We start from the raw sequence: 72089 nt of genomic DNA, 5'->3' as shown, positions 1-72089 counted from the left end.
CATTCGTGCAGTATTGTACTTGTGTGCTGGAAATACAGTATATCTGAGATGACAATTGTAATAAAAAAAATAGCACATGATGCAGTGGTGCAACAGGGAACCTATGATACTTTTGTTTCACGATCATCTGATCATTTCAGCAGCCTCCATGGTTGTCTTTTTATTTTATAATTTTTTTTTAAATCCCTACATCACTTTCAAGAGACATGAGGGCATTTGCGTTTCAGGGTGTCATTAAGTCATCAACTGAAGAAGATCTTCTCAAATTAATGATAATGCTTCCCATCGCACCCTTTACTTCTAAATTATTTTTGAAAAAGTATGGAAAATCATGTTTGTGTGCTTTTATCAAAAAAAAAGTTTGACTCCCCCTCATCATCTTCTCCAAAAGCACAAGTGTAAAGATTACAAAGTGTTCACGACCCACAATTTTAAACAGTGACTCCAGTCAACCACATGTACGTCATACTTGGATTGATGGGGCCTCGCAATTCTAACTGCAAACTTACAGAGAAAGTCCAGTCCTTAGCCATAGCCCTGCCCCCCTACACACACACACACCCTGCCGGTTACATTAAGGATGAAGGTTCTCGGCTAATTGGACAAGAGTCTATCATTAATCCATAGACGGGACGCTCAGGGGCCACCCTGTTTTATCAGCTGCAGAGAGTCCCACAGACTGTGTTGACTGGGTCTCCTTGTACACTTGCATGCTTCTGGTGTAGAGTGGAGGCTCAATTGGTGCACACCTCCCATTCTGTCTTGTGCTTGTGTTGATATGTGTCCGGTTCAGGCCTACCGCTGCCTTCAGGGGGATTCAGCACACACAGCATGGAAAGTGGCAGTCTTTCATTTAGAGAAACTACGTAAATGTTACCTAGTGTGTGATACTTGAGGGATAATAATAAAAAGTCAAAAGGTTTTTTTTTTTTTTTTTAAAAAAAGGTCCATCCCTGGTCTTATTTTTACAACCCTATTTGCCCTACTTCTCTTGTTTTTTCTTTGCATTGTGAAGTGGGCATGCTTGTCAAAAAGACAAAATGCTCTCTATTAATAGGCTTATAACCTCATACATAGTTGTGTATAAAATAAACTGTTATAACTTCTTTTTTAATAAAACATTCAATGTGTTTAAATGGTCTTTGTCTGAGCCTGATGACTCATCTGTTGACTTCAGGACTTTACTGCAGCAAACATTAACATCTGCATATGTTGTATGTTTATATGTGATGTCCTAAGCCCATTGCGGTTTATGCAGCCAGGTTGCATTCATTCTCCCTTCTTTGTTTTATACTAGTTGGAATCTGTGGATCCTGATAATCTGATAAGTATGTCTAAATATGCCTTTATGATTCTGTGGGGAACTTTATGATCTCACTTAGCTGAATTCCAACTGTGTACATATTTAAGGTGAACCAAATGAGCACACTCCTAAAAGTCATATATAATGTAATTTTGCTTTATCTATTGTATAGATTGCTTTACAACTCTGCCATAATATACATTTAATATTTATATATGGGTGAAATGACACAGCCCATCAACCACACAAAGCCATTATTCACATTTTTTATTTTATTTTATTTTATTCTTTTTAATTTATTCTTAATCCATTTTTTTTGCCATTTCTTAAATTCATATTAAAAGTTGTATCCAGAAGAAGACATTAGGCATCCAAACGGATTTAGAAAACCTCTCACTGTCAGTTTCAGCACCTTGAATTGTGATAGAAAAGCATTAGATTTTGTCTTGTTCAGAAAACTGGCCTGTAACAGCAGCAGCACTACCACAAGGTGTCAGTGTGGCACTACACTCCTCTGTCACAACTCCCTACTTCCAAGCTATGCTTCCAAGTCAACTTGTACAATATGGGCCACTGTCCCTGTAAGAGCTGTGAAACCTGAGAATGAGGTTAGTGCCCCAGTACTGAAATGGGTGGGGGTAATGAACGAATACAGCGGATTCCTTAAAAAAACACATTAGAAAAGTGTTTCCGGTGATTCTATTGTTGTAATCTGTTAACTGAATAACCAGTGTCTCCACCATTCTGGTTGGGTTTATGTAGCACTGCATAAGTCTTGCATACTGCAGTGAACTGTTCCAAATCTGCTATAAGCATCTGAGCTTCTTCCCTGGGGGTTTTATTTTGAAGGGGACATTGCCATTGGACTGGGTGAGATTAATGCTGGGGTGGAGGATTTGGGGAGAAAATGGCAGTTGGGATAGAGATTTGAATCCAAATACCTTAACCACTCCACTTGTTCTCTTTGGTCCCTCCCCTATGGTCCCTCCCTGACACGCTCTACACCAACAAAGTCGTGCCAAAGTGAATGGACAGTCCCAACAGCCAAGGAGAACAGAGAATCAGAGCCTTAAAAAAAAGGTCCATCCCTGGTCTTATTTTTACCACCCTCTTTGCCCTACTTCTATTGTTTTTTCTTTGCATTGTGATGTGGGCATGCTTGTCAAAAAGACAAAATGCTCTCTATTAATAGGCTTATAACCTCATAAATAGTTGTGTATAAAATAAACTGTTATAACTTGCTGAAATCATATACCCCAGCTTTAACCTTCCTATGAGGGCAGCCTCCACATGCAAAGATGGCTGCTGTTTCAAAACTGAGCCACACGATGGCGCTCCCTCATCTAGCCCTCCTCACCCATCCATCCGTCCATTCTGAGCTGAACCCCCCTCCCACCCTTCAATCTGAGTAATCACAGCAGGGGAAAATAAAATGCTGTGACATAAGGCTGTATAATCCCTTCTCCTCTCAAAAATGTATTCTGTCACGCAGCAATCTGCTCCCTCTCTCTCTCGCTCTCTGTCCATCTCTACTGCTGTAGCAGTGCTGCTGAGACATGAATTTACTCTCCAGTTTGATATTCCGTCGATGTTTGGAAGAAGCAGCACTGTGCTTTAGCTTTTGTTACTTTTTGTTTTGTTTTGTTTATATTGTGATAAGATGAACCCGGAGAGACAAATGCCAAGAACATTCTCACATTTAAAGCTTTAGTGTGTAACTTTTTCATATTATAAATGAATGTCATTCATATTAAAGCCATCGCCAAACGAGTTGACACAAAGATGATTAAGCAGCTTAATCAGCTCCCCAAAACTCTGTCTATCACTTGGAATGGCAGCATTTACAAACTAGTGTCGCCCCCCCAGCACTGGCGCAGGAGTTCAAGAAGCGCCCAGTTTTCAGTTGTTGATTCTACCGCTAAGAAAAAACCCGGACAGCAGAAGGTACAAAATCCATGCGCAATCTCTGAAGGACGCCCTCATGTAGATGCGTCAACGGTGTTGTTGTACTAACTCAGAATATTTCATGAGGGCTATATGCACTACAGATTTAATGCAGTTACAGCTAGGGATGCATGATATCGGACTTTTTGACGATATCTGATATTGCAAAACTCATTCGGCCAATAACCGATATCAATACCGGTATATAGAATTAATATAATCTCTTGTTTTCCCACAACTAATTGCAGATATCAAGTCTCTTCTATTGAGGAATTAACATATTAGTATGCAAACTCTTATCGTGTCGACCCACCAGCAAATGCAGACATATATACAAGCTTTAATTAAATTTTTTGTTTCAAATAGTTTTTATTTTGTTTCAAATGAGAAATATATTTTACTGTAGATTATCTAAAATATTTTGACCTCCTCTCTCGCTCTGCTACAGGTTGTATTATGTGATGATGCAGTAGTATAATTATCGGTTTGTAATATCAGTATGTTTTCCGATGTCCGATATTTAATTTTAAAGCCAATATCTGCTGGTACCGATAAAAACTACTTTTGTGAGACTTTCGTAACATTGTGTCATTTTTCGGGGCTGTAGTAAGAAGTTGGATTTAATTTCCTTGCGGTACATTTACAAGGTGCACTTCCTGTTTACACACCGCTTCCTCTATGCTAGGGCCGCACAAGCTCCAGCGTGTCCACATCAGACCCCTAAAGGGCCTTCAGCCTGGGCCTTGAATGTCAGTCAGGTGCTCCACACCAGTCTGTGCTCCAACAGAAAGCCTGCAAAAACAAGAAAATTACTGCAGATTGGAGATGGCTGTTATAGGAACATACAGAGCACTATTTCTTCGTACTGAATCATTGTGCTGTGCTGGGTACGATATTGAAGGAGTGTAGTCCAGCAATTCCTCTCGTGGGAGACAATCCTGTTTATTTTCTCCTTCAGAGCCACAGAAGACATGGTGCAGTATGAGGGGTGCAATGTGGCACCAGCCCTGCACCATTATGCAGCAACAACTTTGGTGGGCATTCTGTTAAGGGAAAAACATCCAAGGTTTCATCAAAAGTAGCTAATGACGCACTGTCTGTGTATTTCATTTCAAATGTCATGGTTGAGGACAGGTTTTCACAGCAGACTCTTTGAGCTGTCAAAACCCATCCCTCTGTTTTCCCCCCTGCATCAAAAAAAGTAGGTGGATGGATGGATGGAGGGAGGGAGGGAGAGAGGGAGGAGAGGAAGGGAAAGGAAAAAAGGACGAGGCTTTGTGTCTCCTCACAGTTCTGACCTCCACAAGTCCAGCAACCCGAGTATCTCAATGAAATATTTAGAGCTCCTGTTTTATCCGCAGTGCGTTGGTCAAGATGAACTGTGGGGCCTCCATGACGTAATGCCGGCCATCTGATTGGTCCACGCTGAGAGCAAGGGCGGTCAGGTGACCTGTGCCGCTGTGGCCTTTTAAGGCATTACGATTGCCCTGAGGCTCCACATTATATGCTTGTGGATTGTCTGCTGTAAGTTATGATCAATCACCATCATGTTGGATGCTGCAGTATTTTCCGTAGCCAAGCTTTTAGCAGTAAATCTACAGTGTGCGTACTATCTGTAATGAAGGCCTTATGCGGAGATCAGTTTCTACTCATATGTTATAAAAAAAACAAAACATTTTAACTGTTGACATTTCCCAAAGTGCCTTTCATTATGACCTGAGGCCTCCATAGAGCCACAGTGCATGGTGCAGTCATGTAAATTAAAAGCTAAGTCATAGTCTCATAAGATCAAAGTTAATTTTGTTCATGTCGTGTGTATTTTTTCCCCACTGCTAATTCCTTTATTTTATATTGCCCCCCACTCCCCCCCCCCCCACCCCGTCTGCTATTCAGAGTGGCAGCCCATCAACCAGTCTGGATGAACCATTACCACCACCAGCATGCTAGCTGTGTGTTGGGTTTCTCAAGCTTGGGGCTGGGAAGCAGGCGACGGGCCCTCTCAGGTTACAAGCTCTGTTTCAGTGGTACAGTGGGGGGTGGATGGTGATTGTGTGGTGGTGCAGCAGCAAGCAAGCAATACAATGATCCCTGGGTCTTTACTAATAGATGACCTGCTGACTAACATGCCCCCACCCTCCCACCCATCCAGCTATCCAGCTATCCAGCCATCCATCAACCCCTTTGCTGCAACAGACAGCTAAAGACAGTGCTGGTGGTTGCAGCATCAGTAAATATAGATTAACATGACAAACATACAGACAGTTGTCAGGTGTTTAAAATTGTTGGCCTTTTCTCATGACCTTATTTTTGCTGTTAAAATTATTTTAATTAATTAATTTATTTTTACAATGTTTTATTTCCCAGAGTAATGATGCGGCATGTGCCCCAGTGCAGTGAATAATCCCCTGTTCAGTAATCCTTTGTGGAAGTTATTGCGCCAGTTGGAGCTACAATATCATTTCACATTAGAGGAGTTATGACTAAACATTTTGTTTTGTCATCCCCCCCAGATATTAGGCTGCTACTCATCCCCCATATCCTGTTTGGTTGAATATCATTATCATTATTTTAATGTTCTCTCCATTGTACTTATTTTTGTCCAGTGTTCCAAATATTTAAGAATAAATTACAACCGGTTGAATAATTTGAATGTAGGCCTATGTATCCGATTAGAGTGTAACTGGAGACCTTTGATAATAAATCATATCATTCACTGCAACATTATGGCCTAAGAATTAAAAAAGTTCTGAGGGATAACTGTCTGTTTTTTTTCAACATTTTGTGCGGAATTATGACGCAATAAAGTGTCTTCCTCTTCATATTTTCCGTGGCACTTCCTTGGATCCTCAATATAACGTGATCTCTATTGTTGCCATCTCGCTTTTCTTTTGAAAGCAGCAGCAGACACAATCTTGCCACTTTATAATTTCATTTTCATCTGGTGTCCTATATCACATGGCACTGGGTCCGTGTACGGCCCTGATGCGGCTCAAGCGCACACAGCCATCTGATCCCTCCGCTGGCACCTGTTTCAACGGGCCCGGCACAACGGCAGCACGCAACCAAATGAGTATTTTAAATATTCATCGAGAGAGGCTACTCATCTCCTATACACGCGCTGGCCCCGGCCCCTCTTTGGCACAGATGATCCGCGTCTCCGGTTTCGCCTTCTACCAGGTGGACACCACGTCACGGCTTTTTTAGAGAGCCTTGCGCCGAGTCACCGGCGGATTGATTTCACTGTCGCTATCTAAACCCTGAAAAGGAGTGTGAATGTGTGTAACCAAACCCAGGCCCATCACCTCTAAATATTACACGAGTTTGTATCCACCTATAGTTACCAGCCTAATTATCAACAGCAGGTTAATGGCCAACAGAGAGGAGCATGCGGGTACAGCTCGCCCTCATATATATATAAGGCTTCCAAAAGTGAAGTTGGGACATAGGCTACCTCGGCCTCTCGCTTCATCAAAGGGCCCTGCTGGTGGTGCAGCAGTTCTGCGTAAAGCGAGAGGAGCAGCTGAGGCCCCTGACGGCGCGAGGACACCAGGACTCCATCGGGCCAACATCAGGTTGTATGGTTTTGACTATAAGGGTTTTGGTGACGGATTATGAAAGCGTAGAGGCAGAAAATGGTCATGACATAGGTGATTAACCGTAGAGGAAACCTATTGTGTGGCAGACCACCAAACATTCCTTTTCCCCTTTGACAGGAAATGTTATGAAATATGCCTGTATAGTAACCACAAGTGCAGGCTGTAAATGCAGTAGGCTATTTGATAATCATTTGCCATCTGGACGTGGTCATTTGATCCTGCAGCATCTCGACCCCAAGAACTGCAGCCTCAACTGCATCAGCCGACTAAAACTATAATCCCGGTGGCATGATGGGGGGCTGGGAAAGGAAGATGCGCCGAATAGTCTGTTTGATGTAGGCCTAGGCCTGTATGCTTGGGTTCTGAATCTGAAAATGCAGCGCACGCCACTTTGCATTGGGAATTAGTGCCATTTGTAATTGCTGTTTACTCCAGAAATGAGGCAGGATTCAGTTTAAAGGTGAATTCTCAGAATACAGTGTCCCATGTAGGATACATTTGTGCAATATAAATTGGACTTGTCATTTAGCTCTTTTTTCCCCTACATCTCGCGCTCTCTGTCTCTCCATGGAAACAGTATGTGGTATTTGGGTGCTGGCCTGGTAGGGAAACGGTAAACTATTGACCTGTAAATAAACCACAGGCCTGGCTGGAGGCCTCAGCTCTGCTGCCTGAGAAGGCCTTTTCGGATTAAACAAAACAAAACAAAACAAAACAAAACAAAACAGGCATTACGTCTGTGTGAGACAATGCAATCGAATTGTAGCAGAATGTACTAGTCTACTTCAGCATTTAGTAAATAGTAGGCTAAATCTCAGGACTATATTTAAATTAGCAATATATATATATCACTCAAATCCACTGAACGTTTAATATGTGTATCAAGATTTTTAGTTGCATGTATTACAGCATGAAATACCAAAACTCTGTAAATGTGAATTTTCAAAATCATAAGGCCTATATTTTGTTTGCAGGCTTAATGAAAGAATCAATGCCTATTTTAGTCACAATATTGTTTCTTATTTTATTGGCGATCATACATTGATGTCTTAAACCAAAATATAAAAAATAAATAAAAAGCATATAGGCATCTGGATGTCCTTGGCTATCCGTAGTAAATTGTTCGGTTGAGACAGGGGGTTGGTCCAAAATGATTCGTCAGGAGATGGTTTAATCCGGAGAGACAAAACCAATCCTCAGCGGCTCAGACTGCGGCAGTCCTGCGAGTTAAAATGGGACACCCCCCTTTTAAAGTCTCCGCGCCTCCAGATAGATCCACTTTATAGAGACTATAGGCCTTTATAGAGCCGGTCCGGCACTGAGGCCATGCGCGCAAGGAGATGCAGGCGCTTTTGGATTAATGCGCTTGAATAGGCCTATTTGTCTTTCTTACCGTGGAAAGCGTCTGAAATTGCTGCCCTAAAACCAGGTGGAGGAACGCTGGATGGAAGCAGCTTGGGTCCCGCTTTAAGGAAAACGCACACCGTTAAGAACACAGGTAGGCTGCTCACCGGTACCATCTGTACCCTTAGAGGCCGTGCCATTTTAAAGGGGAGGGTTACATGTTTTTTTCACGAGAACATTAGGTTAAAAATGTAGGAGTATTCAATATGTCTGTTGATAGTGCACCAGTCACTACAGCTGTAGGCCTTTTTGAGAGGAATAGTAAACCAGTTGCACAGCCTGTATAGGCCTGCTTTTATTCCAAACTAGTCTGAGACCTGCCCTGGATCCTCTATGCGCCTGCGCCGTTAAAAAGGTGCACGGTGCACCTTTCTTTCTACCAGTGTGCCACTGGGACGCGCAGGTAAAAGGGAGGAGGCTGAGTTTGGAGGGAGAGGGAACCGGCGGGAGAGAGAGAGGAGAGAGAGAGGGGAGAGGAGTGCAGGGCTGAAATTGACATTCGATACTCAGGAAGTTCAGAACGCCGCTTGGATTTCTTTTGTTTCATTGTAATTCTGCAGTGCTGCTGCGGGCAACACGGACCGGAGGCTGCTGTTGCCTCAACACATCTTCAATAGTGGAACTCTTTTAAAATTATAATAATAGGTTAAGGACTTTAAAAAAGTCCTTTGGGTCTGACTTCAGTGCACTTTGTAGCTTCAGGTACGGCGCACAACGATGGACTCCGAGGAAGGTATGGACTACATTTTATATTTTACTGTTTTGGCTCCAGTTAGACTATAGTTTACTAGGCTTACTGTAGTTTATAGAGACGCATCAGCGAGAGGGAAGCTGCGCGAGGACATTTCATACAAAGTGTTTAAAAAAATAAAAAATAAAGAGGGAGCCTATGATAGTCTGTTAATTTAAAACCAGAATTGTTTTTATCTGTTACTCTAATCCATGCAGCGAGGGACTTTTTTAACCATCTTTTTTGACCAAATCCGAACAGGTTCGATTTGGTCGGAATTGGAAAAAAGAAAAAATAGTAAAAAAAAAAAATACGTTAAATGTCAGTCAATAACAGTAGCCTACTTTAAATAACCATCTTGTAGCTGTTTGTAATATTCTAATATGTGTTATTTCGGTGATGCTGGAGGTTGTTGGTATATAGGTCTTTATTACACTGCACCTGCTGCTTTTTCCCCCCCAACTGCAATAAATACCAAGTAGCACGGTTTTAGCAGCCTAATCCTATAGATTAATCCTGCGCGTTTGGTGTCTTGTAAATATTTACTCCAACAGAAGATAATCAGGATGGTAGCCTATGCACAATAATACAATATACAAATTAAATGGGAAACAAAAAATGTAACCAAATACTGCATTTGTAATTGCCATACAACTGAAGTATCCTAAAATAATAATAAAAAAGTCACATCAATATAAATTCACTAAATTTAAATATAGGAATTGAATGAAAGTACTAGGATTCCCATCTTGTCCTGAATGCGTCTTTTACATTTTTAAATATTTTTTTTTGAATGGGCCATGCAAGCAGATAGTTCAGGTTTGACTGATAGATAGCCTAATTGAAAATCGTGCTGTGGGATTTAAGAGGAGGTTGTAAATCCTCCTGAAATAACCGTGAAGTTGAAACTTGTTTGACTCCCTATTCAGACAAATGGGATTAACTGAAGGGGCTTTGGAGCTGCTTTGAATTAACGGTGACAGAGACAAAAGGCAGTCTGGGCCGTGCAATGTTAACATTTCAGTCTTTTTTGGTAAATTCTCATGCTGCATTATGATGAGGAGGGGGAATATTGATTAGTAGGCCTATAATATCACTGCATTATTTGGATATGAACTGATATTTAAATTAGTGTAATTGTGCAGAATCCCTTAAAGATGTATTGATATCACAATTTTTTTATTATTAAGGAATAAAGTAGAAATTAATTTTAACTCTTGACAGTGAGAATATAATCTATATTATAACACAAACTGTCATTATTATTAATTTTTTTACTTATTAATTATATCCGCTTGAAAATGATCTTCATGAAAAATGGGCGGTTCCAGTTTATTTAGGCTAATGCAGATGGGTTTTTGTATTTTGACAGCTGGCCTTGATGACACATCAAAGCAGGATGACTTTGTATGTCATTTATTAACCAGATTACTTGTCCAAACAAAAAGGCTTATTTACAGAAGGTTAAGAAATCGATATCAGGTCAATGTGAACAAACATTCTTTTCAGATAATATTATAAAAAAATCTCGTAGAATAAATAAAAAGGCAAATTCTATTAATGTCTTCTTATGTTATGCCGCAAATGCATACATACAGAAATTATGAAGTAGTTTTTCCTTTATGGCTGCTGCCGGGGCTCATAAGAAGTCTTATGTTAAAAAAAGCATGCCATAAAAAATCTCATGAAGCTCCATTCCCATCAAATTAAGATATGAAAAGGCAAGACGTGGGCAAATCTTTAAAGGACACAGGTTCTTTCTTCACTTGGCTTTTTAGTGCTATTGATTTCTCCAGGAAATGGCAACGGGAGTCTTGCTCGGGGAGCCATTTGGGCGTCTGAAGAATCACTTAGTACATGGTTTGATCGCAGGAATCAATGGGAGCTCCGCGCACTGCAGGGCCCAGGGTGAGGGAGATAATGGCTGAAACCAAAGGGTGGGGCGTTTGAGGACCGTCAGCCTCTCCGATTCGGTATTTTATCCGCAGTGCATGGATTTGTTTTTGACAACGCGTCCCAAGGTCAGGAGAAGGACTGAAGGTTATCACTCGACTGCACCATTGTGTATCCTAGTTTTTGTGGACTTCATATCCACACTGAGAAAGTGGCATTGTAGAGAATGTAATTTTTCTGTGGCTTTTGTATGAAATGGCCGGAAATACCTTTTTTTAAACATAAGTTGATTTGCTATAATTTCCACATCTGGCTGTAATGGCAGCAATTTTCTGGGATTGGTGTTTTACATTGATGAGTGGACAAAAATGCAACTTGCTTGCTGTAAATCCAAGCCCAGCTTCAATGGAGCATAATATGTTTTTAAAAAAACCTGTTGGCTGGCTGCTCATTTTACTTCCTATATGGAGATATTTACTTAACAATCTTGCTATAGATAATTGACTTGTCACCACAACAGAGGAGAAAAGAGGGCCTCATCTTGGGTTATCAAATTCAGCCTTTCAAATACGAACATTGATCGGAAAAGAAAAAAATCGGCAATGTGCACTATGTCTTGACCATGAAGAACAGTGGCTGGACAATGTAACAATGCTAATCTACATAGAGAATTAAAGGGTCAAGTTTAAGGTGCCACCCATTTTAGGGGGGCTGGGCAGGACGTTAAGAGATTACCTACAAACCATAAAGGCCCACTTTATACCAGCCTTGTTTCTCAGACATTAACAGGTTTAAAATGTCTCCTCATGGTGTTATCACAAAATAGTAGAATTTATTGTAGAATCATTTTAGTCAGTAGCCTACATTTTTTTGTTCACTGAAATCCAGGGCATGATTGATTTATTCCTCTTTTATGGTCTGGTCTGGTCCCGCTATGCAATGCAAAGAGGAAAATCAATCGGCAACATTTTAAAAGATAAATGATCAAGTGTGGAATTTTGATGTAGGATGTATGGGCACGATTGTGGAATTCAAGGTTTATGTTGCACCATAATCTTGTAAAAGTCCCTGTTGCTGTGCTGTGAGCTTCAAATGAAACAACAACAAAAAATTCAATTGGACGACTGCTTCATCCTACATTATCTAAAAAAACAAACCAATATTGCTGCAAAGGCTATACGAATTGATGATATACAGCCATATTGCATTCTTACTAACTTGTAAAAGCACTGCTTCGTAGTTTCATCAGCTGTCGACCTTAACTCTCCTTTCTGGGAAATCTAAAGACGGCAGTGCAGGCGATTAGCAGTGAACAATTAGAGGAGGATGTTTTGCTCACCCCTAGCCTAGGATTGGCTGGACCTATATTTAGTTGCCCACACAGAGACACGGTAGCCTTTGACCTATTACTTAATGCGTGGATCAATCCACTGCAGTGCAGTGCGCCTTGAGTTAAGCTGCGTCACTGCAACCGCGCAATCATATTGTAGACTGTAGGAGCTTCTCTGCCTTTTTCACACCGTTTCTTCACTTTGCGCTCACACTTCTGTTCATCCCTCTCTCTCTCTCTCTCCAGGCTTTCGTTACTGGAGGTCTAATTTGCATAGTTTTGCTTCACCTGGCTGAACTATCCTCACAGGCTGACCGGCTGGCCTACCTGGGTGTATGGGGGTGATAATGACTCCTGTTCTGTGTATGGCACTGGTAGAATTCACTGTGAGAGCTCACTATCAGTGAATTACCATAGGGCCATAAACAGAGCAGAGAAAGAACCACTTGATGATGCCCGTCCCTCCGCCATGGCTTACTGCCTCTGGCTCTCCTATCTCCTGTGCTTGTGGGTGGGGTGAATGTGATGTAATGACTGTGGTGTGGTTGCGTAAACTCCGACATCTCTCTCTGTCCTGATGTGCTTCTGCAGAAAACAGCTGCTTGCATTTGAAGGACCCAGCCAGCCAGCCAGCCAGCCAGCCTGCCTCTCCTCTTCTTTGCCCATTTTGGCACTAGCACATTTTTGCTTCTGTATATATACTTTGAGCAATTATGTGTAGTGCCAATATGGGACAAGATAGACTTCCGTCACTTTCGCATCATCTTGGACACTCCTATGTATTAGTATAATGCTTTGGTGTCTCTGTGCTTTCGTGTAATTTGGTCTCCAATACATGGCTGTACCAAGAACTCTAAGTGGATGTGGATCTACATTTTTAAGACATGCTAGCTCCTATGTGCAACAACACCTCATATGCCAGTCAAACCATGACCTTGAAGAATGATACTAGCACAACAGAGCCAAATGAATGATCAGTTAATGTTCCTCCCTCTCCATTTAAATAAGGAAACACCTTTTGCTAAAAATGTGAAATTAAGAATCATGCCATATCTTTTTTGCGGGTTTCTTCTGTCAATCTGAATGACCTTACCATAAACCAAGTACTGTATGTAAGTGGCTCATGTGAGTGTGAAAAAGGCCCAGCAGCTCTCTGGTGGTGTTTGGCAATGGTAGAACTCACACTGGTGAGGTAGATGGATCCGGTGGTTCTAGACTTGCCAACTACTGCTTGAGAGCGTCCACCACTGACTCACTAAGTCACTGCCAGCCGTCCGGCGCCAAGTGGAAACAAGTCAAACGTCTTTGAAGGGCATTTTAGGGAGCGAGTCAGTGGCCGATGGTGGTGAAGGGTGGGGTGAGACTCACTTCCTCCCCCTGCGCACCCCGGCTTCAAAACTCTGGTAACTCTTCAAAAGGAAAGTGTGGAAAACGGTCAGGGCAAACCATGTTTTTTAAAATGTTATTTCAAAACTGATGATGTGGATCCAGGTAAAAAAAAATAAGTTTTTCTCTCTTTGATTGACAAAAGAGGAGACACAGAATGCACCATATATACAGTATATATGGCCATATATGGACGCAATAGGATGTGGTTTGAGAAATGTCTTGAAACCTAAAAATTACAACGAGAACAAATTATGTCCCTAATATTTACTCAATTATATGTAATTAATATATTCGGCGTATAATTGTTACATATTGCAAATAAATGTACAAATAGGTTCTAGAAGATTGGTAATGACCCCAAAGACGAGAAGGAAAATGAGACCTGGATCAGAAATCAATTTAAGTGTTTCTTGAAACTGGAGTTTCTGATGAAATCAATGCAAAAACGTCTTATCAGCGTCTTATAACGCCCCTTTTCTCTGATGATACTGCCTGTTAACCACCTTTTACCCAAAGCCAAGACAGGATACCATGTACGTTTTTTTTTAAATACTGAAATTAAACAATAAGTGTTGAACATTGCTCGTCATTGATTATCAATTCATTTTTAAAATCTTTTGCTGAGAAAAATGGGAACATTTGCCATTTCCAGGGGCTGAATTATGAGGATATTTGATATTTTCTAATATCTACAGTAAATATGATTCCATTTCGACTTTTGACTTTTCTATGTTTTACCTGATGTAGACTAGTCGATTAATGTAGTATTAAGAATAAGTATTGACTGAGTAAGGAATAATAATGATAATCATTAGTTGCATCCCTACATGTATTGAATGGAAGCTGATGATAATGGATTCCTCTGTTCAAAGGCCAGTCTTGTCTTGAGGTTTGACCAGCAGAGCTAGATCAAGTGAGCGCAGGGACTGAGTGGTCGTACAGAGGTTCAGCTATTCTGCCTCCATCAGGGGGTTCCTCTCTTAGCTCTGTGGCATAATTGGCAAAACCGCGCAGTATCATCTTACCCGTCTCTTTCAATGCGGCCTTTTTCCCTCCTCCCTTCCCAAGCCAAAAGGGTGGAGAGAGATGGGGGAGTCGTTCTCAGATGTTGGTTTGGTCCATCGACAGAATGGCTACACACTGAGCTCCATATATCTGGGTCAGGGTCTGCTAATGTAGGTGACAGGGGGATCTGGGGATTAAAACCTCTTTATCTGCCTCTGCATAAATCCTTCTTTATAGCCTACACTTCAGCTTTAGCTAATATGATTTGTATTGTTACCAGTTTGCCTGCGGGTTGCTGTGGCTATATTTGATGTACATGGACGTCGCCATCGCACTGGTGCAGAGGCTCTTTTGCTTATGTACGTATGGGTCGTCCATTAAAAACAGAGAGCGAGAGCGGGTAAGTGCTGAGATTGTGGTGACACACGGACTAGTTGACATGAAAGAGCTCAGCTCAAGCTGCTGTTCACTGGACAACTGATTCAGGTTAACTGGGGTTGTGTCTAATGTTACAGAACATATCAAGCACATATGACATGCGTAGTGTGAACATGTAACTGAACAGTCTAGGGTTTTGTAATGCCGAAATCAATGTAACAAGTGAATGTTTTCTCAGTTTGTTCTCCTGCTGACTTTAATCACTCAAATGGCATATTGTTTTTTTTAAATATATCATATAAATCCCTTTTCTGTGATATGTGCAAATAAATACTTTCAACAGACTGATCCATGTGTCAGACTCCGTCTACTAACGATCTTCTCTGCAGCAAAGTGCATTGTGGGATAACCCCTTGTCAATGCGAGGCCTTCTCCAGATGGGCCGGGCAGCTCAGGTTACACCGCATTTTTCAGTAGTGGCCCCTCTATCCCACAGCCCCCCTGGCCCCTTTCTCCTTGTCTCTCTCTCTCTCTCTCCCTCTCTCTCTCTCTCTCTCTCTCTCTCACACACACACACACACACACACACACACACACACACACACACACACACACACACACACACACACACACACACAGTTTCCTGGGTGGGTATGAGACAGTGCTTCGCCTGTGCTCTAATGCAGCCTGCAGCAGAGCATTAGTGAAATGAGATTATGATCGTTCTTCTTACGTAGTGTCTGGGCAGAGGTGTGAGCTGAGAAGGTGAGGATGCCATTATTAGACCATTAGACTACATTATGGGAAGGAAGATGCTTCATCATCAGCAACCAGTCTTCTGACGCTATGGCCCAGATGTGTAGTTAGTAGGGTCGATTTCAAAAGAAAAACATTATTTATGTTCAAGTTTCTCCATGTTTTCAAAGATGAGAAAACAGTTTCTACCTCATAAGGCCGGTGGGTCAAACGAGGGTCAACGGCAGAATCTCTTCTGAATGGTTAGGCAGTGTGACAGATCTACAAGTAGGCCTATTCAATTCTGTAGGTTTTATATTTTTATTTTTAGGACAAGGGGTAGTAGATTATCTCTTGTTGAAACCGTGAGCAGTTTGTAGGCCTACGCATGTGTGCGTGGGCCACGTGGGAGTGCAGCAGCAGAGCCAGGGATGCACTGTATTAAGACACGATTAGTGGAGATTAAAGCTCTGGCCTAGAGTCTGCCTGCACGACTCCAGGCAACAAGAATGACCAAAGCCCTATCCTACCCTGTGTTGACCCCTGTGGAGCACGGGCCACTGAAGCCCTTGCTACATCCTATGTGCACTGACCGACTGAGGACAATCAATAACACACACACACACACACACACACACACACACACACACACACACACACACACACACACACACACACACACACACACACACACACACACGCCTGCCTGCCTGACCTCTGCCCAGTGATTCCTCCAGTAAACATATTGCCCCCAAAGACAGAGCATAGGCACTCTCTCACACTGCAGCCTGACTATCCTAGATTGGATGGTTCTAATGACATCCAATCAGGATCAAAGTCAGTAAGATTGGTTGCGACAATTGGAGGAGTGTGTGGAAGAGTGTATGGTGCACGATGATGTAACTTGTGTAACAGTGTCACGCAATGACGGCGCTACACAGGGGCTAAAGCCCCGTTAGAAATCTGGTTAGCCCCGGTTCAGCCCCCAAGGAATCAGGATACTAGTTACGCTACTGTATTGCAGTAAACAGCTGTTAATATTTTCTTTAAACGCTCTAAACAATTAAATCTTCAACAATCTTCACATCAGGCAAGCCTATTCTGTAGCCTAGTGATGTGCAGCGTATTTTTATTAATGTTTTTGCCTTGCACCCGGCCGAGAGTCAAGCTGCTCCGCCGGGCGAAGTCCGCCCGGCAGCAAATATGTCACTAAAATAGGCTGCTGCATCCAAATCATCCCCGATCGCCAATTTGATACTAGCCTACAGCAACACAATTTAGCAAAACTGTCAGGATCGCGTGGCGCTGTCAAAGGTGCAGATCTGGCCACTGGAGCAGAGAAGAAGCCAGCGTGTCTGTTTCTCCGCAGCGCACAGCACAGGGAATATCTAATAGGCTACTATTTGTATTATAAAATGTCACTTAAAGCTGGGGTATGTGATTTCTGATTGGTCAAAGTTAACATGAGCTGTACACTTTGACCAATCAGAGCGAGGCTCTGATTCTCTGTTCTTATTAGCTGTTGGGACTGTCCATTCACTTTGGCACAGCTTTGTTGGTGTAGAGCATGTCAGGGAGGGACCATAGGGGAGGGACCAAAGAGAACAAGTGGAGTGGTTGAGGTATTTGGATTCGAATCTCTATCCCAACTGCCATTGTCTCCCCAAATCCTCCACCCCAGCTTTAAGAGCGACGACAAACACACAGGTCAGTAATCATTTAGATGGCAAGATGATGAGGCAGATTCTTTGGAAAATCTAAAAAAAGGCAAAAGTTTATGATGATGTGAACAACTTACTGTATGATAGGCCTTTCACACCGCCGCAAAATCGGCGCTAGTTCTGGGCTTGTTCGGAGTTAGAGCCAGTGTTTTGGTTTCACACCGCCAGAGAGCCTGCTCCGGGCCGTAAAAACCGGGGGAACTCATACCCCAGGATTGAGCAGGGTTTGATAAGAACTGCTTGCGCGAACGGTTGGGGGAGGGATTATCCTGACCAACCAGAGCAACTCAAACCTCATGCCCGCCATATTTAAAAACACCGCTACTACGAGACGTAAACATAACATAATTACCGAACGTATCGATCAAATTGACCGGCGAGAATACGCTGTATGGGTCCTGTTTGCTTAAGAAAGCAAAGCGAGAGCCAACAAGTGTAAAAATAAGACGTATTCGCCGCTGTTGTTGTGCTTAAAGCTAGCGGTAGCTTTAGCGTTAGCCACAAGAGCAGCGGCGTCGGGTGACGTACACACACGTTTACAGTGACGTCATGACGTTGCTCTCTTGCCGGCTCCATGGCTGTCTCCGGTCGATGTGAAACCAACCGGTTCATAACTGGGATAAGGCTGTAACCAGTTTTGAACTGACCCAACACCAGCCTGGAACTGACTCTTGGTTCATTTTGGTGTGAAAGGCCTATGAGTGTGCTTTTTAAGTCGCCAGAACGTAGGAAACAAGTCATTGAGGCTCAAATTTGAGAAAATATCCTGGCGCCGTGCATGACGCACACAATCTCTGACTTTAAAGAGGACCTATGATGTTTTTTGACTTTTATGACCTATAAACGTTGTTATGATGATTCATAGTCATGCTTAACCATACTAAATTATCAAATAATGACTTCCATGCATTTCGACGTATTCCCTGCTGACCGTCTGGGGTGTCTGTGCAGAGCACTAAACACTATTCTAGCCAGTCGAGAAGTCACGTCTTCAAAGCGGTCTACCCTTTCATAATTGGTGACGTCGCATAAAAATTTGTGACGTGACCACGCGGATGTTTCCATGTATGGTAATGCTGTCACTTCCCTGTTCTCGTCTGCCTCGCGCCCTTATAGGTCCATGCTCGCGCTTCCCGCCACTGAAAGTGTTCCGGAAGGAAGGTAACCAATCACAACGGAGTGGGGTTTGCAAGAGGGGGGGGGGAGGGTAGCGGAGATGGCCGATGCACAGGCGGAGGGAGCGGAGATTGCCGAAGCACACACACTCAAGTGTTGACAGGACGTGCTGGATCGCCAAAATAAGAGAAAGAGCTTCCCGAAAATCTACATAGTTTTTTGTGATGTGATTCGTGTCAGGTTGCTCTATAGCAGTGTAAAACAAGAAATTAAGACCAGAAAAGTAGTATAATAGGTCCTCTTTAACACACGACCAGTGGGTCTGCAGGCCGTTCACAGTGTTTGTGTGTGAATGCCTGGTGTTGTTTTAACTTTATATTCTTTTTTTCCCCCAATGTTGGATCTAAGGAAAAATGTGTTGTACTCCAGTTGGATTCAAAGTACTATCCTGCAGGACCAGGTAGGGATAAATATAATTCATAAGTCACCTTTTTTCTTATAAGCATTTTGAAAATGCAGATTGATGTCCCGACTGTTTAAAAATATTTTTAGTTCATATTCTAGAATAAAACTATACATATATACTAAAATGAATGAATTAAAATACACAAAAAACAGATTCCTGTGTTTTAAAACATTTATTATAACTTTAAGGTGTCTTAAGGCTGTGTCTTTGTGAGTCGAGTCATCCTTTCTGAACCCATTCATAACCTAATTGTGTTCACCTTTAATGATGCAGTTGAAAGGTTTTGATGCACCATGTTTAACTGAGTGGATGGATGGTGCAAAGAGAGAGATAGATAGATAGAGAGAGGGTTGTGTGGAGGAGGGAGAGCTTTATGAGGTGGTGTAGTCCTTTTTCAAAGAAAACAACCTAATAAGGCCTTCTTAATCTGCAGGGACAGTTTGATGCGCAATGTGTCACACACCTACAATGAAAGGAAGTCTGCCCTTGACTACAAAGACCCACAATACACGCTCTCAAGTCTTTCTCAACTCACACGAGGGGTCCAAGTTAAAAAAAAATACCAGAGGAAGGAGAATAAAACACGAAACAATAAGAACAAATCTTCATCTTTTCATCTGTGTGACTGTGAATGCAACCTGCTTCAGCTTTAATCTGGAGGGAGAGCGAGATATACACTGACGCCATGGTAGATTAAGGCCTGAACGCTTCCCTTCTCTCTCTCTGCTCTACTCTGCAACAGAAGGGCCCGGCCAGCAAATCCCTGGCTTTAAAGCAGTAGAGGTTCAGGCAGCTTATGATGTAATCACACAGCCCTGTCTGTCACGGCATTGGAAGTGGGGGGTAGCCTATGCTGTAGAGGAGATTTGTGGCCACTATATTAGTATGGGATAAAATTCAAGAGAAATGTGTCATTCTTCCAAAAAAGGGAAGATATGGTTGTAAAGTCGTCAACTGTGAATATCAAAAGGTCAAACATAAAGCTTCCTGTAGAGTGTAGGTCTCCTTAGCTACAATGGAAGAGGTGGGACAAGGTCATCGCTTTGCAATGCACAGTTAAGTTTCAATTCAAGACGGATTGGCTACGTCCAAGTCATCTTACAAATGACAAATACTGAACCTTGCTCTTTACAAAATAAAAGCACAATTTGTGTTAATGATAAATTTAAATATTGTAGCCTATCATCAGTTATACTCTCACAATTTTAGTATATTGCTGTGTTTCGCTGAAGATAGAAGCACATTTGAGATTGAGCTAAAAGGTTGGTTGTAGGTTTTGTCAAGGGGTTCATTAGCTTTGTTCATGACTGTACAGTAAACATGCAATACTATATCAAACAAAAGCAATTGCTCAGTTATATTTACTTGTGCCTCACGTGTTGCTCTCCTCACTTGTGTTTTTTTCTGGCCTGAGGCCTAAGCATTTCATTGCCAATGACTGCTGCCGTTGTTGCATACGATGAGTAAACTTCTTGATTCTAATATTTTAATAACAAAGCTACAGAGCTGCCTGTATAACAAACTAATTTCATTCAGTTTTAATAAGAAAAACTAATGTAGCTGCAACATTTTAAAGCTTCAATAATCAGGAAGGAAAGAGAACGAATGTTGAACAGCAGCCATTTTATTGGACTTTATTTTTTAAATAGTGGTGAGTTGAACCAAATGTTACAGCTGCATCGAACTGTATCGATTTGCGTCAAGCAATGTTTTGTGTTAGGTTTTTTATTTCATTTGTTTTTTAAGGAAATGCTTTTTAAATATTCCCATCGCAAATACTGCAGCTCCTGTTCAAGTATACAATTAACTTCCTGTGATAACCAAAGTGATGCAGACCACCATAAAAAGTTTGTGTTAAAAAATAACATATACCAAGGGGGGGTGGGGGGGTGCACCTATCCATGCACTGGCAATAAATTGATTTTGTAGACAAAATGGCTGCTTCAGGAAGTCGGCACACAGCAGTCCAGCAGTAATAAAACACCTTGATGTATATATCCTGAGTCTTCACAAATCTTGACATGTGCGTGGATCACGGTAAAACAGCACAGGACATACACACAACAATGACAACATGGTATTTCAACATAATATCTTATCATCTTAATAAGAGAAATGTCTTCAGCTTAAACGCTATTCTGTACACTAACAGAGGTTTTAGGTGAGTTGAGGTGGAAGGAGTAAAAATTTAGAGTCGTGATCAGGGATGCGGCGGAAAATGGGAGGGGGGGTGATTTTTGACTATGGCACTGAATTGTAAATTCATTCTAAAGAAACAATACAGTCAAGTACAAGGAACGACAAGGAAATTCCAGAACAGTTATAGTAGTTCCACACTCTGGGGTTGAAGAAGTGGTGTGGCTTTCCTCCCGACGCTTTTTTTGGTTCATCTTTGTTTGAAGTTAAAGGTTAGATTGTAGAGGAAATATATACTTAATACTCAACATCACAGAGCTAAAAAAAAAAAAAAAAAAAAAAAAAAATTGAAAAACATGAAGCTGAATGGAAGAAGAAAATTACATCAACAAAAGCAATATCTTTACATAGTAAACACAATGCATTGATAACTCACTCTTTACATCCCCCTGCAGATGTACATTTAAAAATATATCTGACATTGTACACAACCGCGCGATGTCTTGGAAAACAGTAGGAATCCACCAAAATCTCCAAGGTTTTTTTTTCAGTGCCTTCTACTCCGCCCATGGTTTTAATTGTCATTGCTGAAGGGTCACCACCTCCACCGCCTGGCCATCCAGCGTGACCGTGTTTTCTAGGCGTGTGGCGACAGGTGCCATTGCAACCTGGACAGGCCGGTTGCCCTGGGCCAGGCTGGTCACTACAGTCTGATACATGCTGACCGGGATCTGGACCAGACCTTGAGGAGACGGATACAGAGATAGTTTGGATTAAGACAAACAACAACATTAACCTGTTAGTGTGAGGGTGGGATTCAAAAACAAAAAATCCATTTGTAGATTTCTAAGTTTCAATCTATTTTATATCCCCAGTACTTGAATGATTGCTCAATTATTCCACGAGTCAGACAAAAAAAACGTACTGGCAATGATTCCAAATTTGCAAGCTTTGCAAATGTGTATCTTTCAGTTTCCGATGGTTTGTGAGATAATACAAGCAAATTATAGACATTGCTTTGGGTTCAAAGAACTTGTGAAAGGATTTTCTTGCCATTTTCTTAAATTTGACAGACAAAATGATTCATATGAAAATTAGATAACATATTTTTTAATAATGGAAATGATTGGAATGTTATGTTCCCAATATCCCGCTGTTGGAATGTGGTTGGGATGAAAGACGCAAATTGAAGACATCACCTTGGGCTCTGTGGAATGAGCATACTTTTACAATTTCCTGGCATTTTAGTTGACTTAATTATTTGATGACTAAAGCAACATATCAACATATTAACTGAAAATGAAAAACAATGCAGCCTTGACGATAACAAATACAGCCTGTTCCGCCTTTGGTCAGTGCTATTCATGTTTGACACAGTGCTTGGTAGACAGTCAAGTCCAGGTAGTCATTATTGTCTGTGACAGAAGGCAGCCATGTTACAGAGACTGCATTTCTGAACAATGGTCCGATTGAACGTTTTTAGCTCATTTCCCCCCCATGCCCAGCTGTGTGTGTGTGTGTGTGTGTGTGTGTGTGTATGTGTGTGTGTGTGTGTCTCTGCCTGTAGGGATTATTGCTGCAGTCACGTGGGCCTCTGCCCCACCCTGCAAGCTGTCACAGACAGGCAAGAAGGTCAGTTTAGGGGATGGCAGTGGCTCATGCCCGCTCCCATTACTCTGAGCTAAGACAGTGGACCTTAAACGTACAAAACACTCAATACCCATGTATCCTTTGACTACATAACTAAAGGCTGAGTTCAAATCTTTAATAAAAAAAGAATACATACGTAAATAAGTAAAGCATGTTAAGAATGATTTGTCTGGGGGCGCCCTTAGCTCAGTTGGTAGGGCGTGTGTCCCCCCCCCCCCCGGGCCCAGCAGCAGACCCGGGTTCGATTCCCGCCCGCGGTCGTTCTCTGCATGTCACTCCCCTCTCTGCCCCATTTCACCTCTGTCTCTTCAAACTATCAATAAAAGCCTGAAAAAAAAAATTATAAAAAAAAAAAATTGTCTTTCAAGTCTGTGAAATCAGGCCCCATTTGTCTGGCTATATATGATTGTTGGTCCTCTTACTAATGTGGGCCATTGCTAAGCCTACTCGCCAGCCATTTGTGACAGGGTTAAGTTTTGCTGATGCAGGTAATTGCGCTGGAAGTGATTATGGTGGAGGGCTTCAGGGGAATGGGGCATAGGCCTGGCACGGTGATGTACGGACACAGTTACTGAGTGAAGTGCTTCATTGGCCACTCAAACATTGTTACTTAGGCATTAAGGGCCCGTGTCTATGTATTAGTGTGTGTGTATCCGCATGCCTTTGTCAGTGAAGGGTCGCTACACGAGTCAATCAGCAGCGTCTGGACCAGTGCACTTCAAACAGTGCTCTCCACTCCTGTGCGGCACTACAGTGATTAGCTAAGGTCAACAGACGGGAGAAGGACTGGGGCTTTCGCAGCTATTAGTAGTTTAAATGAGCTATTGCAGCCAAATGACTGCTGCTTATGGGTTGGGAAGAAAGATGTCAAACAACAAAGGCTGCAGATGTTACATTTAAATAACTTGAATTAACATTAATGTACAAAGTAATAAGTAGAAATGTATTCAAAACAAATACATGTTTTCACAGTTCACCTTTCAGCTGTGAATGTTGAGCTAATACAAATAAAAATGCTAAGTTCGAAAGCCTTTGTGATTCATTACGGGTTTCAGCTCTGCTGTTCTACTGATAAAGCGTTTGGACAGTTTGTGTGAAGGAGAGAAAAGGAATAGGGACACATAGCTATGCACATAGTCTGAATTTACAAAAGGTCTGTATTCATGTAACGCGTTGTTCAGTGTATGTGTGATTTTGTGTGTGTGTGCATGCATGTGTAGTTTGTAGCCAAGCAAGAGTACCTGGGGTTGTATGCTGACAGCTGGCCCAGTGATTAGTCCATGGACTGGATCTGCCCTCTTAGGGAGGGCCCCTCAGGGACCTTCTCATGCCCCAGGACTAGTGTACTATGTGTGAGTGTGTGTTTATCCCACTGTAGGATGGTGCCAATTGAGAGAAATGGTGAATGAGAAAAAGATTGACAGCTTGAGAAGACGAGTGTAACTCAACTTGCTGTCTGGGTAGCCATATTGTCTCTAGAGATGGACTTTGATGTTAACATTTGTAGTTAGCAGTATAATTCATTTGGTGCACCCTTGCAAAATGCCATGATTTAAAGCAGTCTTCTATAGGAACTGATTGAATTGAATTGTTTTGTATCCAGTATAAATAAAAATAAATATGAATACAAACAACAATTGAACAATAAACATAAAAATACATAAATATAGAAAATACAAATAAATACTTATGCATCAAAACATGGTTTCTAACATTGAAGAGATATTAAAAAATATCAATATCAATTCTTGAATACAACTTGCAAATTGGACAATTTATTTACTATTAGGCCAACAATCGACACAACTAATTACAAAGGGAGTATGTCTTTACTTGAGAAAGCCGAGTCATGGTTAACACCAAGAAAATGACTCCTCGCTATGTATTACTATTTTCCACCTGGTTTCACTTGTATATGTATTTATGTGACATTTACAGATGTTCCACGCTCAGTTTATGACTTGAACATTATGCTAAAAATGGCTGTTCCAGCAAGGATGCTAGTGACTCATTTTCAAACTAGTTCAATCCCAGCATAAACACACGCAGCCACCATAGTACATGTATGCAGTATGCATGCAAGGAGTTGAGGATAGGGTCATGTAGCTAACGTATCATTAAGAGAAGGGAGTATTGCTACGACACACACACACGCACACACACACCATCTGTCACATCAGCACAGAGAAGATTAGAGTGTTGGAGCTCAGAGGTCTCACTGCAATGCTACTGCAGGGAAGCTTACATTTAGTAAGACTAATTAGAAAGGCCATTGGCTGGGGAACACACACACACACACACACACACACACACACACACACACACACACACACACACACACACACACACACACACACACACACACACACACACACACACACACACACACACACACACACACACACACACACACACACACACACACACACACACACACACACACACACACACACACACACACACACACACACACACACACACACACACACACACACACAAATTCAGTGGAGATGTGAAGCCAAAACTTTCTTAATAAAAGTTTTATGTTATTGTATTTCTATAAAAGAGAACCTGTTACTAAATAATCAATACCATTGGAGTCTCGCACTTATTAAATTAGGGTGAAATTGACTTAGGAGTCAAAAGTGTGCAGCTATCAATGTTTTGTGACTTTGACATTGGTCCACTCGGACCACGGAGCATGGTTTGATGCAAAAGAAAAAACTTTACGGGAGGGTCATTAAATCCTCAGCTGGTACAAAATATTTTTGCATGATGATGATGATGAATGTTTACCTGTGGCATCTTGACAGCCTGCCAGTGCCCCAACAGCAGCTGCCGTCTCTGCCAGGACAATCTGCCCTCCGCCTTGTAGAGTGGCTTCTGCCAACGTCGCCACGGCATGGGCCGCTGCCTCACTGCAACACAAACACACAAGGATCAGATATAGTGTACAATAATGTAAAAAAATAAAAAAAATAAACTAATTTTGAGTACATAATAAAAAGGAAGTATGGATGTGTACAGTATATTAGGCTTTCAGATACAGTCATTGGTACAAAGCTGGGAAGTACACACACACACACACACACACACACACACACACACACACACACACACACACACACACACACACACACACACACACACACACACACACACACACACACACACACACACACACACACACACACACACACACACACACACACACACACACACACACACACACACACACACACGGTTTGTTCACAAAGGCAAGGGTTATTAAGAGAGATGTGGGGTAAAGAGGTAGGAGTGTATGAGCCGTAAGAGGCTTTACTAGTCTGGACTTATGGGCAAATCTGTCACATCTCGCTAAAGGCCAGGTGCTACGGGTTTAACAAAGCAGTTTTATTAACCAGATCTATCCAGTGGAATTAGCAGGAGCCTATTAGCACACCAGCTTCGTTATGAACTAATGGAACTGTTCACAGCTTGGCCGATAATCACATGTGAGATACATACTACTACAGATGGACCTATAAAGGGGGAGGAGCTGAGAGTACAGTAAGCAGTACAGTAAACACCAATGACTCATTCACACTGGGGTTGTAAGTCGTATAAAATGCTGCTATGAATGTTGTAGTTTTTTTCTGTTAAGCAGCAGTAAACATTTTGTGCCATTTTTGAGTATGTGGAAGCTGATTAATTGAGTTGTGCAGTTGATCGTGGCTGACAAATTTGGCGACACTATATGAGTGCTATACATGTTTTTTCGGCCACATTTTCAACACAGCAGAAAGTACAATGGGACAAGCTACTAGCTCTATAATCTCCCTCTGGAGCAAAATGTTCCCGGGCCTGTGGAGCAGAGAGCTCAGCACAGGTAAACAGGAGGGAGGGGAGGGGAGGAGGACTCAGGTGGGTGCAGGTAACAAGCCCCAATGGGACATACCCAATAGTCATGTAAGAATGATTGCCTTGGCACTACTGTGGTGGGGAAAAAAACAAAAACAAAAAGCTAACATGACTGATTTACTTGTATTTTGGAGCGATAAAGATATTTTAGATCTTTGATCCGACAACAATCTGAACGATAACAAATATACATCAGGAGGCTAGTGGATCTTCAGGATTGAACTGCCTGCAAACAAAAGACAACTAACTCATTTGATTTGGAATTTGGAATAAATTTCAACCTGCTGTATCCTTGCTTTATCAGATCCTGCAGACACTTGGCCCTCCAGTTTGAAGATCCCATCTGAATACAGTCGATTGTGGCTGATTTCCCTTGAGAAAAACTTAAAGCACACAACAACCCCTGTTCATGATTTATTACAATTTTGGGCTAATAATATTAGTTCTATTGGCCAAATCTGCAGACAGTATACTGTACCCTCAGCTTTCACAATCTAAAAATGACAAGTTTTAACCTTCACACCACTAAGCTATCAAGCACTCAATACCTACACTATTGTTTGTGTTAAATAAACAGAATTATACAGGCTGCTGGAGAATGGAAATAGGTGGCTAACAACCAATGTAATGCTTGTGCACCTTGCATCTACAAGAGCTACAGGACAATTAATTAAATGCTGAACTAGTATGGGAGGCAATTGACTCTCTCTCCAGGGGACCACTCCTGGTGACCTGCCCAGACAGGGTTGCCCTTGAGTTTGTGTCAATGAAAGCTAAATAAAACATCCTACAATGCATGTGCATTTCTTTGTAAAAAAAGGAAAAAACTCAATCAACCTCTGTTTCCCTGCGTATTAAACATTTGAGCCTTTCTGGTCTTATCAAAACATTTATTTCTGAAGTTGCCATCAAAATGCTTTTTATTTGTTTTAAAGGTGGAGTCAGCGATTCTGGAGAATATTTGTTGACAAAATCTAGTCTCTAGTCAGGATCCATTAACCGGTCCGTACTGTGTGTGTGTGTGTGTGTGTGTGCCCTGAAACAGGCATGGCGCTTGCTACTGTGTGCCCTCCTTTGTTTACATACCCAGGCATTTAGAGAGCCTAGGCTGTGTATTAACACCAGATTTCTATTCGGTGCACACACACAGTACAGACAGGTAGAGGTTGCGGATCGTGAAAGATATTCACTGATTTTGAAAAAGTGTTTCTGTCCAACAAACATTCTCCAGAAAATGGTTGACATGGGTCTTCTCCCATCCTCACCTGTTGAGTGCCATGGTGACGGTTGCCCCGGGCTGCAGCTCCTGGCTGGCGGAGATAGCGGCTTCGGCCAGCGATGCTACGGCCTGCGTTGCCTCTGACGCCTGAGTGGTCTGGATTGTCATCTCGCCGCCCTGGGTGAGGGTGGCCCAGTTCTGTTCCACCTGGCGAGGAACAATAAAGAAATCATGCAGGGGAAAGAAGAAAAAAAAGCATAAGCTGTGCGGTTATAAAGACTGGGTGATAACGCTGTTGTTGGTCCTCTGGGGGGCTTGCGTTTTTGATTTTGAGGTGCTGAACTGTGACAGCTCCCACGGACAAGTGCACTTTACCAGCTGAATTGGCTGCATATTCATTGTTTATGTGACTTACCCGTGAGTGACACTTTTCCTCAACTCCTCTAAGGATTTTTTTTTATTGTGTCAATTTTGTTTTTGTTTTAGAAAAATTATGCTTGATTTTGAGCTGTAGAAATGTGTATGTACTTTTTCATTTTGAGAGCCTGTGTATATATAACATTCGATTGAGGAGGCATGTGTGTTGTGTTGCATGTGGGTATTACCTCTCCATCAGTAACAGTGGAGTAGTTGACCTGCGCCACCGTCACGCCGGGCAGCTCCGAGGCATCTGCCAGGGTAGCGACCGTGTGTCCTGTTCCAACCTGAGAGAAGGGCGGTAGCATGAAAAAAAATACAGAAGATGTACAGACAAAATAGAGATAAAACTAAAAATATATGAAGGGGATCTGAATGTGGAAAAGTGTGATTCTTCAAAGACCATGATAATGGAAATGCAACCAAATTGTACCTGGATTAGCGAGACAGTTCCGTCTGGGTTGTTGACGGTCTGTACCACGGTTTGCGAGGGCACGAGGTGAGCGATACTCTGTGCGGCGGTCAGGTGGTGGTGCTGCGTGGTGGTTGTCGTGGTAATGCCTGTGTCTTCAAAAGCATACAGGAGGTCCTCGCGCCCGTGCTGCTTGTAGCAGTTCTTAACGATGGTGCGCAACGCCTGCGTCCAAGACACCTTTGGGAATCATAAATGCAAGTTAAAGGTGGAGTCAGTGATTTTTGTAGAATGCTTGTTGTCAAACATTTTTTTATTTTTTTAAATTTGTGATTATCTCCTCACGATCCGCTACCTGTACGTACTGTTTGTTCGCTGAAAAAAAAAACCTAGTGCCCTACGGTGGGCCTGTTTTGTTTACATACCAGTTTACAATGACATTGCACACCACGTAAAACATTACAGTCAGTCTGACTTGCGTCTTCAGATGTGACTGACACACAATCCCACACAAGTCCCATTACACAAATTCATTTAACATCAGTTTTTATAGTGGGAACTAAGAGATAGTCAAAGTATGACTATCATTACAGCAGTAACCTCTCTCTCACCCTCTGTTTCTGCTCCTCTGTGCGGACATCACTGCGCACGTTGGCCCAGGGGATGTCCTCAGGCCACCACACTGGCTTGCAGCTCTCCTTGCCCCAGCCAGGCTTCCCTCGACCTGTTGAGTACTTCAGCATCTCTGGGATGAACGCTCTCAGCTGGGCCTGCAGACAAGGAAACAATAGATAAGAAAAAAAACTCAAAAAGTAGGAACGCTGCAGTCTCTCTCTCTCTCTCTCTCTCACACTAACACAAAGGCACACACGCCCTTGAGCAGGCAGCAGGAGGGGCATATTGATCGGGCAACCTGCGATCTAGTGCTGAGGTGGTCATGGGACTAAAAATAGAAACAGGCTTTTTTAAAAGGAGAAGGAGGCGATCAAGTCTATTATCAACAGACCAATCTATGGCTGTGGCTCCAGCCTAATGCGTCAGACAGACACTATGGGAACGTCAGGGGGCCATCCATGCCAACACAGGCAAGCAGTCAACCTGTCCTAGGCTAGCACAGGCTCCAGTACATTTAGTGCAGGTATTGACAAGGACAAAGCTGGTTCAAACTAAAATCAGTCAGAAAGAAAACAACAACATTAGATAAACTATGATCATACGTGTGCTACTTTATCGACTTGTGTAGAGACCCAAGTTATCGTTTCATTTTTATAAATTGTTTTGCTCGATGAGTGCTGGTCCATTATAGCCAAGCTTCTTCAGTGTAGGCTGTAAGAAGTATAAAAAAAAGTAAAAAAAATAAGTGCTACTTTAATTGTGGGCTGATTGTTTTGGCCTGGAGTAAAGAGACTTGCATTCAATTAGCATGTCCACTCATATATATGGAAGAGCTTGTTTATTCCATGAAGTGTAGAGGAAATAATTCACAAGAGGTGGAACCACACAGATTTTTGAAGCCAATATTTAAGAGTTTAAGAGAAAGCATTTTAACAAGATACAAGCCAATATTCATTAATCTTGCATGTAAACATTAGATAGACCGAATTATTTTTTTAAGGGGAATCCATTAGTTCATTTTTTAAAGAGCAAGCGGGACATTTTGTAGTTCAATAGTTAACTTGTTAGTGCTGCCTGCTTTATTTCTAAATTATCTCAAAAGTGTTTCTGGCATTTCTCTGCTTCAGTTTCTTACCTGTTGGCCGACCAATAAGGCCACTTAAAATGTAATTTACATGCAATAGTTTGTTAAGACCACCTACCAAAAACAGTAGTACAATCAATCCTACCTTCATGAAACAGCATGTACAATGTTTGGTCTCTTTAAACCATTGAAGGGAAATGGTAATTCAAGTGACTATATGGCCCGTCTGAAGGCAGTAGTTTATGGTGATGTCTATAGTAAGCAGTCTTTCTGATATTTCATCTCATTTGCTGAAAGGGATGGGTTGCACTAGTTTAAAGTTATGTGTACCTATTTTAATGAATCCAGATAACAATCCTATGTGTGCCATTTCTGCTATATACTGATTGCTTTGTCTGCTATGTTACATGAGGCCTCCATAAATTGTGCACCAAAGCAGGGTAGAGGAAAGGAGCAGGGATGGGGATCTTAATCTAATCTGATTTGCTCGTTATTGATCATCCAACGCCGGCATACGTACTTGCGCGTGCTGCAGCGAGTGGTTGCGGATATATCCACTCCACATCACATCAACACTTCCAGGACAGTCAGGCATACACTCACACTCACTGTGACAGGCCAGGGTGGGTGGGGGTTTAGTGCCAATGTCCTCAGTGTCCTGGTAATATGCAAGCATCACCGGGGGATTATATTGCACAATGAGGCACTGCAGTGTCTGTTTGCCTTGACATCACGGGCTAAATTTGGTTCTGGGAGAAATAAATCCCTCCCCCCTCCCTACCTTTAGACCCCTTTTTTATAGCTTGCAAGCACAACCCACATATACCCACACTTCTTCAGTGCATCACAGAAAGATAGGACAATATGGATCTTGATAGAAAAATGGATGGTCGATATACTGTACATTATCACCACAACTCATCCGGAGATGGTGGGTATAGTTCACTTCAGCGAACACTTGACACACTCACAGAACAATTTGGATTAACTCCAGAATGGAAAAAAAGGAGTTAGTAAAAAAAGATGCTTGCATTTCCACCTGTGGCTGGTGCATGTGTGTGGATAAATGTGTGCTAGGCCAGATGGCCTAATTACAGTAGCTAGTGAGTTAAGTGGCATGTTGCCCTCGCGCCCACCTCTCCACCCCACCCTTCCCAAATCCTAATCCTCCAAAGCAATGGTCCAATCAGCATTTAGAATGGCAGCTATGTTGCCGGGTCCCTGGTCCTAACAATACTAGGGGGTAATTATGGGCTCAAGGCCTAGACCTGGGATCACCTGCTACAGATGCTCCATAAATTGGACTGGCCCTGCGTCACTAATACTACTTGGGATTTATTCGGCTCCGCAATATCCACAGCCGATGTCTGGATAGAAGACAACGGGTCCTTTCCAATAGAGCTCACAAGCATTACGTTTTGAATTAGCTTTGTTGGTTCCTTTCTTCACAGAGTTCTAATTTTTATTCTTTGCCATCTCTAAGCTTAAACAACCTTTCCCTGAGAGACTGGCCAACATCCTGCCTACAACACTTGGCGCGCCCACACGCACACATGTAAACACTCACATACACACACACATGCACAAACACGTGCAAACACTCAAACACACATACACAACTCTATAAACAACCCACACCCGCACCTTTCCACCTGGACTTGGCCGAGACAGAGCGCGGCAAGAGGTTATTCACGATAATCTCATCCTACAACCTCCAGATAAACAAGCAAGCGACTAACACCTGCCCTTCGGGGACACATCTGGCCTCGTGATAGGCTGCAGCGCTCCCTAGGTATAGGGGGCCGTCTCCGAGGGGCCCATGTCATGTGCGCTACTCTGACCGTGATCCAGGATGCGTCAGCAGCCCTGGGATGGCAAAGTAAACAAGCCTGGTTTCCTCGGGGAAAACGGAGGACACAGGCTGCCAACCAGTGTGCTGTGTTGCAGTGAAAAGACCTAGCATGAGCAGTCACATCCTCTCTCTTTGCTCACTGGTACAACACAGTAGGCTTGGCGTGTGTTAAAATGCAGACTGTAAGCCTTAATTACAACTGCAAAGTCACCATGAAGCAGAATTCAAATATTTTGAAAATATTTACTGGTTTAGTAAGCATGAATCAAACTGATCAAGTGACATTGATGGACAAGAGAACAGATACATTTGAATGTTTGACCTTGATACATATAGCTAAGCTCTTGCTTTCAACAGACATAAAAAACACAATTTGATTTGTTGCCAACTGGTGCCCCCTGCTGGGAGCGCTGTGTTTGCTTCTCTCTAGCACCATAGGGGAATTGTGAATGTGTCAATATCTTTTGAGGAATAGCTGTTTTAATTTTGGATATTTAGGTTTATTTTTATTTTTTACGTGGGGCGGAATGAGCCTCACCTGGGTCATCTTGTCCACAGAGACGGGGATGCCATCGATGGTGAGAGGAGGCAGCTCTGAGGCCAGGTCTCCACAAGCAGGGGCGTGTTCAGCCAGAGCGTTCTCCAGATCCTCCAGTATCATGCCCTTATACTTCCTCACCTGGGAGACAGACATGCTCATGAATAATCCTCTCAAAGCAGGAATAGCTTTGTCAAGAGTAGCATGTTGCAGTCAGTCAGGGATTGAAAGGTGCTGAAGTTTCATAGTGTAGCATTGTGTTGAACCTGCTGACTGTAACACTCACCACATTCTCCAGAGGAGCAGCACCAAACACCTTGAACACAGGGTTGGGTTTACAGGGCGAGATACACAGCACTATGGCCTGCTGGCCCACTCTGGTGGTGTACTCATCCAGGGTGGCTCGCAGCTTCCTATGAACAGTAACACACACACTGTTGTTTATCTTTCCAGTTCAGAGAAATAGCCAAGACGTAAAACACCAATTCTGCCTGTTAGCGACACTTAGGTGATAAAAGAGATTTTTTTCTGTCATTCTAACTGTTGAGGCCCAATTCAAGTCAGAGGTATTGGGGAAAGTTAGCCTGTTGGTGTGTTAAGCTCACCTGAGCAGACGGGTCTGCTGCCTCTTGCGGATGGAGGGGTTGGATTCAAAGATATGAGGCCTCTTTCTTTTCTTACCAGTTGCCACGGCAGCAGCAGCTGCCATGCCCACTGGCCCTGAGAGAGAGAAAGAGAAAGAACAAGCCTGACTGTTAGTAAAAAACTAAGGCTAGTAACCAAATTCAAATAAATTCTGTATATTGTTTCTGAAAGCTGTTTTTCCCTCTCCGATTTAAGCTTTCAATGATTATCTTGAATTAATGACCAAAGTGGTTATTATTCAATCTTCTTAATTTAATTGCTTGGAAAACAAGGATAAAAGAGGTTTTAGAATTGAGCTGTATGGGAATTTTGGCAGTATAGTCACTGACAACTTGAAAAAGGAGACAAAAAGTGGCAAGATCTTGACATTATAGTACAGTGGCAATGCCTTAACAAAACAGTCCACTGGCACCACCTATTGATCAAAGAATAGCATTAACCGTAGGTGGCTATGGATGTTTGACTAGATTAGTTACATTTCTCACAGTAGCATCCCAAAAACATCTACATAAAATTAAAAAAAAAAAACAGAAAGAAGGGTTCGTTTGTTTCGCATTTGGCTTTCTTTGTGCTAAAAGGTCTGAGACAAGGATGCAGCTTCACACTCAATAATGATAAATAGTATCAACAAAGCAGACAAAATGACCTAACAGAATATTAAGGTTTTGCCTTAAGCTTTTCTTGGAATCTTCTTATCAAAATAATCCCACTCCCACTCATTTAGAATGGCTGAACACAGTCTGTAGACCCTAGCAGACAAACCTGCGGCGGCCAGGTGGGCGGTGATCTCATCAGTACCAGCCGAGTTGAGGATGTCTGTGTCGTCATAGGGATCATCGTCGGGCGAGGACGTCGAATCCTCATCAGCACTCATCATAGAGGTTTCAGTATAGGTGGCCACATGTACCTGTACACAGTAATGGTAAGAGTAGAAGGGGTTTGAATTCCTAAACACAAATATCATAGTGCTCCTATCTGACTGAAGGAAAACTAGTTATTATGCTGGTTATATAGAAGTGCACCTGCTGGATCTGTCCCACTGCTCCTGCCTCAATGGTGGTCATGTGTTCCGTCTGGTGTACGGTGTGCTCGTCCATTATTGGGCCCCTGGTTTACACAGCTGGATCCACAGGACAATGACTGAGGAGACATACAAGAGAAGATGCAGTAGAAGATAAAGACAGGGATGTTTAGAAATGTAAATGTCTGTAGTAATGACTATTGATATACAACGTAGCAGATGCATTTCTTGTTGTTTTACTTATATTTTGTGTTTTACATGGTTGATGCGCTTTATCCTGGTTTTGGGAACTATGTCTAGACGAATTTCATGCGGCTTTTGCTTTGATTTTTCAAATACATTTTCGATCTGCTCTGTAAAGCACTTTGTAGCTTTGTTTTGAAAGGTGCTATTATGATTATTATTTTTATCATACACCATGTGAACTACCAGCTGTCCTAAATATCCAATTTTATTTTTTATAGGTGTGCTTATAAGCATATGGCAGCATAACTGGGTCATGCTGATCCAAAACAGGTTGAGGCTTTTGATAGAAATACAGTATGTATGTGGTTAGACATTATTGGAATGAAAGCCAATTCAAACAATCAGAAATACTTTCTGGTAAATTCATTTCACAAGACTGAAGACACTGCATGTTTTTTTTGTATAATCCGCGAGTGCACCACAAATGCATCTTCTGACCTTCACAGTCATGCAATTTAATACAAAACTGTGACCGTGGACATCATCATTGTCACCATTTATTTTCACAGTAGGTTCTGGTTCATTGGTGCGCATCAAATTTCCTTCCTATGACCCAAAAATAGTGTAACTCAATAGTGTAAGTATATACTTGCTGTAAGCTTTGTGCTTATTGTCTGAGCACACTGATCGCACCACTGCTGCGCTGCCTCTAGAGGGCTTTATACTGTGTCAATCATCAATAGTACTGTTTCATTTTTGGAATAACATCACAGGAATCAAAGCATGCAAATGTATCGTTTATTTTCCATTTTTATTATGTGTCTGAAATCATAGATCTTACAAAGAGATGGAGCTGCAAGACTTGCATTGTTATGGATGGATATTGCTTGGAAATATTTAGGATGGTAAGAGACATCATAGTTTTAAATGTAACTGACTCAAAGGGAATGTTTGATAACAACAGTCTAAATGAATGAGGTCAGTATGAGTGTCTGCAATATTCACTGGTGGCTGGCTTCCATCTGTGTGTTGAGTAGACAGATATATATATATATATATATATATATATATATATATATATATATATATATATATATATATATATATATTCAGAGGGGTGGAATTGATTAAATCATGGGGATCAACTTGAAGCTAATAACTTGCACACTATGCTTTTGTTCACTTAGTTCTCCCAGGACTCAATTCTATGATACAGTTTTATTTTGAAGACCTGCTCACTTGATTCAGGCTAATAATATAGTTGAACGTGCATTTGACCAGTCCTTCCAACACATGTTTTGTTATCTGTTTGAGATACTTGGACAGGAATGTTGTTACCCATCAACGCACAATTACGAAATAAACCATCATTAAACATGGCCAAACAGGTTTATTTGCATTCACTTTCCCTTGCAGCAACTATATGGACAGTAGTATCTGATGGAATCAATGGGATGACAAACAACCCGACAATAACATTGATGTTTAATCATGCGCATGGCTTCTAATAATGCCAGTTTTCACAATACTTAGTAAGCAAGAACAGCTACAGCTACCCATATTAAAAAGGTAACATTACGGCTCAATCGTCACAGTGTTGTAACGTTAGCAGACCTGCCGGGTCGGTTGACAACGTCTGCCAAACTGAGCTAAGCTAGCAATGTCCTACATTTGGCTAATACGCTAGCTAGCTACACATTTGGCGGTATAGCGTTGGTCATCTGAATGAACATAAACTAGAATGGAGAGCAAATGCACAGTCTTGGTGTCTGAAATGTGATTATACATTAATTCAGCGTGATATGAAAGGTAAACCGCCTATGAAAAGGTAAACGCAGCAGCAGCTAGCATGAAACCCGCGCAATATGAAACAAAACAGATCGCTACGACGGGCCCAGCGGCCTACGTCTCCTCCACAGCTATTCTATTCTATACGAGCTTGTTGTCGATACCAGCCTACAACACGATTCCACACAAAAAGCCATATTTTTTATCGTAATCCTGCTCCAGTCAACATCTAAACAATCTGCATCTTTCACCCGGACGCTGCCGGGTTCGATGATGCGGCTGCGCCGGGGCTGAAATAATGGAGATTGCGCGGTAGGGCACTAACCTCAGAGCGGCTGCGCTACTTCGGGCCTGCGCCGTACAGCGGGGATGGATCCGAGCTTTAATGGAGGACAGAGGGGAGCCAGCAGCAAACACAGCGATCAGACCGCACACAACACTGATCTGCACTAGTGGTGCCTTCAGGTGCCTCTCCCAGCTTCACAATGCATACACTCCGGCGTGCGTTTAGAAGGCATTTAGCCAAAAGGAGAGGGCAAAATAACCTCTTCAGAAAGTCATTATAAAATATAGGATAGATAGATAGATAGATAGATAGATAGATAGATAGATAGATAGATAGATAGATAGATAGATAGATAGATAGATAGATAGATAGATAGATAGATATCAAATGTTCATTAAAAAATATCTGCATAGTCCATGTCTTATGATTCTTTATTTAAAAGTATATTTTTGCAAATTGTTGTAAATCTCAAACTGTAATATGAACAAGCTCGAGTCTATGATCTCGTTGATGATGTTGCAAAACCAGTACAGTTTTCATGAAGGTAAACATTAATATAACAAATATTAACCAGAAATGTAAGCCAAGGCAGAACAATTTTATTTGGAAACAGTTTACTGCCTACACTAGGCTTAAACAAGTTACTTTCACAGCATTTGCTGATGCAGTCTCCATATCTCGATCGGCTTCCCTTCACATTTAGGAAATGGTAGTTATCAAACATTTCTTCTTTCCAGTCAAGGCGATTGCGCATTTTTATATAATCCAGATTATGCTATTGTTCACCCTGTAGGCTACTGTTTGCAGACAATATTGAGGAATATTTCCGATAGTCAATGAACGGCACATAAAACCTGCCAAGCCACGCCCCTCTCCACTCAGACACTGACCGGGACTGCCGCTGTCGTCCGTCGGACCGGCTTTGAGGTAAAGTTATCCTCCCGTTGGGCTAGCAACACAATAGGCTATGTAAAATACAAAAATAAATAAGTAGCCGAGTATTATTTGTATTAGGCCTATGTTGAAAACATTTTTAATTTGGGGAAGCGTCCATGCCAACTAAGAACAACTAAGACCAAAACAGACCATAACAATAACTTTCCAATCAGCAACACCTGTGTGACTGTGTGATTAGATAGCCTACTACACACTGGACTAAGTTCTACACTGACACGTTGATTTCTCCTTCAGGTTAATAGAATGCTTGCTTTTCCTTCAAAGACATTATTCAAACAAATAATGAATAGGCTACATACTCATAATTTGGTTCCAATTTGCTTCAATTGAGTTTTAGACTTACAATTGAGTTTAGTGGAGGTCCTGGGAAAGTTTTGTATGCGCTTCATTTAGCGGAGAATATCTCAACTAATATGACCCCAGTGGGATGTGTGACAAAATCTCTACCCGGGACGAAAGTCCTGAAAATGACCACACCAGGTTACACTAGTATCACACTACGACGTGGTGAATGGGACTTTTACTTTTTTACCAGATTAATCTTCATATTATGAGAAATACTTTTTGTATTACACTTAGTCTAAAACATTTAATACAATATGCAAATTAGGCAATATCTCATTCAATATGCGTACATAGGTTGACTGTTTTTTAGCCATTTTCATTATATATCAAATCAGAATGTTTACACTCTTCTATGACCTTATAATCATTGTCATGGTGAACATTGTGACCCCCTCAGAAAATCTGTAACTTCAAGGGTTTATATGTACACATAGGGCTATTTAATGAGATATTGGCTAATTTGCGTATTGTAGGCTATTAGCCTACTTTTTTTTAGACAAAGAAAAAGTATTTCTCTTAATATTGTAGCGTCACGGGTTTGGGAGATAGGGGCGGGTCATCTCAGAGGGGGTTCTTAGTGTGACTTCTTCTTCGCGGGGTGGTTGTTGTGTTTTGGACAGACGAGGCGTACGAGGAGTTTCTAAGAGTTTCCCGAGAGACCAAAGATGGGTTGAGAGGAGCTGCAAGGAAGCTAGCGGCCGACGCAGGGTTGTCTTCGCTTCCCGCTCGCCCGGAGCAGAATCCCGCGGCACGGGATGTAAACAAACATGGCGGCGCCCATGTTCCAGTTGCCGCCGCAGCAGTAAAGACGCCGAAGTACTCCGGTAGGTCTGACTGGGAGGCCTTTTACGCTCAATTTGAACTGCTGGCTGATGCTGGGGGATGGACAGTAGAGACTAAATCACTGCAGCTGGCTTTGTGCCTCACAGACGATGCCTTGTCATGCCTACTGCTGCTTACCCCAGGTGAAAGACATGATTACAGTGCTTTAGTGGGGGCCCTGCAGAGGCGTTTTGGACAATGTGTAAAGCCAGAGCTCCTGCGTAATGAACTCAGTAACCGCGGCAGAAAGCCGGGGGAGCCGCTGAGGGTGTTGGCTAACGACATTGAGAGCCTGACACGTAGGGCATATGCACACATGCCCCCCAGCGTACAGAGCGAGTTGGCCAGGGACCAGTTCATCAGAGCCCTGCTTCCTCCGGAGCTGCGTGTCCAGGTGCAGTTACAGCATCCAAGTACTCTACAGACGGCTTTGGAGATGGCCGTGGAGAGGGAAATAGTGTGGGGCGTGGTCGCTGAGGTGGGCCAAAGAGGGAGTTATCCAGCAAGGAGAGCAGCCGTCGCAGCCCAGGGCCCAGCAGAGGAGGAAAAGCCGGCATGGGTAACAGAAATGACTGAACTAATAAGGGCCGTATCACTGCAGCCGTCACGCATACGACAGCGCCCTGACCAAAGAGCCTGCTGGGGGTGTGGCCAACCTGGGCATTTGGTCAGAGACTGCCCCACTCCACGTGCGGGTCCGGGAAACGCCACAGGGCCCGCACAGGGGGGGATGTGCGGACCTTGAACAGTTCTCCCCCCACTCCTCCCGCACCAGCTGTACCAGATATGGAGGGGCAAAGTCATCACAGCCGGGGGAGCCAAGCCTCACTCCCCCCAGAAGTAGACGACATCAAAGCTTCAAGGACGGCGGTGGTGGTGGGTCGACTCGGTGGCGGGGATTCGTGCTATGTCCCCGTAGCCGTCGAGGGGGTGCCGTGTTCAGCCCTGGTGGATACAGGGTCATCAGTGACTGTGCTCAGACCAGACGTGTGCCCGGAGTGGATTCAGTTGGAGCCCACTGACGTGCAGCTGCGCACAGCCACAGGGGGACTGGCTCCGATGAAAGGTAGAGGGCTGCTTACAGTGACTCTGGGGGGAAAGGACGTACGTCACCCAGTGTGGGTAGCAGCGGTGCAGGACCCATGTATTCTGGGCTTTGACTTTTTGAAGGCCACAGGCTGTCGACTCGATCTGGACGAGGGCACGGTGAGCTTCCGAGGGGGGCCTGTGATCGCTTTGGTGCCCGTTGGCTCAGGTTCCAGGCCGCCTGTGGGGCCCATCTCGCCAGCGGTGTGTGCAGTGGAGCCTGAAGTCAGCAATCCCCGGCCAGTGGTGTCGGTACCCATTCCCAGGACGTATGTACCCCAAGCAGCCCCGGCCCAGTCACGACAGCTAGAGGGAGAGGGGTCCCCGCCGACCGTGAGAGAGATATGGATAAAGAACCGGGAGGGGCTGGACGACCAGCAGCAGGAACAGTTGTGGCAGTTGCTGCTTGAGTTCCAGGACAGTTTTGCTATGAAAGAGGATGAGGTGGGCCAGACTCACTTGGTGCTGCACGAGATCGACACCGGAGATGCCAGGCCTATCAAGTGTCGCCCGCGGCGTCTCCCTTTGGCACGTCAGGAGGCGTGTGACCAAGCGGTGGAGGACATGCTGCAGTCAGGCGTAATTGAGCCTTGTGACAGTCCCTGGGCGTCCGCTGTCGTCATGGTCCCCAAAAAGAACAGTACCTGGCGGCTCTGCCCAGACTACAGGCCGGTGAACGGGGTGACCAGAAAAGACTCGTACCCCCTGCCGCGCATTGACGAGTCTCTGGACTTGGTCTCAGGATCGTCCTGGTTCTCTGCCTTGGACCTCCGCAGTGGGTATTACCAGGTGCCCCTCTCCCCAGAAGCAAGACCCAAGACAGCTTTCTGCACAGGCCGGGGTTTGTGGCAGTTCAAAGTCCTTAGTTTCGGACTGTGTAACGCCCCAGCCACCTTCGCCCGGCTGATGGACCGGGTTCTGTCAGGCATCCCCCGCCAGCAGTGCCTGGTATACCTTGACGATATCCTGGCGCACGGCAGCTCCTTTGACGCCGCCCTCGAGTCCCTGCGCCAGGTGCTGGAACGAATCCGTGCAGCAGGCCTGAAGCTACACCCAGAGAAGTGTCACTTTATGCGCAAAGAGGTACAGTTCTTGGGACACACGGTGGGGGGGGAGGGCATCAGCACAATGGAGGCGAAAGTGCAGGCGGTGGCAGACTGGCCCACCCCTGCTAATCAGAAGCAGCTAAAGAGCTTCCTGGGCCTGGCTTCCTATTACCGGAAGTTTGTACGGGGTTTTTCATGCTTGGCTGCTCCTCTTTATGGGCTGCTGCAAAAGGACAGTGACTTTGTGTGGACCGAGCAGTGCCAGGGGGCGTTCAGCAGCCTTCAGCGGGCCCTGAGCGAGTCCCCCGTGCTGGCCCCAGCCGACCCCTCACTGCCCTTCATGCTGGACACCGATGCTAGCGGCGTCGGGGTGGGAGGGGTGCTCTCCCAAGTGGGGCCTGATGGAGAGAGAGTGGTGGCGTACTTTAGCCGGGCCTTTAACAAGGCGGAGCGGCGCTACTGCGTCACCCGCAGAGAGCTCTTGGCCGTAGTGCTCTCCATCCGTCACTTCAAGTACTACCTCTGCGGCCTGCCTTTTACAGTGAGGACAGACCACGCTGCTCTCCAGTGGCTCATGACCTTCAAAGAGCCAGAAGGGCAGGTGGCCAGGTGGTTGGAGGAACTCCAGGCCTACGTCTTCAGAGTGGAACACCGGGCTGGAGCCCGACACACCAACGCCGATGCGCTCTCTCGGCGACCCTGCGCTGCAGAGGGGTGTCGCTGCTGCGAGAGGAAGGAGGCCCGCGAGAGGGAACTGCGGGCAGAGGAGGAAGGCTGCGCCGCGGTGCAGCAGGTGGAGGTCGTCTGCCGAGAGCTGGAGACCATAGAGGGAGGTGATTGGAGAAAGCATCAGGAACAAGATACCGACATTCGGCCGGTATTGCAGTGGGTGGAGGCTCAGCAAAAACCACCGTGGGAAGAGGTGGCCGCCCTCTCCAGAGTTGTCAAGGGACTGTGGGCCAAGTTTGGGGTCCTGCGTCTCTGCCAGGGCGTGCTGCAGCAGGCCTGGAAGGAGCCGGCCACAGGCGAGGAGAGGTGGCAGGTTGTGGTCCCCAAAGGCCTGCAGGGGACAGTGCTCGAGGCCATGCATGGAGCCGCAGGGTCAGGGCACTTTGGGGTTGCTAAGACACTCCGACGCCTACGCCAGGGTTTTTACTGGGGCCGGTCCCGGAGGGACGTGGAGGACTTTTGCCGGCGGTGTGACCCCTGCACCGCACGAAAAGGTCCCACCGGGCGCTCACATGCTCCCCTTCAGCAGTTTCTGGTGGGCGCACCTATGGAGAGGGTGGCGGTAGATGTAGTGGGGCCGCTGCCCCGCTCGGACAGAGGCAACCGTTATGTTCTCACGGCCATTGACTACTTCACCAAGTGGCCGGAAGCCTATGCCATCCCCGATCAGGAAGCGGAGACCGTGGCAGACGCCCTGTTGGAAGGCATGTTCAGCCGTTTCGGGGTGCCTGAGACTTTGCATAGCGACCAGGGGAGAAACTTTGAGTCTCGGGTGTTTGCCGCTATGTGTGAGCGCCTGGGCATTCACAAGACCCGCACCACTCCCCAGAGGCCGCAGAGTGATGGACTGGTGGAGCGATTTCACCGCACTATGGGCCAACAGCTGGCCATCCTCACCTCCCAGCACCAGAGAGACTGGGATAACCACCTGCCCCTGGTTCTCATGTCTTGCCGCACCGCCGTGCAGGAGTCTACGGCATGCACGCCGTCCCTTCTCATGCTGGGAAGGGAGCTACGTACCCCAGCAGAGCTAGCGTTTGGTCGACCACCTGATGCCCCAGACGGTTCCCTGGGCCCCGAGTATGCCAGGAGACTCCAAGATCGCCTGGAGTCGGCCCACCTATTTGCCCAGGAGCAGCAGCAGAGGGCAGGGGTGAGGCAGAAAAGGAACTATGATGTGAAAAGCAAAGGCAGGCATTTCCAGGCAGGAGAACTAGTTTGGGTGTTCAACCCTCAAAGGAAGAAGGGAAGATGCCCCAAATTGGACAGTCCTTGGGTGGGTCCCTGTCGAGTTCTGGAGAGGCTGGGTGAGGTGGTGTACCGGTTGCACTTACCACCTAAAGGAAGAAGGGTGGCACTTCACAGAGACAGACTGGCTCCATACAGAGGGGGTGCTGCCCCTCTGGCCCAGGGGGGTCTAGCGTCTCCTCGCGGTCGGCCTGCCTCCCCACAGCCCACCCCCCCGACCACACCGGCGGGGCCGCGATCTGGCTCCCTTCCCCCAGCTACCGGGGGTTACCACCCCTCCCCTGTATCCGATACCCTTGGCCCCCAGCCCCCCCTTCCCCTCCCAGGGGCTGATAGCCCCATACCCTGTACACCGGAGTCCTGGAGCGGGGGTCCTCGGCGACCAAGGAGGCCACCAGGGCACTTAAAAGACTTTGTCTGCTATCTGTAGGAAAAGAAAAGTAATGTTTTACAGTGTTGTGCATGTTGTTATATTGGGGGTGGAAGCTCATTATGTTAAAGGGCAGTTACGTTATTCTGAGTGCCGTTTTTCTGTGGATTCCTCGGGGCGAGGAACTTTGTGAAGGGGGGGTAATGTAGCGTCACGGGTTTGGGAGATAGGGGCGGGTCATCTCAGAGGGGGTTCTTAGTGTGACTTCTTCTTCGCGGGGTGGTTGTTGTGTTTTCCGGTCAAGCTGTGACCTACATGTTCACGTAAAGAATGTCATTAAAACCCGCTGTTAAGCAAGACTTCATTCACTGCCTCGCCTGTGGTCATTACAATATGAAGATTAATCTTGTAGAAATGTATGAGGATATCTATAAAGGGGGGAAAAAGTCTCATTCACCACGTAGTGTGATACTAGTGTAACCTGTTGAAGTGCATACAAATCATATCCAGGACCTCTACTAAAGGGTTTATATGTGGCTACGCATATTTAATGAGATATTGCCTCATTTGCATATTTTATTCAATTTGTTAGACAAAGTGTAATACAAAAAGTATTTCTCTTAATATGAAGATTAATCTGGTAAAAAAGTATGAGGATATCTATAAAGGAAAAAATGTCCCATTCACCACGCAGTGTGATAGCCTACTAGTGTAACCTCTTGTGGTCATTTTCAGGACTTTCGTCCCGGGTAGAGATTTTGTCACACATCCCACGTTGTTCACTGGGGTCATATTAGTCTATAACAGTTGAGATATTCTCCGCTAAATGAAGCGCATACAAAACTTTCCCAGGACCTCAACTAATACAATTTATTTCTGGACTGAACCCAACTAATAAGAGTCTAAAAAAACGTCTCTGTAACTTTGCCAGTTCACTGCTACTCCATTTAAAGGTAAAAGTCAATGTGTATCAGTTTTAGTATTCATGAAGGTCTCAATTATCTCTGACATGGGCCATTTCTGTCAGTACTGGTGGGAGCACTACAGTTTTAAAGTTTGCTGGACTGTTCTGATGCTGATAGCCTCACCTGTTTTTGTACTACATACAGGTATATGGGACAGAAGATGTGATGAAAAATTGAAAAAGCAAACTGAAAAGATATAGAAACAAAGGTAAGTTGCTTATGATTTCCTACCTTTTTCTGTTGTATTCCTACTATTGTAGAAACTTCAGCAGAAGTGTTAAATCTCCAATGAAAATATCATTGACCAGCAGTTGTAACTCAAAATGAACCTGAAGGGGGCAGCGTTGCATTACAAATGGCACTTGGAGCTCAACCTCTAACAGGAGATGGCAGTGAGAGGCATCATTTCTGAGGGCGCTCTGCAGGTGCCCCGGCATGTATTCAAAGTGATGGATGTTTTACATTAGTGTGTGGTGACAGCAGCTTATGTTTGTGTCTCACTAAATGTCAGCAAGTATCATATTCAAAAAATCTGGCAGGGGAGCCCGAAGAAGAGTGTGGCTCCACATTTTATAGCTTCCATACTGTGTAACTGACCTTCATACACGGTCTCATTAATGCTTATGTCTCGCCTTTCAAGACCTGCAAACGCTACATGATCGACAAACTGTGGTCAGAAGCAGGGGGTATACTTTACACTGTCGCTTACAGAACCCTGTTGAGATGTATTTGCTGAGTTGTCTTTGCAAAACATTTTTTCCCCTTAATTGGTTTATATTAGGATTTCTTGACACTGTTGACCATTGAAATATTAAATGTGTTGGTAACTTGCATCGATTAAGCTCCAGGTAATCTTAGCTGAGTTGTTGTTATTAAGAAGGTACAAATGTAGCATTTGTTAAGTTACTTTGGTACTGAGTTTTCATTCACTTGATGTATTTCTCAAGGGCACTGCAGTGGAAAAGCGTCTTCTGTTCAGTTGGTGATGGTGTGACTTAGATGGAGTGAAAAGCTAGAGAGTGTTAATGAACCGCGGTGCTATTATTTGGTCCTATTCCGTGGGCTGTGGTTTGGTATAGATAAGGCTGGAGGCCTGGGGGTCTGGAATCAATAATGGATGTAATTGGTGAGGTGGAAGTGAGGATAATTGAAGGTAATTGTGTGCAGCGTCACAAGCCTCAGAGAGAGGTCAAGACAACGGAAGAGAAGCAGAATCTGGTGCGGATGGGGGAAGAAAGTGATTTTTTGATCTCTCTATATACCCACTGAATGGAACATCTCCATGGTACCAAGTCGTGTTGACTTGTTGCTCCTTCAAGCAGCAACTTTTTAGATCTATTTTATGCAAGATTTATTATCTTAAATCACAAAAGCAACAAGTTTAAATGTAAAAGAGGAATCAGCTGTGATGGAGAGCACAAATATAATGATACATCTTTATCTTTTTTGTCCCATTATTACAAAGCAGCGTAGACCAGCAGGGTTGGTAAACATGCAGGATTTCTCATTACATGATTTCTGATTCGCAAAGATCAAACCTTTTTTGAATAGTGGCTACAATTTGCAGCCACAGGTGCTGCCTTGTGCTTCATGAATTTTCAATCTGTTACAATTTTCAATCTTCAATCTTATACAAATCTCTAATAGTTTTCTAATCACCTAAAGTCAATTTCGAAGCAGTTTTTGTCTGCTAGAAAATGATGCGGCTATACTTCATTAATGCATGCTGTTTTCTTTCTTGCAATTACAACCATGTCATTGTGCTGCTGTCTGCCAAGGAGTTACATGTAGCAGTTGTTGGGCCATTTCAGCCAGAAATATTCAATCAGGCAACTGTTTTAATCAATAGCCATACATGCAACAGCTTCAAGTCAAGGTGTACATATTACCAATAACTGGCATACTCAGCGCTCCTTAGATAAATTCTGTCGTCCATTCCAAATAACACTAGTATTGATGGAGTTAATTTTGTTGATTATAAAGTATACCTCTTTCCCCAAGGTTGTTGAACTCTCTCCAGGAGTACATACATTATGTAGGGTAAAACAGGTGAAATAGTCTGCATGTCCAGCAGGGGGCAATGCATTACCATGGATTGAACCAAAACTAAACTGCTGGAGAAACTTTCTTGCTGCTCTGCAGAGTCATGCCCACTGAATGAAATGACACATCCATTCATATTTCACCCTGCGAACATTCAGAGATAACTTCCATCTAGTAGCTTGACGCAAAATGAATCCAAGATCAATGCTATGTTATGTTTATATGGATTATGTCAAATGTAAGGGGATGTATTTTGCGGTTTAGTTTACTTTCAGTTGAGATAAGTACATGTATTTTGTGTTAGCACTAAATAAATGGAAGGATGTACCTAGTGTAACCTTAAAAGTAGAAACGAACATTGTGGTATTGTGAGAGGTATATGAGAGTAACACAATTGCAAATCTTTGTTTGACTTTACACAGTATGGACTATGCAGACACATTTTTTTCTGACCTTGCTATGTACCAGATGTTTTGAGAACTTGATCGATATTGGGTTTTAAGAGCTGACACTAAAGTTTTTTAACTTTTGAAGCACACTGCACCACCATCTGCTTACCTGTGATAGCTTACTTCACCAACTTACTTGCTGCAGAGTTGCAAATGTTTTTTTTTTTTTTTTTTTTAAGATATTTTTTGGGCATTTTTATGCTTTATTGATAGTGCAGAGAGACAGAGGTGAAATGGGGCAGAGAGGGGAGTGACATGCAGAGAACGACGGCAGGCGGGAATCGAACCCGGGTCTGCTGCTGGGCCCGGCCCGGGAGGGGGACGCCTTACCGACTGAGCTAAAGGCGCCCCCAGAGTTGCAAATGTTTGATGGCCAAACTATGTAATGATGAAACATTTTCTTAATGACCTCACATACTTTCTTTACCATATACTGTTTATTATACTGTCATTTTTGATTTGTATTTAATTTTTGATTTGGACAGGTATATTGTAAGAGAGAATTTTTAGGTGAGTCAATGATACAAAGTCAGTTACTTGCTTTGAAGAGTTTCCAGGTTTCCTTCCTCTATGATCCCTCTACCTGTAGGATTGGGTGAAGGATGTTGTCCGTGATGAATGCTTTTTGCAATTTAATGGAATATTAGATTGGAAAAGTGCTCCTGTTATTTCTCTGTATCTTAAAATTCAGCTGGAAGGCGAATGTGAATAGATGGAACATATGCAGTGATTATCTCACATACATGCAAACCAGTGAGGTGCTTAGTATTGATTCCATATGTTGGCTCTAGACTTCCTTGTTTACCTGCTGAAAGACCCACTATTCTTCATGTTTTGGTCTCATTCCAACCATCTGTTCTCCCAATCTCCCTCTATTTTTTCTTGTAATGTATTGTGTGTCCATTCACTATCAGCGCTATTTTATTTCAAAACGGAGTAAATACAAGAATTTCAAAGATTGAGTATGGCACTGTGTATGAGTTGGCAAGAGAAGGTAGAGTAGTGTTTTCATTCCAGATAATCAAGTCAATGCTTCTCCCTTTATACTTCAAACACAGCAGCCTGTTGTCAATAGAAACAAGAGAGTGGAGAGGAGGATAATGAAGGGCACGAAAAACAGGATAAAGGGGAAAGCAAGCAGAAATTGTAAAGAGAAGAGTGAAACAACTATCAGTGGGCTGTCTCTCTATCAAGTGTCTCCTTCACGATGTGTTGCCATGCCTAATTGGAAAAGAAGTGTAGGTAATGAACCTATTTATAGACTCATTATTACAACACTCTGCATTAGCCATAAGTTATTCTGAACATCCAGGACAAGAGTTGTGGAGAGGAGAAAGTAGAATAGAGGCAAATTAAATGCATGAAGGACAATAGAGATTCACTGAAGGGAAAATATAATTGTCATGAGTCTGCATACTTTGATGTGACAGGATATAATATCGCAGATGTACTTTTGATGTCCCTTCACACACGCTGATGGTCGTGACCAAGATAATTGGGCCCCTGTTGACTTGCGTTGTGCAATGAATGCTTGTTTTAAGACCTGCTGAACAGGGGAGTATAGCCTTGTAAAACCAGGCTACTGTACATCTTGCAAGCTCAGTGTTTTACTGCAAGATTGAGCACAATGAGCAAATCAGCAAATTGTGAGCTAGTGTTGCTAGGCTCAGGGTGGCAAAAGCAACTGGCAATCAAGAAAGGTGGCATATCAAATGCAAATACAGTAGAAGATGTCGGAATTTATGGTCATTGTATGTTTACAGGGAGTGACGTGGTCAGATTATCCCGATGATGACCTTGGCTTTAATTATTATGAGTGTTGTTCCTGTACCTGTTGTGGTTCAATCCTCAAGAGATTATAAAGAGGAATGGGCACAGAAACAATCTGCGTACAACTGAAGAAAAGTTCACTTTAGTGTCTTTATCCACATTTCAACTCTACCGGTTTGATTTGACACCATGACCTTCATTTTTGTAAAGTATAATATCAAAACATATTAGATCCACCTGTTTTTAAATGAAATAACTCATGGTTAAATGCTGTGTATATTTCGATGCAATTGACTCAATCTGTCGTACTTAATGGCACAATGATTTCTCCTTGACTTAATAAGCTTCATTAAGTTCTGACTCAATCCTTCTGCTGAGTTTAAGGTGTTCTTTTCTCATGCTGGATGATGCGAGTCGGGTAAAACAGTGCCATGCAGCATTGTTAGATTCTCCGTGAACATAGCCCATAGCAAAGACCAGATATATTTTCTCCCTAGATGTGCCTAAGTGCAATTCAGCACTTTACTCCACAGGGCAACTTTCAACAACCACCAAAATAGTCTTTGTTGTGTTTCAATATTTCCCAAGCCATTTCTCCGTTAAGTCTGATTCCCACCACAACCAAACAATGGCATTATCTCCGCCAGCCAAGATTCCCTGATGCTGCTGGTCCATTTTGAAGCTGAAGAAAAAGAGCTGACGAGAGGCGAAAAGTAAAGGCCAGCCACTTCCACTGTGTGTGTGTGTGCGCTTGTGCTATCCTTTCACTAATTGACCAGCTGTGGCTACGTGTTCTGCCTCCTTAAAGGCCCCATTGATCCCATGGCCATTTCACAACAGCCCTATTGCTTTGCTTGTACTCTCTGTTCTAGCCGTGTGTGACACCGCTGCAGTGAAGTGATTGCAGAGTTAAGGTGAATAGAAGAATTGCCACGAGAGGCAAGAGAGGGAGGTATTGAAGGCAGCAGGAAGTCTGCCAGGGAATAAATGATCAGGCATAGCAGGATAGGTGTGTTTTATCACTTTATGAATCCCAATTCTTTGTGAAAACTATTTATATTATAGATTAAATGTGATATCCTGTAGACCACATTCCGCTTCAGGAACCTACTTGATACTGTGCGCAGGAATCAATAAATAGATACCAGCATAAATGAATTGCTAAAGATTTCCCAATGATAAAAGCAGCATGCGGAAAGATGTCCCACAGTTTACAGTTATTAAAATGTAAATGTTCTCACATTTCGTGAATGTCAAATTCAGTGACAGTAATAAAGTCTAAGTGGAGCACATTATTGTGCCATCCTAAATATTGTGGGGCTCACTTGGAGTCTGAAATGCATCTGCATAACTTCATTGTCTGGTTTCAAATCCTGCCAAAAACCTTTTGTCACCACCTCTCACTCAACTTTTTTGTGCTTTTGTAAAAGCAAAAACCCTTAGAAGCAAATACAATATAATTGCCTTTAGCTGTGGGGCTAATGTCACAGAATGTGTTAGTTTCAAACTTGGCCCGGCGTTGAATGCAAGCGTAAGCACATTTTAAAGGGGAGAAACTTTGGTTAACAGAATTCCATCTGCTGTAAAGTTGATCCAAAGATGGAACCCTGCCAAACATCCCACACCTCCGAGTTCCTTTTTTATTTCTGATATTATACGAACTTTGACCTTTCTACCTCCAGGACTCTTCTTGTGGGTTGTGGGCCAGGGTCAAGGCCATTAAACCTGGCTTAATAAACTGCTGAGCCCCCCTCTGCCCATCCCCAAAGAAGTATCAAGGTCCAGAGTCAGCAAAGTCTGTCCGGTCCTGTCAGCAACCTTCCAAAATGGTTTGTCTCTGTAGCACCTTTATCTTCATCATGAGTCATGTTTGCTGATTCATGCTGATTCCTTGATGTGTCATGAAACAATTTAGACTACTCTGCGGCGCTATATTTATGTTAATTCTTTGAATTTTCTCTTTTTAAAACAGGCATGTTTGCCACTTTTCTAACTGGGATTTTTTGTAGGATTAGCCATTGATATGTGTAGAAAAAACACATGTGTTTTTAAAGAACTGATCTATGTATCATACACAGCGTGTGGAATGTTTAAAAGTAGATTCACTACTGAAGAACCGCTAACACTTACAATAACCAGTATTTTTCCCTCACCATTTTCATATGGCATATACTGCCTGGGATTTTGGTGTATCTGATGACACAAATTGACCTTCTAATCTTGGTTTGCACTGCAGAAGGCATATTTGGCAGCTGGTCTGAGGTTCAGAACTTTGGGGAAATCCAAACACTTCAGTATAACTGATGTTTGACCTTTTTATGGCAATAAAAGGATCAGGTTTAGGATGACTATTGCGTTAATTGTCGTTGATTGTCATAGATGTTCATTCTCTCCTTTTCCAAACCTGTGTTTGTGTGTTTAAGCAGCTGTGTGCCAACAAACAGTGGCCAGATTGGCAGCTTTGTGCAACCTGCAGCCTAATTGGCTGCATTACAGTATGTAAACCAGCCACCATAAACAATAACAAACACATACCTTCTAAACTATATACTTCATTATTGAAAAAGGCTTTTCATTGGGATGTGCTTCCCACAGTCTCTCTGTAAGCCAGATACAGAAAGACTGAGGGTGTTTCTCTGTTGGTGCAGAGTTTGGTGATGTTTATTATGTGTGAGAATGTGTCTTATTAGCCAGTGAAGCCTAACTTTTACACCTGGTGTGAGAAAGTATATACTTCTGATATTGTAAAAAACAACCATGAAATGTGTATATTGCTCTGCCTCTGCATGTTTAAAGACGTTTTTGAATACACACTTATATTTGCATCTGTAGGAAGTGTGCCATTTGTACAGTTCAAGAAACTTCATCCATGACAATGACATGTATCAATAACGTCCATTTAAGTAGTATTTTGTGGCTTGATATCACGCTCTTTCTCCTTTGTACTTAAGGTGCATGCTTTGTATCCGACTAAACTTCATTAGACACAGCAAATGTTACTGCCCCTATGTTCTGAAAAGCACCTGGTCAAAATTGGGATTGCAAATTACAGAAAAACTCCTCCTACATGAACCCCATTCCTACATGTTTAGCACCACAGTTTGTTCGACAGTGTCTTATTCTTGTGAGGCAATGCATTTTTAATGGTGGACTTATTTTCAACTGAATAATTTAGTGCATGGTCAGCAGCAGGGGTCATCCAGAATCTATCTGATGTGTAGAAAGAGCACATGGGGTATATCCAGCTCAAAAATGCATATTGTAGCACTATTTGGTACTATAGGTCAAGTCTACACAGTAATTTTTTAGTCTTGTGTTGCAAGCTGCAGCAGCATAGTCATTAGAAATGGGCTGCTTATTTAGTTGTAGTGGCTTGACTTTACATCGTATGTCATGATATTGTATTGCATGATGGAAATGTGGTCACCTCAATTCTTCCTCAATACCTTGAGTTATTTTGGTAGTTTTATCCACCTCTAAATACTAAATGTGGCAATGACTTGTAGGCTTCACTACATCAGTTGTTACACTTTGTTACAGCATAACCCTATTGCAATCAAATTATTTTATAGAAAACAGGGCCACGGCATATGGTGCTGTCAGAAGACGTTGGCCCTTTAAGTGGACAGCAAAACATATTCAATATATCCCTGTGATTTCAGACTAAATTCTGTTAATGGCTGAGATGGGAGGAATGTGAATATGTACCTCAAGTTAATTGAATCTTACTGTGATTATTAGGTAACAAAGTATATGTTTGGGAGTTTCGGAGTCAACCTGTTTAAGATCCCAACAATGTTATTGTAGCGATAGGGGTGCAGGTTTGGTGTGATGGTTCATTTAATCTAAAACTAATGTGTACATAAAGTAGTTTCAGGTCAAGCTTTTAATATGCAGCTGCATTGTATAAATAGTGTAGGGTGGTTTATTTTCTTTGACCCCGCCCCCTCCATGGAGACAGACGGGACTGTGTTCATTGGTTTTATTGCATTATGTAAATATGTACATTGCCAGTCTCTAGGGGAGTGCACGGATAGGCCTGAATAGAGCATCCAAAGGTGGAAATTTAACAGCCAGCAATGAATGCCCACTAACATATGTCAAATTGTCATACACACACACACACACACACACACACACACACACACACACACACACACACACACACACACACACACACACACACACACACACACACACACACACACACACACACACACGTGGACATCAGCATCATCATGCAGGGAAGCGAGTAGACCCATCTGCCCTAGGGGTAGACCCGGGCATTCGAGGGGCTCCTTCTCTTTCAGTTACTGTCGCCGGGTGCTGGGTATGAAAGCAGGGTTTGTGAATGGCCCGTTTATTAATGAGGTCTCATTCGAAGCAAGCAGACACCCAGGGCTGCCTCTTAGTACCGTGCCCTCAGCCAACGTTAATAACAAAAGGCAAGAGCGGGATCATTAGGCCCCCCGGACGCCCGAGGGGTCCGCCACTTTAATCACGTTTGTGTAATGAATGCAGCTGCTGTGAATCAGCTGCCTATTCATAATGTCTCTTAAATGCAGTGTAAATGTTGTATTAATGTTGCTGCCGCCGTACCAGAGGTGGTGTGTGTTTGTGTCTATGTAATTGAAGAAATTGAGATGGGTCAGCTTTTATTACTTGTGTACAGTAGCCTGTGTGTTGGTTGGATACTGTGACAATGTTATGACAAGGGCCTAAGGTCATGTTCGATTGATTATCACCCTGGGATTTCCTCAGTCTACCCTCATGAGTATGATAGATGAAACTGTACAAAGGTCCTGACTCTATGATAGTAAAATGTTAGAATAGACATAGACATGTTAGTTTATGACAGTAGGATCACAGCATACAATCTAATTTCTAAGTGACTTCTAGATATGTCTATGTTCTGCGGAAAGCCATAACAGGTTCCTTGGCGTGGACTTGAATACTATTTCACAATCGTATGAATGATTTTTTTCAATTTAATTTTTTAAATAATTTGTTATTACAAAAAGGCAAAAGTGTGTTTGAATTAATCCTGTCCCTATACAGGAGTCAAACAACATTTTTTTAGATTTTGTTTAGGTTTACTTGAAATTGATTGCTGTCCCATGATAGTAACACCCCATTTTTTCTTTTGGCCATCATGCCACACACTGGGGGCTGTGTAATAGCTTACCACAGTGTGTACACCCCATGTCAAATGCTAGTATTTGCAGCCTAATGCGTCGAGTTGATAACTGGGATTTGTCTGCTTTCATGTAACCTTCCTAAAACGTGTGTGATCAGGTGCAAAATAAGTGACCTTTTCCCATTTGTCTTCCTCAGAGGGGGCTGTGCCAGCTCAGAGCATTTCCCCCAGCTGTTGGGCTTAATACAGCACCACTGTAAAACAGCATGTCACTCTCTCATCTTTTTGATGTTCTCACTATGCCTTTGTACTTGTCGGGGCGACAGCGGGCCTCTCTACATGCCAGCAAGTCTCCAATAATCTAAATTAAAAATGGCTAATCTTGTTATTAGGCCAGTCCTTTTGGGCCACATGCACTTCAACACATCTGTCTCCCAGCCTCTCCTTTCTTTCTTTTTATGGTTATCAGTGGTGCCAAATGGTGCCAGAGGGATTTGGAGCAATTGTGTGCTGCCCTTGAACAATGTACATTAGTTTTTAGACTATAGTGTTGATCACTGTCTCCTCGGAGGCCACAGTAAATCTGCTTTCTGCCCGTGCCAAGGCATCTGCCTTCTTACTATTGCGAGTTAGAGTTAATCCCCATAAGGAGGCTCAGTTGTGAATAAATCTGCATTCTGTTTGCTTTGAGTCCTCAAGTACATCTGGACCATGCAAAGGAAAGAGCGCAAAGACCACTGTCCCAAATCCCACCTTTTGTAAACCCGGGCTCTGTTTCATGCAAGAGGACACAAGTGTAAAGACGCCTGCTGAATTTCTATCCAGATTTCTGTCTATTTGCATATGCATAGGATGAATCATTGTTGTCATTTTAATGAAGGGGGGGGGAACTCCCTCACAGGCAAATACTACAAAAAGAGACCATTTTGCTGGCAGACATGCCTTCATGATCAGCTTTAATAGGCTATTTTACTGGGGAACTGCATCGAAGTGGAGCGCATTAAGAAACGGCTTAAAGTGGCTCATAAACTGCTTGGATCCTACAACACTCACTGTCATCATCATCATTTCAGACAGACAAAAAGCATTCCATTTAGAGTATTTTGTGCCCTTAACCCTCCCCATCCAGTCATTTTAGATTTCTGAAGCTGAGATACTGATCTGGTTAGTGTGTTAAAGCCCCTGTAAACCCACATTTACAAAATCTAAGCATCGTAAGCATCTGACAGTATTTAGTCAAAGAGTTAGTCATATATATCAATCCATATTAAAGATATTGTCATTTAGGTTAGATAACATTTACATAAATTTGGTTTAGATGAGGCAGGCTATGCACTGGTTCATGTGACACAAGTATTCTTAACCAATCACGGCAGTTCTCTTCCCGAACGTTCTATAAAAACAATGACTGTTGCCATTGGGACTTTTTGATACAGCCACGCCCACACAGTCCTGGCAATAAACAAAAATGTTTTTATAATACGTTTTATAATATTTATGAACATTTATTTTTGATCAGACTTTTGTAACAAGCCTATTGAGACGGTAAGACCTGTGACGGCACTGGTACTTTGACTTTGTTGTGTTGTTTTTTTTCCCTGCTTCTTGCACTTTGCACTTTTGTGCCCAGGCCTGTGTACATGTTGTGATGTTTTGTGTCCGTCACTGTATTGTACTGAGACACCCAACTATTTTACTCTGTTAGACCAGGTTTCCAGAGACTTTATCTTAAAGGGGCCTAAGGGAAGCTAGCAAACTGTCAGACATGGTAGGTCTGTCTACACTAGACACTGACCAGTGAGGCTTATTCTTATTAGTGTTCTCCCATCCTCCTTACTTATCAATGTAAATCCATATTCCTGAAAAACTGAAACCTCATTTGCTATTGTAAATGCCTATGTTTTTTAGTTACAATGTCCTCTGAGCACCATACTTTAAAAGGCACATTTTGGCATCTTCCAAAATAATAACTAACGTATAGTGTTATGCTAGAACAAGGAACTTTGTTGCTCACATGTGTTTTACCCAGAGGGAGCTCTTCCTCGTTTCCTAATTGCAACATGTACTACTTCTCAGATTATTGGCGTAATTCTAAAAACGAAACAACCTTTCTATGCCAACTCACTATCATTCACTGCTTTGCAGGGAAGGCACATCCAAGAAACGTCTCTTGTGTGTGCATATTTGTGCCTAACAAATATGAAGCATTACTATTTGTCAGGTCAGTGATTGGAGAAAGCTGAGACAGAGGGGCAGCTTCAGGACAGGATGGTAGTGAAAGGGGATCAATAAGGGGCTTCCACTGAGGCCAATAAAGTATCTTTTGTACCATGGACAATGCCAGTGGGTGAAGCCCCCATCAGTCCTTTTGTAAATGCCATTCATTAGAGAATGATGCAAAGTGGCTAAGAGAACAACATGCTTAAAGTGTGTGTTGTATGCTTTTGCTTGGTGCATATGGCCTCACTATTATCAGACCCATATCCCCAAGCTTTTATTTTTGCAGCAGAGCACTGTCACACACAAACGGCTTGGTTTCAGAACTATAAATTGCAGCTCACATCTCAGATTTTTGCAGCGATTAAAAAGATTAATTTACAACTAGAACTGCAAGCAGTTGTGAACGGGGGCCAAGCCTCCCACGCGACTCGGGATCGGGCGTCGTCGTCCGCGGCGCCGGCCCCTCGCTTCACGGAATCCGGGGATGTAAAGTTTTTGAATGTGGGATGTTTGGTTTGGGAGTTATAGACCAAAAGACAAAAGTAATGGCAGAGAAAGATGCTCAAGTGTGTTTTTGGCTCCCCCTTTTGGAGCAATTTAAGGAAAAAGTAGAACCAGCCTGAGAACCATAGGACAAACACATGTGTGAAGTTTGGTGTTAATAGGATAAATAGTTTTGGATTTAGGAGCAGTTTGGTAAAATGTAGCTATGTGCAAATCTTTAAAGCGCTACCGTTTGGTCTTCCGATGGTCGTAGAAAAATTCTTTACACAACATTTGCTCGTGGGAGTCAGTAGAGCATAATGCTTTTGGTTTCGTCCAAATCGGAGAAAAACTGTAGGAGGAGTGTGTTTTGGTGACTGACACAGTTTTTGCAATGTAGCGAAAGAAAATCCCATATGCAAATGGGCGTGGCCTATCTCAAAAGATGCAGCTGACTTGTGGGCATCTGTGGATATAAAGTGTTTGACTGTGGGATGTTCGGTGTGGAAGTTATAGCCCCAAACGCGTTTTCTTTGCTTTTTGTGGTTTCGGCGCCCCCTATGGATGACATTTGCAAAATTACGTTGGGTAGAAAGACGCGGCTCAATGTACCGAAGAAGTGGATGTCAAGTTTTTGAATGTGCGATGTTTGGTTGGGGAGTTATAGCAAAATCAAATTGTCAACCTCTCCATTGTAAAGACACTTTTTTGAATTTTCCCATTTTCCCGCCGAAAGACTTAGGAAATGGCGAAAACAGGCAAAAAAATTGAAAAACTCTTTTTTTTAATAAGTCCGGCCCACAAAGGAATTTCTTGCCCATATTTTTTCGATAGACTCAAGTATGCCCCATGATAGTCTCCCTTGAGTTTCAAGAAAATCCCTCTTTTTTTTTTTTTTTACAGATTTTCGCACATTTTTAAAGCGCTACCGTTTGGTCTCCCGATGGTCGTAGAAAAACTAATTGACCAACTCTTGCTCGTGGGAGTCAGTAGAGCATAATGCTTTTGGTTTCGTCCAAATCGGGCAAAAACTGTAGGAGGAGTTTGTTTTGATGACCGACACAGTTTTTGCGATGTAGCAAAAAATTTATATATACGCAAATGGGCGTGGCCTATCTCAAAAGATGCAGCTGACTCGTGGGCATCTTTGGATGTGAAGTTTTTGACTGTCGGACTTTCGGTGCGGAAGTTATAGCCCAAAACACCTTTTCCTTTGTTGTAGCGCCACCTAGTGGTCGGCATGTCTGAATTTGTTTGTCTGCGTACCAGGCACGGACCTGGATAAGCCCTGCAAGTGGCATGTCCCAACCCTTTACGGTTTGGGCTGCAGCACCACTTTTACGCGGAGAAGAAAAAGAATAACTAGAACTGCAAGCAGTTGTGAACGGGGGCCAAGCCTCCCACGCGACTCGGGATCGGGCGTCGTCGTCCGCGGCGCCGGCCCCTCGCTTCACGGAATCCGAGGATGTAAAGTTTTTGAATGTGGGATGTTCGGTTTGGGAGTTATAGACCAAAAGGCAAAAAAAATCGCAGAGAAAGATGCTCAAGTGTGTTTTTGGCGCCCCCTTTTGGAGCAATTTAAGGAAAAAGTAGAACCAACCTGAGAACCATAGGACAAACACATGTGTGAAGTTTGGTGTTAATAGGATGAATCGTTTTGGATTTAGGAGCAGTTTGGTACAAGGTAGCTAATGTGCAAATCTTTAAAGCGCTACCGCTTGGTCTTCTGATGGTCGTAGAAAAATGATTTACACAACTTTTGCTCGTGGGAGTCGGTAGAGCATAATGCTTTTGGTTTCGTCCAAATCGGGCAAAAACTGTAGGAGGAATGTGTTTTGGTGACTGACACAGCGATGTAGGGAAAAAAAATCCCATACGGAAATGGGCGTGGCCTATCTGAAAAGATACAGCTGACTTGTGGGCATCTGTGAATATAAAGTTTTTGACTGTGGGATGTTCGGTGTGGAAGTTATAGCCCCAAACACGTTTTCTTTGCTTTTAGTGGTTTTGGCGCCCCCTATGGATGACATTCGCAAAACTACGTCAGATAGAAATATGCAGCTCAATGTACCGAACAAGTGGATGTCAAGTTTTTGAATGTGCGATGTTCGGTTGGGGAGTTATAGCAAAATCAAATTGTCGACCTCTCCATTGTAAAGACACTTTTTGAATTTTCCCGCCTAAAGACTTAGAAAATGGCGAAAACAGGCAAAAAAATTGAAAAACTCTTTTTTTTAATAAGTCCGGCCCACATAGGAATTTCTTGCCCATATTTTTGCCATAGACTCAGGTATGCCCCATGATAGTCTCCCTTCAGTTTCAAGAAAATCCCCCTTTTTTTTTTTTTTTAAGGAATGTTCGCGAATCTTTAAAGCGCTACCGTTTGGTCTTCCGATGGTCGTAGAAAAACTATTTGACCGAATCTTGCTCGTGGGAGTCGGTAGAGAATAATGCTTTTGGTTTCGTCCAAATCGGGCGAAAACTGTAGGAGGAGTATGTTTTGGTGACTGACACAGTTTTTGCGACGTAGCAAAAAATCTATCCTATCGCAAATGGGCGTGGCCTATCTCAAAAGATGCAGCTGACTTGTGGGCATCTGTGGATATAAAGTTTTTGACTGTCGGACGTTCTGTGTGGGAGTTAAAGCCTCAAACGCGTTTTCCGTTGTTGTAGCGCCACCTAGTGGCCGGGATGTCTGAATTTTTTCGTCTGTGTACCAGGCACGGACCTGGATCTAGTCATGCAAGTGGCATGTCCCAGCCCTTTACGGTTTGGGCTGCAGCACCATTTCAAATAAAAAGTAGAAGAAATGTTCAATATCGAAAAATCGAATCTTTAAAGCTCTAGCGTTTGGTCTTCCGATGGTCGTAGAAAAATTATTTGACCAACTTTTGCTCGTGGGAGTTGGTAGAGCATAATGCTTTTGGTTTGGTCCAAATCGGGCAAAAACTGTAGGAGGAGTATGTTTTGTTGACTGACACAGTTTTTGCGACGTAGCAAAAAATCTATCCTATCGCAAATGGGCGTGGCCTATTTCAAAAGATGCAGCTGACTTGTGGGCATCTGTGGATATAAAGTTTTTGACTGTCGGACTTTCGGTGTGGAAGTTATACACGTTTTCCTTTTTTTGTAGCGCCACCTAGTGGCCGGCATGTCTGAATTTTTTTGTCTGCGTACCAGGCATGGACCTGGATCTAGTCATGCAAGTGGCATGTCCCTACCCTTTACGGTTTGGGCTGCAGCATCAGTTTTACGCGGAGAAAAATAGGAACTAGAACTGCGAGCAGTTGTGAACGGGGGCCAAGCCTCCCACGCGACTCGGGATCGGGCGTCGTCGTCCGCGGCGCCGGCCCCTCGCTTCACGGAATCCGGGGATGTAAAGTTTTTGAATGTGGGATGTTCGGTGTGGGAGTTATAGCCCGAAACGCGTTTTCTTTGCTTTTTGTGGTTTTGGCGCCCCCTATGGATGACATTCGCAAAACTACGTTAGATATAAAGATGCAGCTCACTGTACCAAACAAGTGGATGTCAAGTTTTTGAATGTGCGATGTTCGGTTGGAGAGTTATAGCAAAATCAAATTGTCATCCTCTCCATTGTAAAGACACTTTTTTGAATTTTCCCATTTTCCCGCCTAAAGACTTAGGAAATGGCGAAAACAGGCCAAAAAATTTAAAAACTCTTTTTTTTAATAAGTCCGGCCCACATAGAAATTTCTAGCCCATATTTTTTCCATAGGCTCAGGTATGCCCCATGATAGTTTCCCTTCAGTTTCAAGAAAATCCCCTTTTTTTTTTTTTTTAAGGAATTTTTGCGAATCTTTCAAGCGCTACTGTTTGGTCTTCCGATGGTCGTAGAAAAACTATTTGACCCACTTTTGCTCGTGGGAGTCAGGAGAGCGTAATGCTTTTGGTTTCGTCCAAATCGGGCGAAAACTGTAGGAGGAGTATGTTTTGGTGACTGAAACAGTTTTTGCGACGTAGAAAAAGATCTATCCTATCGCAAATGGGCGTGGCCTATCTCAAAAGATGCAGCTGACTTGTGGGCATCTGTGGATATAAAGTTTTTGACTGTCGGACTTTCGGTGCGGAAGTTATAGCCCAAAACGCCTTTTCCTTTGTTGTAGCGCCACCTAGTGGCCGGGATGTTTGAATTTTTTTGTCTGCGTACGGGGTACGGACTTGGATGAGCCCTGCAAGTGGCATGTCCCAACCCTTTACGGTTTGGGCTGCAGCACCACTTTTATGTGGAGAAGAATAATAAGAATAAGAAGAATAATCCCTACAAGATCAATAGGGTTCCCTGCCCCGCAGGGCTTGGGAACCGCGTTGCTCTGCAAAACGCGGTCCCAGCCCTACTCGGGCTTGGCCCCCTAATAATCCCTACAAGAACAATAGGGTTCCCAGCCCTGCGGGCTGGGAACCGCGTTGCTCTGCAAAACGCGGTTCCCAGCCCTACTCGGGCTTGGCCCCCTAATAATAAAAGGCCCAACAAAAACAATAGGGTTCCCTGCCCCGCAGGGCTTGGGAACCGCGTTGCTCTGCATTACGCGGTCCCAGCCCTACTCGGGCTTGGCCCCCTAACTAGAACTGCGAGCAGTTGTGAACGGGGGCCAAGCCTCCTGCGCAACTCGGGATCGGGCGTCGTCGTCCGCGGCGCCGGCCCCTCGCTTCATGGAATCCGGGGACGTAAAGTTTTTGAATGTGGGATGTTCGGTTTGGTTGTTATAGACCAAAAGGCAAAGAAATTGCAGAGAAAGATGCTCAAGTGGATAAGGAGATGTATACTTTTTGTGTTTTTGGCGCCCCCTTTTGGCGAAATTTTCCAATTTTTTTTGAGGATGTTCATTAGGACAGTACGACCATATTTTTAAAATATTGTCTTGATACGATGTATAGTTTTGGATTTATGATCACTTACGTACAAGGTATTACAAGGAAGCTAATCGGCGAATCTTTAAAGCGCTACCGTTTGGTCTTCCGATGGTCGTAGAAAAATTATTTGACCAACTTTTGCTCGTGGGAGTCATTAGAGCATAATGCTTTTGGTTTCGTCCAAATCGGGCGAAAACTGTAGGAGGAGTATGTTTTGGTGACTGACACAGTTTTTGCGACGTAGCAAAAAATCTATCCTATCGCAAATGGGCGTGGCCTATCTCAAAAGATGCAGCTGACTTGTGGGCATCTGTGGATATAAAGTTTTTGACTGTCGGACGTTCTGTGTGGGAGTTAAAGCCTCAAACGCGTTTTCCGTTGTTGTAGCGCCACCTAGTGGCCGGGATGTCTGAATTTTTTCGTCTGTGTACCAGGCACGGACCTGGATCTAGTCATGCAAGTGGCATGTCCCAGCCCTTTACGGTTTGGGCTGCAGCACCATTTCAAATAAAAAGTAGAAGAAATGTTCAATATCGAAAAATCGAATCTTTAAAGCTCTAGCGTTTGGTCTTCCGATGGTCGTAGAAAAATTATTTGACCAACTTTTGCTCGTGGGAGTTGGTAGAGCATAATGCTTTTGGTTTGGTCCAAATCGGGCAAAAACTGTAGGAGGAGTATGTTTTGTTGACTGACACAGTTTTTGCGACGTAGCAAAAAATCTATCCTATCGCAAATGGGCGTGGCCTATTTCAAAAGATGCAGCTGACTTGTGGGCATCTGTGGATATAAAGTTTTTGACTGTCGGACGTTCTGTGTGGGAGTTAAAGCCTCAAACGCGTTTTCCGTTGTTGTAGCGCCACCTAGTGGCCGGGATGTCTGAATTTTTTCGTCTGTGTACCAGGCACGGACCTGGATCTAGTCATGCAAGTGGCATGTCCCAGCCCTTTACGGTTTGGGCTGCAGCACCATTTCAAATAAAAAGTAGAAGAAATGTTCAATATCGAAAAATCGAATCTTTAAAGCTCTAGCGTTTGGTCTTCCGATGGTCGTAGAAAAATTATTTGACCAACTTTTGCTCGTGGGAGTTGGTAGAGCATAATGCTTTTGGTTTGGTCCAAATCGGGCAAAAACTGTAGGAGGAGTATGTTTTGTTGACTGACACAGTTTTTGCGACGTAGCAAAAAATCTATCCTATCGCAAATGGGCGTGGCCTATTTCAAAAGATGCAGCTGACTTGTGGGCATCTGTGGATATAAAGTTTTTGACTGTCGGACTTTCGGTGTGGAAGTTATACACGTTTTCCTTTTTTTGTAGCGCCACCTAGTGGCCGGCATGTCTGAATTTTTTTGTCTGCGTACCAGGCATGGACCTGGATCTAGTCATGCAAGTGGCATGTCCCTACCCTTTACGGTTTGGGCTGCAGCATCAGTTTTACGCGGAGAAAAATAGGAACTAGAACTGCAAGCAGTTGTGAACGGGGGCCAAGCCTCCCACGCGACTCGGGATCGGGCGTCGTCGTCCGCGTCCGCGTCGCCGGCCCCTCGCTTCACGGAATCCGGGGAAGTAAAGATTTTGAATGTGGGATGTTCGGTGTGGAAGTTATAGCCCCAAACGCGTTTCCTTTGCTTTTTGTGGTTTTGGCGCCCCCTATGGATGACATTTGCAAAACTACGTTAGATAGAAAGATGCAGCTCAATGTACCAAACAAGTGGATGTCAAGTTTTTGAATGTGCGATGTTCGGTTGGGGAGTTATGAGCAAAATTAAATTGTGAACCTCTCCATTGTAAAGACAGTTTTTTGAATTTTCCCATTTTCCCGCCGAAAGACTTAGGAAATGGCGAAAACAGGCAAAAAAATTGAAAAACTCTTTTTTTTAATAAGTCCCGCCCAGAAAGGAATTTCTTGCCCATATTTTTGCCATAGACTCAGGTATGCCCCATGATAGTCTCCCTTGAGTTTCAAGAAAATCCCTTTTTTTTTTTTTTTTAACGGATTTTTGCAAATCTTTAAAGCGCTACCGTTTAGTCTTCCGATGGTCGTAGAGAAATTATTTGACCAACTTTTGCTCGTGGGAGTTGGTAGAGCATAATGCTTTTGGTTTCGTCCAAATCGGGTGAAAACTGTAGGAGGTGTATGTTTTGGTGACTGACACAGTTTTTGCGATGTAGCGAAAAATGTATATATACGCAAATGGGCGTGGCCTATCTCAAAAGATGCAGCTGACTTGTGGGCATCTGTGGATATAAAGTTTTTGACTGTCGGACTTTCGGTGCGGAAGTTATAGCCCAAAACGCCTTTTCCTTTGTTGTAGCGCCACCTAGTGGCCGGGATGTTTGAATTTTTTTGTCTGCGTACGGGGTACGGACTTGGATGAGCCCTGCAAGTGGCATGTCCCAACCCTTTACGGTTTGGGCTGCAGCACCACTTTTATGTGGAGAAGAATAATAAGAAGAACTAGAACTGCAAGCAGTTGTGAACGGGGGCCAAGCCTCCCACGCGACTCGGGATCGGGCGTCGTCGTCCGCGGCGCCGGCCCCTCGCTTCACGGAATCCGGGGATGTAAAGTTTTTGAATGTGGGATGTTCTGTGTGGGAGTTATAGCCCCAAACGCGTTTTCTTTGCTTTTTGCGGTTTTGGTGCCCCCTATGGATGACATTCGCAAAACTGTGTTATGTAGAAAGATGCAGCTGACTTGTGGGCATCTGTGGATATTAAGTGTTTGACTGTGGGATGTTCGGTGTGGAAGTTATAGCCCCAAACGCGTTTCCTTTGCTTTTTGTGGTTTTGGCGCCCCCTATGGATGACATTCGCAAAACTACGTTAGATAGAAAGATGCAGCTCAATGTACCAAACAAGTGGATGTCAAGTTTTTGAATGTGCGATGTTCGGTTGGGGAGTTATAGCAAAATCAAATTGTCATCCTCTCCATTGTGAAGACACTTTTTTGAATTTTCCCATTTTCCCGCCGAAAGACTTAGAAAATGGCGAAAACAGGCAAAAAAATTGATAAACTCTTTTTTTTAATAAGTCCGGCCCACATAAAAATTTCTTTCCCATATTTTTGCCATAGGCTCAGGTATGCCCCATGATAGTCTCCCTTCAGTTTCAAGAAAAACCCCTTTTTTATTTTTTTTAAGGAATTTTCGCAAATCTTTAAAGCGCTACTGTTTGGTCTTCCGATAGTCGTAGAAAAACTATTTGACCCACTTTTGCTCGTGGGAGTCAGGAGAGCATAATGCTTTTGGTTTCGTCCAAATCGGGCAAAAACTGTAGGAGGAGTATGTTTCGGTGACTGACACAGTTTTTGCGATGTAGCAAAAAATGTGTATATACGCAAATGGGCGTGGCCTATCTCAAAAGATGCAGCTGACTTGTGGGCATCTGTGGATATAAAGTTTTTGACTGTCGGACTTTCGGTGCGGAAGTTATAGCCCAAAACAGCTTTTCCTTGGTTGTAGCGCCACCTAGTGGCCGGGATGTTTGAATTTTTTTGTCTGCGTACGGGGTACGGACTTGGATGAGCCCTGCAAGTGGCATGTCCCAACCCTTTACGGTTTGGGCTGCAGCACCACTTTTACGCGGAGAAAAATAATAATAATAATAACTAGAACTGCGAGCAGTTGTGAACGGGGGCCAAGCCTCCCACGCGACTCGGGATCGGGCGTCGTCGTCCGCGGCGCCGGCCCCTCGCTTCACGGAATCCGGGGATGTAAAGTTTTTGAATGTGGGATGTTCGGTGTGGGAGTTATAGCCCGAAACGCGTTTTCTTTGCTTTTTGTGGTTTTGGCGCCCCCTATGGATGACATTCGCAAAACTACGTTAGATATAAAGATGCAGCTCACTGTACCAAACAAGTGGATGTCAAGTTTTTGAATGTGCGATGTTCGGTTGGAGAGTTATAGCAAAATCAAATTGTCATCCTCTCCATTGTAAAGACACTTTTTTGAATTTTCCCATTTTCCCGCCTAAAGACTTAGGAAATGGCGAAAACAGGCCAAAAAATTTAAAAACTCTTTTTTTTAATAAGTCCGGCCCACATAGAAATTTCTAGCCCATATTTTTTCCATAGGCTCAGGTATGCCCCATGATAGTTTCCCTTCAGTTTCAAGAAAATCCCCTTTTTTTTTTTTTTTAAGGAATTTTTGCGAATCTTTCAAGCGCTACTGTTTGGTCTTCCGATGGTCGTAGAAAAACTATTTGACCCACTTTTGCTCGTGGGAGTCAGGAGAGCGTAATGCTTTTGGTTTCGTCCAAATCGGGCGAAAACTGTAGGAGGAGTATGTTTTGGTGACTGAAACAGTTTTTGCGACGTAGAAAAAGATCTATCCTATCGCAAATGGGCGTGGCCTATCTCAAAAGATGCAGCTGACTTGTGGGCATCTGTGGATATAAAGTTTTTGACTGTCGGACTTTCGGTGCGGAAGTTATAGCCCAAAACGCCTTTTCCTTTGTTGTAGCGCCACCTAGTGGCCGGGATGTTTGAATTTTTTTGTCTGCGTACGGGGTACGGACTTGGATGAGCCCTGCAAGTGGCATGTCCCAACCCTTTACGGTTTGGGCTGCAGCACCACTTTTATGTGGAGAAGAATAATAAGAATAAGAAGAATAATCCCTACAAGATCAATAGGGTTCCCTGCCCCGCAGGGCTTGGGAACCGCGTTGCTCTGCAAAACGCGGTCCCAGCCCTACTCGGGCTTGGCCCCCTAATAAAAGGCCCAACAAAAACAATAGGGTTCCCTGCCCCGCAGGGCTTGGGAACCGCGTTGCTCTGCAAAACGCGGTCCCAGCCCTACTCGGGCTTGGCCCCCTAATAATCCCTACAAGATCAATAGGGTTCCCTGCCCCGCAGGGCTTGGGAACCGCGTTGCTCTGCAAAACGCGGTCCCAGCCCTACTCGGGCTTGGCCCCCTAACTAGAACTGCAAGCAGTTGTGAACGGGGGCCATCCACGCGACTCGGGATCGGGCGTGGTCGTCCGCGGCGCCGGCCCCTCGCTTCACGGAATCCGGGGATGTAAAGTTTTTGAATGTGCGATGTTCGGTGTGGGAGTTATAGGCCCAAACGCGTTTTCTTTGCTTTTTGTGGTTTTGGCGCCCCCTATGGATTACATTCGCAAAACTACGTTAGACGGAAAGATGCAGCTCAATGTACCAAACAAGTGGATGTCAAGTTTTTGAATGTGCGATGTTCGGTTGGGGAGTTATAGCAAAATGAAATTGTGAACCTCTCCATTGTAAAGACACTTTTTTGAATTTTCCCATTTTCCCGCCGAAAGACTTAGGAAATGGCGAAAAGAGGCAAAAAAATTGAAAAACTCTTTTTTTAAATAAGTCTGGCCCACATAGGAATTTCTTGCCCATATTTTTTTTATAGACTCAGGTATGCCCCATGATAGTCTCCCTTGAGTTTCAAGAAAATCCCTCTTTTTTTTTTTTTTTACGGATTTTCGCAAATCTTTAAAGCGCTACCGTTTGGTCTTCCGATGGTCGTAGAAGAATTATTTGACCAACTTTTGCTCGTGGGAGTTGGTAGAGCATAATGTTTTTGGTTTCGTATAAATCGGGCAAAAACTGTAGGAGGAGTATGTTTTGGTGACTGACACAGTTTTTGCGATATAGCGAAAAATCTATATATACGCAAATGGGCGTGGCCTATCTCAAAAGATGCATCTAACTTGTGTGCATCAGTGGATATAAAGTTTTTGACTGTCGGACTTTCGGTGCGGAAGTTATAGCCCAAAACGCCTTTTCCTTTGTTGTAGCGCCACCTAGTGGCCGGGATGTCTGAATTTTTTCCTCTGCGTACGTACCATGGACCTGGATAAGCCATGCAAGTGGCATGTCCCAACCCTTTACGGTTTGGGCTGCAGCACCACTTTTACGCATGGAAGAATAAGAATAAAGAACTAGAACTGCAAGCAGTTGTGAACGGGGGCCAAGCCTCCCACGCGACTCGGGATCGGGCGTCGTCGTCCGCGGCGCCGGCCCCTCGCCTCACGGAATCCGGGGATGTAAAGTTTTTGAATGTGGGATGTTTGGTTTGGGAGTTATAGACCAAAAGGCAAAAATAATGGCAGAGAAAGATGCTCAAGTGTGTTTTTGGCGCCCCCTTTTGGAGCAATTTAAGGAAAAAGTAGAACCAGCCTGAGAACCATAGGACAAACACATGTGTGAAGTTTGGTGTTAATAGGATAAATCGTTTTGGATTTAGGAGCAGTTTGGTAAAAGGTAGCTAATAGGCAAATCTTTAAAGCGCTACCGTTTGGTCTCCCGATGGTCGTAGAAAAATTCTTTACACAACATTTGCTCGTGGGAGTCGGTAGAGCATAATGCTTTTGGTTTCGTCCAAATCGGACAAAAACTGTAGGAGGAGTGTGTTTTGGTGACTGACACAGATTTTGCGATGTAGCGAAAGAAAATCCCATATGCAAATGGGCGTGGCCTATCTCAAAAGATGCAGCTGACTTGTGGGCATCTGTGGATATAAAGTGTTTGACTGTGGGATGTTCGGTGTGGAAGTTATAGCCCCAAACGCGTTTTCTTTGCTTTTTGTGGTTTTGGCACCCCCTATGGAGGACATTCGCAAAACTACGTTAGATAGAAAGATGCAGCTCAATGTACCAAACAAGTGGATGTCAAGTTTTTCAATGTGCGATGTTCGGTTGGGGAGTTATAGCAAAATCAAATTCTCAACCTCTCCATTGTAAAGACACTTTTTTGAATTTTCCCGCCGAAAGACTTAGGAAATGGCGAAAACAGGCAAAAAAATTGAAAAAGTCTTTTTTTTAATAAGTCCGGCCCACAAAGGAATTTTTTGCCCATATTTTTTCGATAGACTCAAGTATGCCCCATGATAGTCTCCCTTGAGTTTCAAGAAAATCCCTCTTTTTTTTTTTTTTTTACAGATTTTTGCAAATCTTTAAAGCGCTACCGTTTGGTCTTCCGATGGTCGTAGAAAAACTAATTGACCAACTATTGCTCGTGGGAGTTAGGAGGGCATAATGCTTTTGGTTTCGTCCAAATCGGGCGAAAACTGTAGGAGGAGTATGTTTTGGTGACTGAAACAGTTTTTGCGAAGTAGCAAAAAATCTATCCTATCGCAAATGGGCGTGGCCTATCTCAAACGATGCAACTGACTTGTGGGCATCTGTGGATATAAAGTTTTTGACTGTCGGACTTTCGGTGCGGAAGTTATAGCCCAAAACGCCTTTTCCTTTGTTGTAGCGCCACCTAGTGGCCGGCATGTCTGAATTTTTGTGTCTGCGTACGTACCATGGACCTGGATAAGCCATGCAAGTGGCATGTCCCAAGCCTTTACGGTTTGGGCTGCAGCACCACTTTTACGCATGGAAGAATAAAGAATAATAATCCCTACAAGAACAATAGGGTTCCCTGCCCCGCAGGGCTTGGGAACCGCGTTGCTCTGCAAAACGCGGTCCCAGCCCTACTCGGGCTTGGCCCCCTAATAATCCCTACAAGAACAATAGGGTTCCCTGCCCCGCAGGGCTTGGGAACCGCGTTGCTCTGCAAAACGCGGTCCCAGCCCTACTCGGGCTTGGCCCCCTAATAATCCCTACAAGAACAATAGGGTTCCCAGCCCTGCGGGCTGGGAACCGCGTTGCTCTGCAAAACGCGGTTCCCAGCCCTACTCGGGCTTGGCCCCCTAATAATAATCCCTACAAGAACAATAGGGTTCCCTGCCCCGCAGGGCTTGGGAACCGCGTTGCTCTGCAAAACGCGGTCCCAGCCCTACTCGGGCTTGGCCCCCTAATTAAATAGATAAGTCAAACGAAATAGCAATTCAGTCTGATTATCACACAGATAGAACATAGAGAGTATAAATATTACCCCTGTTCAGGTTGTAGGATAAGTTATTTCAGAAAAGGGTTACATGCCAACCAAACCCAAGATGGTGAAAATAGGCTACAGAAAACAACACATTTATTGTTAAAAAAAGCAAACTTTTAACACTGTTAATGTTTATAGGTGTTTTAATGAGTTCTCTGTTGAAACTGCAACAGCAAACTTGCTAGTGATGCCAGCAATTTCTGTATAGATTGAAAGTGCTGATAATGTGATTCGGGTTTTACAGAAGTGGCAAATTGATTTGGATGGCAAATTAATGCATTTTTTGAATAATTTATAAGAGTAGGTCACCAACACGTGAATGGCAACCAATTTAGTGGTTTGTATAGAGCATGTTGCTGTGTCCTTTGATGTTGTGCAGATGATTTCATTTGACTTATTAAATCCTGTATTGATGCATTCAGTTGAGGTTTTGCACTATTAAAGGTTGGTCTACACTGTATGTGGGTCCTTAATCTGTAGTTGATGGCCGCCTCAACTCTGTTTTGTCTCACGTCCGGACACTGTAGAGATACAGTGGACATAAGACAATTTGGAGATTGAGTGTTTCCCTTCTGTATTGTCCTCACGGTTGTGCATGGAAGCAGAGTTTTAAAACACTGAGAAATGTAGTTTTATTTCTTACTATTTTGTATTACTACTTGAATACTGTATCTATAGTCTACCCTCGAAACATATATACTTTATGATTTTCTACAGGAGACGCATTTGTTTGGGCCTGGCTGTAGCACATTCATTCTGTTGTGTTAGAGCATCTATAAAAAGAAAAAAGGGGAAAACAATAAACACAGACAGCCTTGGGAAATATCATTAATTTTGCGCCTCAGGAATGAGCAGAGTGTGCACAACCAAGTATTTACAAATCTGAACAAATGGGATGATTTTAGTTTGAAGCCGTTTCACGTATTCTACTAATCAACATCTGGGCCATTAGTCAGGTGCAAGATTTGGATTTGTTTTCTGTAAGGAATTGCCATGCAGATCTGTTTTCCCTGATTAAAAACATGCATCATTTGAAGTAAAAGCATGCCCTTTGGTGCACTTACTATTAGCCATTAAAGGGAAATGAGGTTCAAATAGGGTCATATGATTAAAAAAATGCACAAATGTAACAAAGGCACTTTACATCTTAGCCAGGCATGTGTTTGCCAACCCATCATCCATTGTAGTGTTCCTGCTTTTGTGACAGTTGTGAGCTGCGGAGTTTAAAAAGTCAATCTCATAATGTCCCTCGACTCATTTGCATGCTCATTTGCATTTTATACATGCCGCATTTTCATTTACGCACTGAATTTAGAAGTTAATCTCCCCCAGTGCTGGGAGTGAAGTAGCGACATCAGGCTTGTGTGGCTACCTGAATGAGAGGATGCAAGTTGCAAGAGTGTTGCTGCAAATTTTCCCTAAACTCCATGACTTTTCATGTTAAACAAATCCAGGACATTATGAAGCTGGAACTTGACTGTCTTAATTTGATTATGGACCATAACAATCACCTTGTGTGCCAGGTAAAAGGCTAAGACTATTTGTACCTGCAGTCCGTTACACAGCATGTGCAAAAGAAAATGATGAGTCGACAGAGGCAATTATACATTATTCAATCTTTTCCTCCTAAAAATAGAACCTCACCATCTGCCGGGCCCTCGGAATGAATCCCCATGTAAAGTATTTTGTGGATAAATATCACCAGCCAAGAGAAGGGCCTTTGTTAATTTTCTAATCCAACTGTTGTTAATTGCTTACTAAATGTGAGACTTGACCTTTTTTTTTAAACCCATGTCAGTATGGTACCTGCACGCATGCCGTGGTGTCCGTTTCTATGAGAGAGAGAGAGAGAGTGAAAATGAATGATGCCAAGGTATAGAAGAGGCTGAGATGAGGAGAGATGGAGGGAGAGGGCAGCTTTTCACTTGGCCCCCGTCCAGCCCGCATATCAGCTGTCTGTTGAAGCTTTTTCAAAGGCAATTTATTTTTAGATATTTCAAAAACTCATTTGGAGGCGATTTTCTACTCTTTGGCCGCAGCCCTCCTCGCCTTCAGCCCTCCCCCCTATGCGCCAGTCTTACCCCTGCTCTCATGTGGCACCCGATGTGTTGCAGAGCCCATTCCTTGGCAGTCAGCTCCGTTTTGATTTAATTCTGAGGGCCATCTGTAATCCCCTGCAGGACACAGTGGCCCGTATAGCCCCGCACACTACACCTCTCTATCTCGCTCTCTATCAGCACCTCTTTTCCTTTTGCTCTCTCTCTCTGGACCTTACCTTTTTTATCCCTTCTTTGCTATCAGCAGTACACACACACACACACACACACACACACACACACACACACACACACACACACACACACACACACACACACACACACACACACACACACACACACACACACACACACACACACACACACACACACACACACACACACACACACACACACACACACACACACACACACGTTCTATTTCTCTCTCGCCACTGTGGGACTGTCACCACATCTCATACTATAATGGGATTGCCGAGCACCAAAGACTTACTTCAGGTTTCCAAAGAAAGAAGATGTTAGACTGAGAACAATAACGACAACAAGAATGCACTGATGTTCAGCATTGTTGTTTCAAGTCATAAGACAAGTTTCATTAAATGCTTAAAGGATTCATCATCATCCATTATTGCAGATGCACTTCACCGTTTCAAAGCTGTATAATCAGTGAGAAGCATATTAAAGGCACTCTTCCCCACATTCTGAATTTATTCTTGCGACATCCAAATAGATTTCAAAACATACGTTTTACTCTTTCATTAAAAAAGTCTGGCTTGGCTATGCTGAAATGTAAAAGTATGTGGATTGAATGAGTGTTGCCAGTATGGTGGATTTATCTACAAATGAGTAGGCTCCCCAAAGGAAAATTGTATTGTTTCAGTGGC

General features: G+C 43.4%; 2 protein-coding genes across 3 annotated transcripts in view; one reads left to right on the top strand and one right to left on the bottom strand.

Moving 5' to 3' along the window:
- ube2h (ubiquitin-conjugating enzyme E2H) overlaps positions 1 to 1041 on the top strand; it is a 22508-nt gene extending 21467 nt beyond the window's left edge. The window contains exon 7 of the mRNA XM_080051363.1: positions 1 to 1041. This exon is cut by the window's left edge and continues 3066 nt beyond it. The gene's annotated coding sequence lies outside the window, so the exon portion shown is untranslated.
- Positions 1042 to 20798: 19757 nt separating this feature from the next.
- Positions 20799 to 36893, bottom strand: nrf1 (nuclear respiratory factor 1). 2 transcript variants are annotated; one of them, XM_080051011.1, is made up of 13 exons: positions 36799 to 36893; positions 34501 to 34618; positions 34241 to 34385; positions 33439 to 33553; positions 33120 to 33246; positions 32834 to 32974; positions 29356 to 29514; positions 28766 to 28984; positions 28521 to 28619; positions 27962 to 28122; positions 26978 to 27079; positions 25593 to 25714; positions 20799 to 21888 (listed from the first exon to the last, which is right to left on the bottom strand). In XM_080051011.1, exons 2-13 carry the CDS (start codon positions 34573 to 34575, stop codon positions 21728 to 21730), a joined length of 1626 nt encoding a protein of 541 aa, XP_079907137.1. In that variant the 5' UTR covers positions 34576 to 34618; positions 36799 to 36893; the 3' UTR covers positions 20799 to 21727. The 2 variants fall into 2 exon arrangements, with proteins under 2 accessions (XP_079907137.1, XP_079907138.1); XM_080051012.1 differs by lacking the exon at positions 26978 to 27079.
- Between the last annotated feature and the right edge of the window lie 35196 nt (positions 36894 to 72089).

Source organism: Ammodytes marinus (genome assembly GCF_949987685.1).
Source record: "Ammodytes marinus genome assembly, chromosome: 22".
NCBI classification, from domain to species: Eukaryota; Metazoa; Chordata; class Actinopteri; order Uranoscopiformes; family Ammodytidae; genus Ammodytes; species Ammodytes marinus.
Note: the sequence above shows the minus strand (reverse complement) of the source record. Positions and strands in the feature narration are given on the sequence as shown.

Excerpts from the sequence above, each read along its gene's own strand:
- nrf1 (XM_080051011.1), bottom strand. The coding sequence starts at position 34,575 with ATGGACGAGCACACCGTACACCAGACGGAACACATGACCACCATTGAG. Across the intron at positions 34,386-34,500 it reads CAGTGGGACAGATCCAGCAG|GTACATGTGGCCACCTATAC; the intron begins GTGCACTTCTAT and ends TACTGTGTACAG. Across the intron at positions 27,080-27,961 it reads GTCACCATGGCACTCAACAG|TTTTTCTCAAGGGAAATCAG; the intron begins GTGAGGATGGGA and ends GTGTGCTTTAAG.